This window comes from Lissotriton helveticus, chromosome 3_1 (assembly GCF_964261635.1).
Source record: "Lissotriton helveticus chromosome 3_1, aLisHel1.1, whole genome shotgun sequence".
In the NCBI taxonomy this organism is placed as follows: domain Eukaryota; kingdom Metazoa; phylum Chordata; class Amphibia; order Caudata; family Salamandridae; genus Lissotriton; species Lissotriton helveticus.
The window spans coordinates 1,269,019,534-1,269,091,622 of NC_136061.1; the positions used below are offsets into that span (position 1 = coordinate 1,269,019,534).

Here is a 72,089-nt window from a genome sequence, read left to right on the forward strand (position 1 = left end):
GGAGGTAGCGGTCCCCGGGGCATGTGGGGGGGCTCGAGCCCCCCACCCAGGTTTTTTTTCTCCAATTTTACAAAAACACAAGCCCGGGGGGGTGGTCCCCGGGGCTTGGGGGGCCTTTGAGTCCCCCCCCCATTTATTTATGAATCCCCGGGGGGGTGGCGGTCCCCAGGGCTGGGGGGGCTGTGAGTCCCCCACATATTTTTATAAAGCCCCGGAGGGTGGCGATTCCCGGGGCTAGGGGGCCCCTCTGGGCCCCATTACAACTAAAATATTGCCCCCGGGACTTGGCCCACCTGAGGGCTAAATCATAACGAAGCGCGACAGCCCGCGCTTCATTTTATTTAATTTTCTCTGGGGGTCCTTGTGAATATACCTTTAAATCCCTCATTCTTTTACCCCGCAGGGAATCACACCGCAGTTGTTACAATGACGGCGTTGTAATTCCGCATACCATTACTCCGCAAGTCGTTGTTACGGGGGGCGCTGGAAGTTGGAATAGTATAATTTACTATTCCAACTCCAGTCTGTGGGGACACTAGGGAAGGTGTTGGATTTTAAATCCAACACCCCCCCTCCGCAAGTCGTTGTTCCGACTTGCGGAGTAATGGTATGCGGAATCACAACGTGGTCGTTGAAACGACCGCATTGTGATTCCCTGCGGGATAAAAGATTTGTTGTAAACGCTGGTTACCGGTCCTTGTGGGACCCCCTAAGCAGACCTAGGGGGTCAGGGTGTTTCTACCCTGCCCTCTTTTTGCGTTTTGCGCACTTATTTTGCTGATTTCTTGTGCCTCGGTTCTACCGAGGCACAAGATGGCTACCAACACTTCCTGGTTTGGAGTGTTGACAGCCAATTAGCATAAAGCTCGTGATCGGGAGGGTGCGCAGATCCTGCGCGGCCATAGATATATATGTTTTTTTACTTTTGGTTTTCTCAGCAACTACTGAACGGGTTTACACCATTTAACAAAAAGGGTTCTTTCTGAACCAAGAACTACCTCTTTGCCAAATTTAGTGTAATTCCGTTCAGCAGTTCGGGCTGTAGGCCTGTCTAAATTTTCCTATAGGAAATTGCAGGGGGAAAACAGGTTTTGGGACTCCCCTTTTTTCTCGGTCCCCGCTTGACGAATCACCCCGAAACTTTCAAGATAGGAGCGACCCTGAGCGCCCCACGAGTTCTGAAAATTTCGCGAAGATTCGTCAACCGGCGCCAAAGTTATTGGAAATAGATTGTTGTGAATTTCCTTTGGAAAATAGGTCCTAACTATAACTACCTACTTGCGGCCGCCAGTAGGATGGATATATATATATATTACTTGGACCAAAAACCTATAGCATTTTATGAGCACAACAAAGTAATTGTGGGCCTCATCAGATGGTGTCTGTACAATAATTTCTTCACCTTTGGTAAAGACCTCTACAAACAACTTAGGGGTGTGGCGATGGGGGCCTGTTTTTCCCCCAGCTATGCGTGCTTGCACGTAGGCTGGTGGGAGGAGCAGGTCCTCACCGTATTACACTCCACCGAGATAAGCAACCATGTTGTATGTTATCTTAGGTATATAGACGACATATTCATGGTGTGGAAGGGATCTAAGGATGAGGCATTGCTGTTTATAGAAGGCATGAACGACAATTCCATGAATTTGAATTTTACAGCTCACATTGATCAACATAAAATACAGTTCTTAGATGTAGAGGTGTATGTAGCTAGCTGCAAACTTAATACCACATTGCATAGGAAATCCACCGCAGGGAACATGACCCTTCACGCCACCAGCATGCACCCCAAACATACCATCATGGGAATTCCTTACGGTGAGATTCTCCGGCTCAAAAGAATTTGCAGTTCCCCCTCTGACTATGAGCGTTGCTTATCAGAACTGTTAGCACGTTTGCGAGCCAGAGGATATTCTGACACTATTTTAAACATGGCAGTGGAGAAATCCAAAATGAGATCTAGAGATAGCCTTTTTCCAGAGGGTGAGTTAGAACTCGACCAGGAAAGGATCTCACAAACCCATGAAGACTACCCCAGAATGATTACTGCATTCAGCAGTGAGGACAGAAAACTAACGGCCATATTTAAGAAAAATTGGCCCATTGTTCTCAGTGACCACGTTTTAAATACCAGACTACCTGCTAAGCCTACCATCACTTTTAGACGAGCTAGAAGTATGGGCTCAGCTTTAGACAAAGCAGCCCCTGAACTAAAAGCTAAAAATCCCTGGTTGAAACCTTCAAAAGGCTTCTTTAAATGTTCCAGCTGCCGCGCTTGTAGGTTCGGAGTAAATACTTTGCATTATGTAACTCCTTTCGATGCGGAACCTAAGACCATTTCTGGCAATTTTAATTGTAAAACAGACTTTGCCGTGTATGTCCTGACGTGTACCTGTGGGCTAAGATATGTGGGTAGTACCAAGCTCCAGGTACACGTCAGGATCCTACAACACCTACGTGCGATACTTCATAATGATCCGGCCTACCCCGTGGCTCGCCATTTCAAACGAGCACACAAGAATGATCTTGCTTGTTTGAAGTATTTTGTGATTGGAGCAATACCTCCACTCAAAAGAGGCGGGGATAGAGAGACATTATTAAGGCGGTTGGAAACCAGGATGATTTTGGAACTTGACACTCGTTGGCCCAATGGATTGAATAATATTGATGAGATGCATCATTTCTTATAGATTCCATTCTATCACCATTATGGCCTCTGATGGTTACGCTTGTCGGGTTCACTACACTTACTCCCTCTTAGTTAGGTTCCCTATTTCGAGGTTGAGAATGGAGATAACAATGTCCTTAAATGTAGTGCTACCTTATAACATGATTGTTTACATTATCTAGGTATACATTCTCTATGAATTTCTGTGACTATTTATTGGATTTATACATTTATATATATTTATATATTTATGTATATTTATATGAAATTGTCCGGTCTATGAATTGATCATTGTTGTATATATGGGGGTTTATATATATAGATATATTTCTTTACAGATTGGAATATATGAAATCTTTCAGGTTGTATATATATAAATTTCTCTGCATTACTATGTTTCTATTTTTCTATTTTTCTATTTTTCTGCTTTTCTATGTTTCTACTTTTCTACTTTTCCATTCTTTTAATTTTCTAATTGTGTACTAGGCTTAGGGCAGTATTTTAAAGACTTGTAAATATTGTATCTTGGAAAAAGCTCCTTCCATTGTGTATATATACGTATGTATAGGCTTGTATATGTGTATATATGGATAATGAAATGAAGTTTTATGGGAATTTTTTCAGGATTTTACACTTTTTTGATAACTATTTTATACAATTTCTGGTGGAACGATTAATTATATCCATATAAAATCATGGCTATTATATGATTTTGAGTGATCATTAGAATACTCAGCATAGATATGACTTTTGGACTGCAGTATACATATGTTGTTTAATATATTTTATGGTACTGTATTGAATATTAGCCATTCTCGTTTCCATGTGTTTTTCTTTCTTTGCTATTTGCACTTTACTATTCACTCTCACTTAGCACTTTACTATCTGCCTCCCATTAATGATCAGATCTGTACTTCGTTCAGCTCACTGTATATGCCTATTACTAAAGATACTTATTCTGTATTTACACAGTTAGAGGTGGGTCTAGAAATAGACTTATATTTTGAATAAGGTTGAATGTATCCGCATTTCAGGCTGTGAACATTAATTGTGGATTTATCCAGCAATACATTTACAATTCAAATCGTGATCCAAGGAAGGAATAACGGCAGTATGTTTTCTCTTTTCACTAAAAAATTATGTCACATGACACATTACGTCACTGTGAGGGGTGTTTCCTTGTGGATTTGCATTTAAAAATAGCTTCGTGTTATGCATTCATGTTGCGGCGTGATCAAGGGCATACCTTGCCAGAAACACGTAGCTGCTCTGTGCTTCAATTAAAATCTGCCGAAGCTGAATCATTGTGGTCCGTCTCCCTTTGTTTGCTGGTGTGTGCTCGGGGCCTGGCTGGGTCGGAGACGCCGAGAGAGATTCAAGGAGAGTCACGTGGTATATATATATATATATATATATATATATATATATATATATATATATATATATATATATATCTCTGGACTGTGAAGCACGGTCTATTATGGGACTAGTAGTCCCCAAAACGAACAGCATGCTAAATCAATCCGGAGCAGGTGAGCCCGCCGCCACTTGGGGGAGGAGCTATAAAGGAATCCCTTTGTGGGGCAACGCTGCTAACGGACTAGGCATCTGAAGAAGGCCCTAAGCTGAAACCGGTAGTGCCAATGTCCTTTTAATAAACGAATAATTACCTGCCAAACTTCGCTGTTGTCTCTGGTCTTCTTCGCCACGGAGGGGTTGAAAGGCTTCCGAGGAGTGGAGAGATTTGACATGATATATGTATATATATATATATCTTAAGGGCCATATATATTTAGAAAGGTGGGGGGGCACATGGCCCCCCTCCCTGATCCTCATTAGGCCCTGGGGACCTCATACTCCATGGCCATTTTTTTTTTTATTAAAGGGAAGGAGGGAGCTGTGTGACTCCACTCCCCAAGGCTTATTAGCCTTTGGGATCCCACACCCCAGGGCCACTACATAAAATAGAGGGGATAAGGGCCGTACAGCCCCCATCCCAGAGCCGGTATCGATCCCGGGGATCCCATCCCCGGTTCCCGAATTACTTAAAGGTGTGTGCCCTGGTGCCCACCCAGGGCCCCCAAAATACACTTGTTGGGGGCTGCGGGAGGGAGCCCAAAGGCCTCGCGGTCCCAGCCAGCTCCCCACATACTGGAGGAGCCGGCATTTCTCCTGTCTGCAGGGGGCAACTACTTATGCTGCTCCCTCCAGGTTGGAGCGATCTCTTGATCTGTCAGTGCGGGCAAAGAAACAGATCTCAAGTCTCAGACTTGGTGTTTGTCCTGTGTGGCGGGAGACTCAAAAATGCTCCTGCCAAGTGGGAGCAAACCCAGGTTTCCCTGCCCACGCCAATGGGGGCAGGGAAACCCTTGTGTCCCGGGAGTGGGCTCCACAGGACACAACATGTTACCCAGGTCCAGGGTGATGGGGTCCCCGGGGCCATTAATGGCTCAGGGAGGGTGGCCTCACGGCCCCCTTCCCTTTCAATTAGTTTAGCGGCCCCAGGGATGGAGTCCCCGGGGCCTTTAGAGGCTCTGGGAGGGAGCTGCGTGCCCCCCTCGCTTTAGAAAATACAATGGGCCCTGGGGGATGGGGCCCTTGGCCAAATAAGACATGGGGACGAGGCCATGTGCCCCCATACCCTAAAGAATACTTCAGGCCCTGCAGGATGGGACCCCAAGACTGAAAGCAGCTCGGGGAGGTGGGCAGCGTGCAAGCCTCCTCTTCAAATATAATTCAAGCCCCAGGGGATGGGGTCCCTGGGACCGATCCGGCCTAGGAAGGGGGTCAGAGTGCCCCCTCCACCTAAAAAATACTTCGGGACCTGGGGGATGGACCAAAAACGGCTCTGGAAAGGTTGCCACAAACACCCCTCTCCCCCCAAAAAGCACTGTCTCCAAAGGCCCTGGCCCACCCTGTGTGGTTTAAAAAAGAATTGTGCTTATTATTTTATCACAAATTTCCAGATCCTTAGCTGCAAAATAAAACAAAATGTATTTGGCCACAGGTGGGGACCTCTGGGACCCCCACCACCAGACCAAAGGGGTCAAGGTATTCCTACCCTGCCCCCTTATGCCTTTTCAAAACATTGTTTTAGGACTCAGGACTGAGTCCTGAGTTCTAAGATGGCTGCCACCACTTCCTGGTTGAGGTGGTAGTAGCAAATCATATCTCACTTAGAGATATGTCAGCTCCACGGATCCTCCGCAGCGTGGATATATAAAAATATTTTAAGCTTAATTTCTCCAAAACTGCTGAGTGGATTTACACCAAAACACAACAATCACTTTTTCTGGGCAAAGTTTTCATTAAGAATTGCTATTAATCCATGCAGAGGTTTGGGCTGTAGTGGTGTCTAAAGTTCCTATGGAAAAATTAATCTGGAAAATGCGTTTTGGGACCTCCCTTTCTCTCAGCCCCCACTTGATGGATCACCCTTAAACTTTCCATGCGCAAACTAGTAAAAAAAGTTGCACTTTTTTTCAAATGTTTCGTGGAGATTCGTTAAACAGCACCAAAGTTATTTGTAACACAAAATATAAATTTCCTGAGGAAACACGATCCTAACTGTAATATATATATATATCTTCAAGGTATTTAGTTGTGGAGTGTGGAATATTTACCTATGTATCCTTACCTTCACAATATTGATGTGGCATAGTCGACATTATGGCTACAATATTTGCAGGATGTTTTTAATATGTAATATACTTGTAGAATACCGAATGGCAGTGCTCACATGCAATTAATTCATTCAAATCTTTCTAAAAAACTAAGAAATTTTATTTACATTTAGGAAAGACATATACTTAAATTAAGGAATGTTTTAAAAAAAGGGAAGGCCCAAGGGCTAACTAGAAGAGAGATGCGAACGTTATAGAACTTGAAAGTAAGGTGCTATAATTCAATATGCTGGGCTCCTATAGCCAATGTTATCCCATATGGAAAGGTTCAATGTGTGTTCAACTATCTTCTGAAATCCTCTGGAACAAAGATATCATTAAGGCAGTGTTTACAAGTTCTAGCCAGTAGAGCAAAGGTACCCATCAAAATTCCACAGTTTGTTAAGAAGACTGGCTTTGGTACGTCTGCCCTGTGTCATAAGTTTGCACTGGACCTGGTGAAATAGGGGGAGGATCTGGCAAAATGTTCCTAAGAACAAGTCACCCCAAAACCCATCTAGCAAATAAATAGGGGATCCCAGCAAAGTCAAAAGTAAAGGACTAGGGGACGAAAAAATGGCTTGGTTAAAGAGAGTTTATATCTCATGGGAGACACTTGGGCTCTTGTGGCTTCTATCTAGGGCACCACATTCAGATCAGGAGGAGACCAGTTACAGGTTTTGGGAGCAGGGTTTAGCAGTGTGGCTTCATACAACAATTCAAAGGAGAGTCTCTAGGGGTCTAAACTCCACAGATCTGCATCTCGAATTGGAAGATGAAGTCACCTGACATGGGCCCTCATGGAACAACAGGCAACCCTATGATATATTGTGAAGAGGAAAACACTATACAACACCCCCTTAAGCTGGAAATAGGGTGATACAGACTTACTCAAAATCAGGGATACTAGGGGATCGGTCGTAGGTAGTGCACATTTATGTTCTCCTGAAAGCCTTAGAACCCGGTGCACCCCAGATGCGTTTGGCTTGATGATCCAGGCAGTATGGTTCTAAAAGCTCCAAGACTGCCACCACTCAGGCTTCAACCTGATGAACTTTGCTATTTGCCCTCTTGGTTGGGGGCCAGCTCCTGTTCGCAACCGGTCAGTTTTGTTTCTTCTTTAACAAGCGTTCAATGGCGTACAAGGTCTTGATCATACACTTGAGTGGAAACTGCGACAAAGAGAGGCTTCTTCCTCGCAGATGTTTCTCTGTTCCAGTCCACATAAGTTTACTGTTGAAGTCCAGATGAAGTGCAGTTTACTGGATGAAGGCAACAGATGTTTCTCTCATTTTAGTAGAGAGGGTGGAAAGCCAGAACTGACCAAAGTCCAGGCTTTCTTCACATTTTAAAATTATAGCAAGGTCGGACAAGTTCATCTTTTCTGTATTTTCTCTTGTACATTTTGCAGGGCAAGAAAGCTTGTGGATACCAAGGTCAGGTTTTGTGTTACAGCAAGAGTGGGCAGATACTCCATTCCAATTCATTATTAATCTATGTTTATCACAAAAAGGGGAAAAACAGAATTCCACGTTATGTTATACGGCAAGTGTTTGTTATTTCACCCAGCCATAAAGGGTGTCATGGCTAGGGCTCCAGAGCAGGGCTAGTCTCCAGGCTGTCCTCCAAAAAAGACAAGAATACCATGTAGGGGATTCCCTGTTTAGAGCAGGATTTACTGTATCCTCCGTAGGACAGTATGCACACCTTACCTGGCTTCATAGTCGCACCCCGTATATGCAACAATACACATGGCACACAATGGGGTGGAGTAACGGGCACGGTTACAGGTTCAACTTTTCAGAGTGGTGCCAATAGGTGGCTTCCCTTCCCACAATGGAGAGGTGTAGCGCAGCAGCCCAAGCAGCTAACTCCGGAGCGTAGGACCCGCGGTTCGATCGCCGGCAGCAGCTCAGCTCAGCATCATGTGACTCTGGGCAACAGCTCACTTAATCTCCCTCACGGCCCCCAGCGCCTTGAGAGGTGATATGTTTGTGCTTAACAAATACAAATAATTTTTTTATTTATTATTATTCCCTTCAGGGGATACAGGTAAAAAAAATACCTGCGAGCCTGAACTTGAATCAGCAGCCACTACCACGACCCTCAAATAGCCTCTGTAAAGGGCAGGAATGACCCTCCACTGTGGAACGGTAGGCAACAACGGCAAGCGGAGCCTAGTCACCTGCATGTAGGCTGCCCACTATCGTGGAGCATCGATAGTGGACTTCCAGCTGTCAACTCTACTGAGAATCAAGAGGCAGGCCAAGAAAACTTGACTGGTGGCTAGCAGGGGTGACGGGCATGGGTACCGGGTGGGGGGTTGGGCGCTGAGGGTTGTGGGATGTCGTGAAGGGGGTCACAAGGGAGCTTCACAAAAAATAAAATAACTTACCTTTGCGCCACGTCCTGTGTCTCTGGTCCTGCTCCCCTGCTTCCGACTTCAGGAACAGGATGCAGGCAGCCAGGCTCCCTCCCCTAAGCCAATCTAAACATTGCAAAGCAGCGTTGTGATTGGTCTAAGCGCTGTGATACAGTGCTCAGCCAGGGGCTGTAGTGGTGGGCATGATCTCCATGCAGGCTGTAATGCAGCCTGCATGGAGAAGGGGAAAGTGTGCATGACTGGTTTGGGCGGCCCAAGGGGATGACCAAACAGTCATTGCGCACTTAGGACTGGGCATACCACTCCTCCTCTGCCCTGCTCCATGAACAGAGCAGCCCTGCCCGCCCACAAAGGAAACATAAAATGATAATAACTTAAAGTTATTATAATTTTATATTTCCTTACCTTTCCACTGCTTGAAAGCAGTAGGGCGATGCTCCTCCGCCATAGCGGAGGAGCTGCCACTGGTGGCTAAGTGGAGCAACTTTCCTAGCGCTGTTTGCAGTTTAATCCCTACGAATACATACGGAGGACACTCCATATTTTAAGCCCTGTATGATGTCCGGTTAGGGCACATGACCTTTGCATCTCAGAGCTTCTGCTAGTAGCTTGCAAAAAAGATTGGGTGATTCTTTCTACTGGGAGCTCTTTCCTGACTGTCTCAAAACTCTCAATCGACTGATTGGCCTTATTTCACTTTCACTTTCAAATTGAAATCACTTTCATTGAGTCTTGCAGAATTTTTTTTGCAACAGATGAATATGATCACAGCATATAATGAACAGGTAGGTCATCAATAAATCGAAACCAATGTGTAGTCCCTGTGAATCATAAAATGTCTATTTGGTTTCATGGTGGCCACAATGCCATGCAGACAGGTAGACTACATTCAACTACACCACTTACCACTTCAAAACAACTGGCCAACAGGAACCATAGCAACAATTTTGAGGAGACTGGGTTGTGTCTTCGCCATCTCAATGTTATGTTATAAGGACTTACATACCACCATGTACAATAAGTATGGCACCTTTTCACTTTCTTGGTCTGTGCACTCTTATCCTACAGTTCTTCGACTCCCATTGATCTGTTCTATTTGGCTGTTGTATTTGATCGGTAGAGATGTGTTAGTTAAATGCCTAGTTTGCTGATGAGTTGCATTGGTTAATGACAAAGTAACATTTGTTTGAACCAGATAAAGATCTCTACAGTGTGTAAGGTGTATAGATGGGTGTGCCAAAGGACTTTGCTCTTTTGAGTTGTGCTTGGTCGCCGGTTGTTAGTTGCTCCATGTGTGGAGATTGTTTCTACACAAACATCACTAGTGAGGTATATAGCCAGGATGTGATGTGTATGTGAGGAAGTGATACTTTTAGGCAAGTTTTATCTGACCATTTATGCTGGCATGGTGAGTGAAAACTGCTGATGATTTCGCCACACTTATCTAAATATATGGCATTTGTACCGGTTATGCACATAAGGGTTTCAGCATTCTGGCCATCACGTTCTGTTTGGGAAAGACAACCAAAACAAATTATTGGTGTATTTGGAAACAGGTATAAAGCACCAGTGCTTTGTTGGGTAGAAAGCGCTGTTGAGTGCCTGAGGATAGACAGTTCTAGCACATCATTTGTGTTCGGCATGCGTGCGATAAGACCTGTGGACTGGCTTCTGTTGGAAAGTGGGTTATTAATAGTGTTAAATATGCCACTACCACTGGCAAAAAGCTACTAACACCGTCTAGGGCTCAGTACAAGTCTCAATAAATGATTCCAATGGTCAACCCTGGGTAGCTTGGCTGCAAGCAGGCAGGTTTAACGTAGGAGACATGTATTTTTTTCAGAAAATAATTAAGACACAACACACAATAAAAATCCCACACTAACTTATGAAAATAGAAAATATTTTTCACTTTAAAATGACACCAAAACTAAAAAATCCAGGAACCAGAGATATGAATTCTTAAAGAATTAACACTTTCTAGCACTTAGTCACCTTATGGAGCTCTTTTCCAAAGTTGCCCCCAGAGGAATTTCTTCCTGAAATTCCTCTGGGAGTCGAAATGGTCCGAAACACAATCCAGGGGGCTGGAAGCTCCAAGATGGTCCTGGAAAGTTTGGGACCACAATTCTCACAACGCACCTGGCCAAAACCCTTAAAAGTCCACTGGATGCTCTCCAGGCAGGGGACTCTTGGTGGAGTGGATGCAGGTGAGCTCTTTTAACCTGTAGTTTGCAGGAAGCTCAATCTTTATTCCTCTTGAAGCAAGGTACATCCAAAAGGCTGTAGTTCCAAATAATGTAGCAGGTGCAGTCAGTCAGAAGGCCGGGTCTGATGGTGCAAATCAAGTTTCCAGCTTGACAATCCTTCTTTTCTTAGTTTCAAGCAGCAGAGCTGAAATTCTCTGCCCCTTTCAGATACATCTTCAGTGTTCTCTGGTGTCAAGCAGGAGGGCACTCCTGTCCAATGAGATGCAGGGCAAGACCCCAGTGCATGACCACTTCCTCCAAAGTGTGGCATAATGGCCTCGCCGGAGAGCACTATTCCTCCAAAATTCAATATGGCTGAAATCTCAGCAGAGGAGCAAGAACTAATTAAAGAAATCTTCAGTATGGCTCATTTCCATAACACTCCTCCTCCCGACATCACTCCCCAGTGCTCCTAGCACAAAAGTCGATTTTGGGAAGCACTTTACTACAATGAGGGAAGAGAAATTTGCAATTTCTCTTTCCCCAGGGCATGTAAAACCTATTTTATAAGAGTCTTCCTTATAAGGACTCGACCCCGCCAACCCGGTGACACCTAGGGGAGACCCTTGTGGTACCTAATATGCCAAAATATTGTCGTTTATCAATGTTAAGTGCCTCTACCACCAAAGTTGAGTTTGGACACACTTTACATTTAGAAGAAGTCCTGCAACACGGCTGCTTTTAAACAGAACTCAGGTTCTCAGCAGTGCACACATACAAGTACAGAAAGGGCTGCTTGCCTCTAAACTGCCATGCCCTATTATATACTATGGACTGAAAGGTAGTTTTAATCCCCCTGCCCTATTATGTACTAGGGGAATATAGGGTAGGTCATTCCAATCATAGGGGTACCATAACACATAGTGTACCATCATGTGTGTGTGTATACTATCACTGTGCTTTCCCAATAGCACTGGCCTTGGGCCTAGTTAGGCAGAGTCCAGGAACAGTCAGAGTCAGTTACCACCAGCACCAGTCTGCAACAAATGGGTGGGGTGGGGTAGGAGGGGAGGGCCAAGGCACAGCTTGACTTTGCAACAGCTTCTGATTGGGCGGTTGATTGGTGCATCTTCTGTTTGGGTAATTCTGTTAAATTAGTGATAGGCAACTATTTACCATACCACTGCCACGTTGCATGTATGCTTAATGCTATTTCAAGTAAGACATATTGTTAAAGGCAATGTTAGCTCTCAATATGGTGACCCTATTTTCCTCAAAAACTGGGTATATTACATTGTATATTCAGAATGGTTCTTTTGGAGATGTTTTCGATCATTCCTATACAGTTAAAGGTAAACTTTTTTACAATACCATATAATGCATGACTCAAACATGTAAACACAAAACCAAAAAACATATGAACATATGGGTTCAATATATATTGTAACAAGACAGTAATCATTCACAATAATAATTGACATGGGGCTCAATAGGTGAAGGAAACGATTGTGAAGGGCATCAAGATTAAAAGGTGGAAAACATAATCCATGTACAGTCATGTACAAGATTTTAAACAGCCTTGCCATACATGAAATTGTAAGGTCTGTTATAGCTGGGCTCTGCCAGTTTCTCCGTGGTTGCCCCAAGTGGTTTCAATGGTACAGGCCAAATGTACACTTGCCACTGATCCATGCACATGTAGACCACCATCCATAGATGTACCAGCGCGCACAGACCACAGGCAGATCATGTTACTTGGCATTTGTGCAAATATGGAATCACAAAAACTTACTCACAAGCATCATAGGCACACAAATGCCAACACAACGTTCAATTGTTTACATGGAAACAACACATATAAAGGAAAAAATAAAAACAGTAATGCACAGGAGGTGTACATACAACCAATGACTAAATGCATTTTTGTGCATATACATACACAGATGCATCAATAAGCTAAACAATGAATGCATGAATACGAGTGGATACAAGTCCTACTTGAATGCAAGAGAGTGAATGAATACATGCTATATTGTCAGTCAATGTATGACAGACTTGAACCCTTTGCGTGTCATCGTAGCACTTTCGGTTGTTTAGTCAGTAACTTTGATAAACCTCGCAATTCCATATAATTGATACCAAAACAAATATTTTCGTTGGCTATTGAAGGATTTTCTGCCCGATAGTCTTTCCAAGCTGTGTCATCATGAAAGACAGGTGAGGTTTTTGCTTCCATCTACCAGATTTTAGAAGGGGCTATTAAGTATGAGAGACAACTTTTCACTCTGGTTGTGAGGAGGACGATGGAACAGAAGAGAAGTAGATACCCTTTCTAAAACTCCCCAGAATAAGGAGTCATTCTGTCATTTCAGATGGTAAAGAAAACCGTAAAAGCAAAATTCTGTTCTTCAGATGCTTGTAAACAAATCTACTACTGGTTATTGTGTGAAAGAGAAGCAAAGTGGGGATGAAACTTCTAGGCATGGAAGTTTTGGAAACCTAGGGGCAGATTTGCGAGCCCCTTGTTCCTCCATGCCCCATTGCGTCACTTTCTTTGACGCAACAGTGGTGCAAACAATGCTGCCAATTTACAACGTAACGCATCTAGGGAGATGCGCCACGTTGTAAAGTCCTGCGTCACATTAGAGAAACCGCTCCACCTTATTGCAGAGTGACATAAGTGCCAATGTTGACAATTAGGTGCTGGTGTCAAACACTGGAAACCACTGACTCAAATTAAGCACTGTAGTGTGGTCAATTTAAAGCTGGAAATACCAGGCATAATGTAGAAAACTTACAGGTAGATGCATCAAGCATTTTTGCGAGCGTAAACGGTGCGAATCGCAAAATTTGGCCGTTTGCGCCCGCAAAAATGGCATTTGAGATGCATCAAGGGTTCATGCACTTGCAATTTAAGAATTCGCAAATAATTGCGAGTTCTCAAATTGCGATTGCATTTAAGGAATCGCAATTTGCGATTCCTTAAATGCAATGCATGAACCATTCCAAGATTGCGAATTCGCAATCTGGGGCCGCTATTTACCGCAAAGTCTAACTACGTGGTAAATAGCAAAAACTTAGAAATATGCACTTTAGTGCATTTTTCTAAGTTGTATGTTACACACACACACACATGTCCTTGTAAAATGTGTGTGCGCAACACCAGTGAACATTACCATTTCAGGGGTGCAACAGGGTGTCCTTTGGACACCCTGGCACTCTTGAAATTGCTTCCTTATTTGTGATTCGCTAATTGCTAATCGCAAATAAGGAATGACTCCCCATTCATTCCTATGGGCTTTTAGGCCCATAGGAATGAATCGGATAGCCATTCCTAATTTGCGATTAGCAATTAGCGAATCGCAAATAAGGAATCAGTAGAAATCGCAAAAAATATTGTAATTCCTACATGCATCCCGTTTTGCGAGTCTTTAATAGCGAATCCTTAAAATTCGCTATTAAGGACTCGCAAAACATGACTTTGATGAATCTGGGGGTTAGTCTTTTCGTCACATGCTTCCCCTCATTTTTCTCTGACAGATTCTGCTCATACTTTGACTTCCACATTGGAATTCACTAAACAGGTTCTCATAGCATGTTTCCCTTCCAATCATGAACATGTTTGCAGCTGAATGCAAATTGACTTTATGTAGATTGTCAGCAACAGGCACCCAGCCTGCTTATCTTTTGGACTGAGATAGCATATACGAGAGCTGGTACAGACTGTCAAGTATGTTCCCTCATCAAAAATCATGGCTTGTACCACCTTGTCATGGAGGACTCGGAGACCAGGCCCAACAGCTATAGTGTGGTCCCTTTATATGAGATGTTAGAGACATATAATGTATAATTCGTTCAAGATATAGATAAGATATATTTTCTTCCAATAGGGCCTGGGTTCATGGGCCATGAAAGCAGTTGAAACGAAAGCAGCGTTTCTTTTATCGTGGAAGGGAACTAATGTCAATTTCCTTTTGTAGTTTCACGCCATTTGTACCGTTATGAGTTGATGAAATATTTATAGTAAAATATCTATTACAATATTTACAGTAATGAGTAGAAATGTTTTAAAAAGCTATAAACTGATCACTGATATGAAGAGTTTCCGCTATGAGTAGCCTGTAGTGAAACAGGTAGGGGCCGGGGCAGAGAATGAGGGTTGGGGGGGGGCATTTTCCCCACCTCAGGTATCTGATGGTGCCTGAGGCTGAAGCTTCAGAGATCACCTGCACTACACAGGTAGGGGACAAGAACTAGACAAGGACCCCAACCAGAAGGACGTGGGTGTGGTTTGTGTGTGGCCAGATACCACCGAAGCCAAGACTCGTGGGTGCTTTGTAAACAGGGATGAGATTTGGAATCTTCAACAGCCCACAGGACTGAGGGAGAGGACACACAAATGAAAGCACAGCAGACTCAGAGCTGGATGAGCTCTGAGTGAGAGAGGGCACTCAGCCACTCACACCTCCAGAACCTGTTTGTGCTTCAAAAAGAGGCTATGTGTCTGCTTATCTTGTGTGAACCCCCAGGGACGCAGGAAATTAGTCTTCTTGGGAGGCCGACCAGTTGACCAGTTGTAACTGGCATTGCACGAGTAGTTTCGTAGATTCTTGCATGGAACTCGGAAGTGAGCAACAAAGCCTTCTTGCACAAACACTGAGAGCTGACACCCGGAAGGAACACTCTCCAGGAGAAAGTGAGGACTCTGGACTGAGCCTGAAGCTAGGACAATGGAGGCATGGTCTACTTGTCTGAATGACCGGTAGGGACTCTTCTTGCGGTAGAGTCGCAAGCCAGAAACACCGCACAGGAACTCTGTGAGGTTTAGATTCTGTGAACTGAGCTCACCTGCAGAAGGCAGGCCCAGAATAGTTCTTCCGGCTTGACTTAAAGCAAGATGCAGCCGGAAGCTGGGACTTGTGCTGTGCTCCTGGAGTGGCAGGAAGCCTCCTGGCCACTTGTGAGTAACGCACATAAACGTTCACTGTCCAGATAGAAGGGAGAGGAACTTTTAGATTGAAATTATGTATCTTTTTAGTGACTGACCCAAGTTTTGCCATTTTGGTCTTATGAATGAATCACAAAATACTTCTGATTTTGAAGCTTTACTGAGTGAGTTATTTAATTAAGTACTGTATTGGTGCGGCTGTACCCTAACATGCATTCCCTGAAGAAGCCTTCTGTCTCGATCATGCGCTACTAAGGGGTAGACATCCCTGTCTTTGTTAAACAATGTTTGCCTGCATTAGAGCCAGTTTAACACAGTGGCAGGAGAATTTGCCTCCTCCTCGTGGATAATAAAGCTGACACCTACCAACAGAGGACCAATTGATGCAAAAGAATCAGAGTAATTTTAAATTAAAAAAATACTCACCTTGGATCGTGGCCATTTCATGACCTTATTTCCAACTAGCCTCTGAAGTGGAACTGCGACCAACCAGGCCAACATAGGCGAGACACCTGAGCGATTATGGACCCCAAATTATTGAGCCAATCCCAAACCAGAAGAATGAAGAGGGAATCTTTTTATGCAATGATGATACTACAGTGTATCTTCTCGTACTAATGCTTCTCTCACAGGGTTCAGGCATCAATCCTACATTTAAGAATTGGCAACAAATCCGGAAAACTGCAGCCAGATATGTACTAAGCATGAGCATACAGGATCACAATACTCCATTACTCAAGGTTTTACATCAGTTGCAAGAAGAATTTGCTTTAAAGCCCTCTTCATTGCACATTGTGTGTTCCATAGAACGGAACCGCCAGTTTTACACGCTAAACTCTGATTTCACGCCCAAAAATAAATTGAGATTGGCTACGCTGTCGATAATTATCCCGTTTAAAAAAAAACTGCATCAGTGGAAAGATCTTTTAGATACAAGCATAAAATCTTTGAAATTGACTACCAAAGAGAGAAAAGGACCATCACAAGATATTTAGATTTGAGAAAAGCAATTCCCTAGTGACCCTCCGACTACAACTGTGACACATTTGTACACAAAGCTTATGAAGCTACTCTTCACATCTGTGCTCCTGACTTCCAGCTTTCTTCCTTAATAAATGGAACACTGATTAAGACACCAAAGAACTAAAATGCCAACTAGAGACCCTTCCAGAGTTGGCTGAAAGACGATTGGCTTGCTGTCAGCACCACTAACCTCAAGCTGATGCTGGTGGGTTCGCACCACGGCATCAACAAACTACACACAACGTGCAGTCCTTTATGCACTGGTGGATCGCTAGTGGTCTTTCCGAGTATGAGAACTTGCTTTTCCCTTGAGAATCATGTCAATTGCCCCAATATTTCAAATTCAAGCACTAGACAAAGTTTTGTCCTATTTTAGAACAATAAGAATGAGCAGCAAGGGCCGGTCCTATTTTGGGGCTCCTGACTTGAATGGCTTATTTGTACACAAAAAAACTGACCATCTTGCTTCGGAAGATCCAAATATACGTCTGGCGGAGGGCTTCACAAGGAATGTACATATTGCTGACCTTTTGATCTTGTCACAACTTCCTTTGAAATCCAGAATCATGCTTAGCGCACTAATATACAATCAATCACTCAATCCATTTGTAGAGCGGACTACACACCTGTGAGGGTCTCAAGGTGCTGAGGGGGTTGCCGCTACTGCTCGAACAGCCAGATCTTTAGGAGTCCCCTGAAGGCCAGTAGGTCCTGGGTCTGTCACTGGCGGATGGGGAGGGTGTTCCAGGTTTTTAAAGCGAAGTGGGAGAATGATCTGCCGCCAGCGGTTGCTCTCCGGATGCAGGGGACGGTGGGGAGAGCAAGGTCAGGGGAGCGAAGCTGGCGGTTCGGGGTGTAGAAGGTGAGTCGTTCATTGAGGAATGCTGGTCCGGTGTTGTGGAGTGCTTTGTGAGCGTGGGTGAGGAGCTTGAAGGTGAACCTCTTGTTGACGGGGAGCCAGTGCAGGTCTTTCAGTTGGGCTGTGATGGGGCTGTGCTGGGGGATGTCAAGGATGAGGCGTGCAGAGGCATTCTGTAAGCGTTGTAGTCGTTTCTGGAGTTTGGCTGAGGTTCCTGTGTAGAGAGGGTTCCCATAGTCCAGCCTGCTGCTGACGAGGGCTTGGGTGACTGCCCTTCTGGTTCTGGTGGGGATCCATCTGTAGATCTTACGGAGCATGCGGAGGGTGTTGAAGCAAGAGGAGGAGACGGCGTTTACTTGTTGGGTCATAGACAACACGGAGTCCAGGATGACCCCCAGGTTGCGTGCGTGGTTAGTGGGCGCTGGGTCAGCTCATAGTGCAGCCGGCCACCATGAGTCGTACCAGGCGGAGGGGGTGGATCCGATGATGAGGACCTCCGTCTTGTCCGAGTTCAGTTTAAGGCGGCTGTTCATCATCCATTCGGCGATGGCCTTCATTCCTTCGTGGAGGTTGGATTTGGCAGTGGTGGGGGCCTTGTGAGAAAGAGGATCAGCTGGGTGTCGTTGGCGTATGAGATGATGTTGAGGTTGTGCGATCGGACGATGTTGGCGAGCGGTGTCATGTAAGCGTTGAAGAGTGTTGGGCTGAGGGACGATCCTTGGGATACGCCGCAGATGATCTTGGTGTCTTTAGAACGGAATGGGGGTGTTGGACACTCTGGGTTCTGCCGGTGACGAAGGAGATGGTCCAGTCAAGGCCTTTGCCGCAGATCCCTGCGTCGTGGAGGCGTGTGCGGAGGGTGTGATGGCAAACCGTATCGAAGGCGGCTGAAAGGTCCAGGAGGATTAGGGCCGCGGTTTCTCCGTTGTCCAGTGTGGCCCTGATGTCGTCTGTGGCGGCAATGAGGGCGGTTTCGGTGCTGTGGTTGCTGCGGAATCCTGATTGGGGGCAGGTCCAGGATGTTGTTCTCTTCAAGGAAGGAGGTCAGTTGCCTGTTGACAATCTTCTCAATGACTTTTGCCGGGAATGGGAGGAGGGAGATGGGCCAGAAGTTCTTGAGGTTCTTGGGGTCTGCCTTGGGTTTCTGTTGATGATCTTGCGGAGATGGGCTGCGATGGTGGAGCTAGCTTTGTTGAAGATGTGGTGTGGGCATGGGTCAGATGGTGAGCTGGAGTGGATGGTGTTCATGATTTTGATGGTGTCGTCATCATTGACAGGGGTCCAGGAAGACAGGGGGACGATGTGGCTGGGGAGCGTTGGGTCTGAGGTGTCGGTGTCTGTCGAGGGGTCCTGGTTGCTGAAGCTGTCGTGGATGTCTGCGATCTTGCGGTGGAAGAAGGTGGCTAGGGCGTCGCAGAGGTCTTGTGATGGCGGGATGTCGTGGGAGTTGGGGTTAGCGTGTTCCTTCACAACGTTGAAGAGCTCTTTGCTGTTGTGTGCGTTGCTGTTGATACGCTCCTTGAAGGAGGTCCTTTTGGTAGTTCGATGAGTTGGTGGTGTCTGCGGATGGCCCTCTTGTAGGCTGTGTTGCTGTCCGGTGTCTGTTCGTGGAGCCACTTCTTCTTGAGCCTACGGCAGGCCTGCTTGGATGATTGAAGTTCGGTGGTCAACCAGATGGCTTTTCTGTGGGTGCGTCTGTTCGAGGGTTTCTTGAGTGGGGCGAGAGTGTTGGCGCAGTCGTCGATCCAACGCCCAAGGTTGCGGGCGATGGAACTGGTGTCGGTGGCATCCGTTGGTGGGTTTTGGGCGAGGGTGGTGACTAGCTGGTCTTCGGTGACTTTGCTCCAGCTACGGTGGGGGGCCCCTTGTGTGCGATGGTGCGTGGTTGGCTTCTCGAAGGTGAAGTGGACGCAGCGGTGGTCGGTCCAGTGGTGTATGGTGGTGTGGCTGAAGGTGACATGGTTGCTGGCGGAGAAGATGGGGTTGAGCGTGTGTCTGGCGGAGTGGGTGGGAGTAGTGACGAGCTGTTTGAGTCCGAGGTTGGGGAGGTTGTCGAGCAGGGTGGCGGAGTTGCCGTTGTTGGTGTTCTCGAGGTGGAAGTTCAGGTCTCCGAGGAGGATGTAGTCCGGGTGTTGTAAATAAAACAGCGGTATTATTAAGCATTAGCTGAAGCCATAATGCATCAGTCCAAATATCTAGTATAGGGATTTCATTTTGTATTTCGAGTCCACCATTTTCATGCCCTACATTGCCATGTGCTCAATGTTCTGATTGTCCTACCTCTCTGCCAGTTACACTGTGGATTCTACCTAGCAACAGCTATTAGTCCTTCTTGAGAGTGTAGCGCATGCTCAGCAGAAGTAACAGTTGTTCCTTATTAGCATAGCCCTCCCATGTTCTAGAAATACTGTTAGCTCCACCCACTGATATATTTGGAAATGTCCTTACGTGGTTGTAACCTCTGTCTAAGCTGTAAGCTGAACCCCTTCCACTGTGTATAAAAGGGGCCATGTGCTTGTATTCAGTGTGCTACTCTGTACAATACTGTAGAAGTGTTGTGGAGGTTGTATCACCACCTTTAAAGGTTTATTAAACTATGTTTTTGTATTTCCAGTTTCCTTGCCAACTTCATTTGTAAGTCTAAGGACTTTGTACACAGAAGTGCCTGAACTCATCAATTGGCGCCCAACGTGGGGCTCATCGGCGACTCGGAGGCTCGAAGGACTGGTCGTGACGAAGGAGTGGAACTCTGCCGGGGAAGTGATCACTGCCAGCGGCGTCTTTAGTCCTGGCATCCTGAGGTATTTCTTCCTTCCTTCCGATCTAACCATCTGGGTGGCGCCGGTCTTCGACTGAGACCTCTTCTGTCGGTTTGCTGTGGATAAGCTGTTTGAGCAAATTGTGGAACTTGGCAAGTGGAATCTGGACGCTCGTGCTTGGTAAGGACCAATGTATGGTAATTACTGTGAGTGTTTATGGTAGCCAGTGATTAGCAAGGCAGTTTTAGGATACGCTTGCTGTGGCTTATGGATATGGATATGTTTGGATGATCGATCATATTATGATTATGAATATGGGTATATATGCGTTGCAACACATATAGGTAGGCAATGTGGAGATTTTTCTCCAACATATGGTTGTGAGCGGCGCAACGATTAAGTGCCATTTTTCTGTATAATATTGTATATTTCGCACTATTTCTAGCATGCCTGCTTTTAGCGCACTACGTAAGTGGTGCTGCTGTGGAAACCGGTTAAGTCTTGAAGAATCGCAGCCGGCTCCCCCAGAAGGGACGCCGAATAGGGACATGTATATTAAGTTTGGTCTTTCCCCTATAATGTACAGCACATTGTGGAGGAAGTATACCAAGAAGGATCCTGAGTTGAGATGGCCTTTGTATGGTTCGTTTGATGTGCGCAAAATTGAGTATGTGGAACAGTGCCTGTGTAAGCGCCGAGCGAGACAAGATATGTTTGAGAGTGTGCGAATGTGGGTGAAAGAAGTACGTGAGCGTGAGAAACGTGAACATGCGCTGATTGAGAAAGAGCAGAGGAAGAATGTGCGTGAGAAGGCGCAAGAAATGAGACAACGTGAACAAAAAGATGCGGAAGAAAAACGGGAAAAGGAACGTAGATTGCAGATATCTGGCCAATATCCCATTCGTCGGCCTCTTTATCCTGTCCTTAATAATGCTGATGATGATTTTTCATTACTAGATCGTTCTCCGCCTCCGTATGCTGGCCCGTCTGCTCCGAAAGGGGAAGATGAGGATTCTGGATCATTTAAAGATAAGGTAGACACGCGGTCTAAGCTAACATCTGATCGTATGGCGGAGCTCCGACAAATTTCTTATCGTATTCTTAAGGGTACAATTCCTCTTGCTGAAATATTGTTGTCTCTTGAAAAATGGCCGGACAGGAAAAAAATTTATTTTCTTGAAACCTTTTCTGATGAAGTAGTCGGGGCTTTTCGAAAATATTCTCCTGTTCTTGAACCTGATGACATAATACAAGATAAGAAAGAATTGCGTAAAGGTCTCTTTTCTCCTTCCCAGGCAGCTGATGCAGTTCGACGGTTATTCGTATTGCGGGATGAGGCGTCTCGGTTACGAGAAGAAAAGCGACAAAAGACGGTGGATGACAAAGAGACGGGTTTGAGTGGCGACGGGAAACAATCACCTATCTTTTCTTCAGATAAGGTCGATATTGTGCATGTTAAACCTATGCGAGAGGCAGCGCCTTTGTATGTTCCTCCTAAAGGAGCGGGTACTAGTTCAGATAAAGATTCAGCTGATGCCCGAGGGTATTTTATCTATAATTGGGTATATACTCCTTGGAATAGAGCGGATGTTATGGCCTTAAAGAAAGCGTTACCTGACCCACGGAAAAATCCTGCTGCCTTTTATGAGGAAGTTGAGGGGGCTTTGAATTCATGTACTATGACATTAGCTGACATTGATTTATTCTTTGGTCTTATATTACCCCCTGACATGTGGAGATCAGTACGGAAAATTGATGATTTAGTGACGTTTAAAGCTAAATGGGAAGACATTGAGGAGGAGGACAGAGCTAGGAAACCTGCGCAGAAACCACCCCAGCTCATTCTAGACCTCCCTGCTGCTATTTTGATTAAATTAAAGACGATTATTCCCCCTAAAAAGATTGACTGGACTATGTTAGCATCTTGCAAGCAAAAGATAGATGAATCAGTTTCTGACTTCTTTACGCGATTTGAAGAAACTTTTCACGATTTCAGTGGTCAGTCTCTGACGGATGACACGGGTCGACATCTGTTTGTAGACAAATATGTTTCGAATTTATTACCGGGAGTAGCAGCTCGGTTGAAAGCGAGTGTGTTGAAAATTAGTACGTTTTGGTGAACATTATCTGCGCCATCTTGCCTCTTCCCCTGATGCCACACTTTTGTCTTGCGCGCCCGCCATTTTTTTAAGATGCCCCGATCAGAACGAACCCTTTTGCATGCCGCTGGCCCCTGACATAGCCCTTCGCCTTCACTAAGCCTGCACGCTGACCACCCCCTGCTTGCACCTGCCTTGAGTCATAAACCCCTCTTCGGCGCTGCTCTGCCCCAGGCCCTCATCCTGTTCCCAGCGCGACACCCCCCTGCTTCCCTTTCATGATCTCCGGCCCTTAGATGCAAACCCCCTTCTTCCCCGTGTGCCCGTTTTGTCTTCCCCGTTCCCAGGCCGACACCCAGCTCTGCCGATACCATTCCTTGCCCCTCCCCGTACAATAGAAAGTTTCCCCCATCAAAGGATCCCCGGGTTGATCAAAGCCCCCACTCCATGAGATCCGATCAAACCCCCCACATTCCGTGGATCGGCGGAATATCCCGCTGCGTGATACTCATCACCTGTTGTGACTAGGGTGGGGACTTCAACTGTAAATGTGTGTGGGAACGGGCCCAAAGGGGAGTTCCGGGAATGTCTTTTCCATACATCAAAGCTTTAACGTGAATGTGTAATCTACAATAAAGTCATAAAACCGTGTATAAGAGGCCAGGCCTCAGAAATGTATCCAGAGCACCTCAGAACGATACCTTCTGTCCGTTTCGTTGTGTTCTCCTCCGGAGAAAATAAAAACCTTGTTTCCTGCCTTCCAGTCTCCAGCGCCTGCCTCTTCATTGATTAAATAACTAGAGGGTCACAGAGGCAATACCGCCGGGCAAATATCGATTGTCCCCGACCCGACTCAGGTTTTTACAATTGGCGTCCCAAGCGTGGGGCCCATCAGCGACTCGTGGATCCAGTGGGAGAGGTCCCGACGACAGAGTGAACGACTGCAACGATCGGGAGAGCTCTTGCCCAATAGACCCTCGTCTGGCAGCCGATCATCCGAACTTCACTAGTTCCGAACAGACCTCTCTCGAGTGATCTACGGTCCTGACTGGGGACCATCAGGAGTGCCGTGAGAAATACGAGAAAAAGAGGACGATCGGGCGCTGGATTCGGAAGACAAGAAACTGTCCACATGGTCCGGGTAAGGTCGTGTAATCACGACAAGTTGCGAAATGATTGCTTGATTGTTTGATTGTTTAAAAATACTAGTATTGCTCTTTATTTATTTGGAGATTCACTGTCTACAAACGGAGAAACAACGGGCTCTCTCTTTGCAAGCAGTGGAGGATAGGTAGGGCAGCAGCCGTGCTTATTTTTTCTCCCCCACTCAATAATTACTTGAAACTGAACTGTTGTTCGAAAAACTATTGTTTCCTGGAGATTCCCTGTCTGCAAACAGGGAAGAGACCACCCTTTTTGCAGATAGTGAAAAAGGGTAGGTAACGCAGATCTTTGCGGACCTACTCATTCTCCCCATTGTTATTTATTGGTCTTTTTTTGTTATTTTTTGATCCATGAGGTATTCACTGCCTGCAAACAACGTTGAATAGAAATATTCTGTCCAGTCTTTGCACCTAGTGATAAGATAGGCAGTGCTGACTTTTTAGTCCCTCGTTACGAGCCGTCATGTCTGTCTTCTCCCCACTGATTAATAGCCTGTTTAGCCCGGACCGTGTATTAGAGGTGGACCATATAGCTCCACTAGAAGGCACCCCTAATAAGGACATGTTCATAAACTATGGATTAGTCACCATAGCCTATAATAAATTGTGGCACAGGTATACCGAAGAGAGTCAAGACAAACAGTGGCCACTGGCAGGATCCTTTGACCTTGATAAAATAGAAACGTTAGAAATAGCCCTTCGAAATAATAAGACAACGCCAATTATGCTCGACAGTCTCGGTATGTGGCGCAGAGAGGCTATGCAACGACAGAGAAAAGACGAGGACAAACCAAGTAGAGAAATATACCGACAGGACAACCCCAGGACACCGCTACCCACAACTTATCCCCCGACACTATGCAAAAGACGACCAGACTTAGGGCCAGACCAATGCGCTTTTTGTAGGTATGTCGGACACTGGAAAGCCCAATGCCCGACTCTACTGAGCGTGAGTAAAGGCAAAGGGCCGACAGGAACGACAGACCGGCAGTACGAGAAAAAGCGCGAGACAAAGAAGAACCCGACTTACATAGACAGACCAGACAGAACCACCACGTTTGATTATGCCCGATGGCACAGATTTCGCCAGGACAATTTCAGCGGCATGCTCAAGTTCTCCTAGGTCGGGCAACGTCAAGACGGGAACCCAGCCTCGTTTCAAATTCGCAGACGGAAAGAGATAATTATGACCAATAACTGTTTTATATTCGTCTTGGGTCTTTGTATGTCGTACTTGTACAGTCCCCCGTCTGAGTTTGTGTGTATGTAATGTACAAATCTGCGTCATCCCTCTACACGTGTTTCCGTGTTACTCAACCTCTGTTAGCAGAAACTTAGCATAAAAGCAACCTGGAAAGAAAGAAATGGTAAAACAAAATCCGTAGACCATTAATGAACTTGAACTTTTAATTTAGCACAACAAACAAGGAATAATAACGGTAAACTGTAGAAAATGAAAGTCAAACAGAACATTCGCCCCTCCCCCATTCTGGAACCTTCCAAAGTAGGGCAGGGTTACGGCTACGCCCAACCAACGGCAACCCATATAAGGCGGGCCCGGCCGCCAACTCTTGGTCAGGAAATCTTAACGTATGGGGGAGCCGGAGGAGAGGCAGGAGCCAGCAGCCCGGGCAGTTGTAGGTAGTCCCGCCACATGTCTCCTCAGCCAGCCGCAACGGGCCTGGATAGACTTAAGTAGTCCCGCCACATGTCCAGAGAAGAACGAGGCACCTCTTCCTTTTCCCTTCCGTAACAGCCGCAGCAGCTCTGGACGGCGGGATGTCCTGCACGTACCTCCACAACAATTTGTCCAAGTTGGGCTGGGAGGGAGAGGCGACGCGGACGAGCCTCTCCCACCTCCACCGATAGGAGGTCTCCCAGCCCCCGGCCCGACGCCGAACACCCCCAGTCAGGCGATGGTGCCAATACTTCCACAGCACCGAACACACCATGGTGGCACCCCAGTACTTGCGCAGCACCGAACGTGCAATGGTGGCCATATTTTCGGAACACCGAACCTGCAATGACTGCACTGATACTCGTGCCGCGCCGAATGCGCGCCACAGGTGGCCATACTCCCACAGCACTGAGCACAGGACTTGGGGAACACCGGATGTGGAGAGACCTTCATGCGGGGCGATGAAAAGGAGCGGCATGGAGTGCACCGGGAGAAGGAGACGATGCGGACGAGTCTCCCTCGCCCCCCCCCCCAGGTGGGGGCATCACAGCTGCACCCCAGCTGAACGTCCCGCTTTCACACAACAGGGACCTCTTCCTTTCACTCCGAAGGATCTCTCCCACTCTTGCAAACTCGACGAGAGTGGCCCCTGTAGGGCCTCAAAATGGCGTCTGGGTCCGCTGGAAGGCGGGCCCCGGCCACTAGAGTACTTTTGACCAGCAATATAACTCGAACATTTGCCCCCTGGAGCACGAGCCCCCATCTCCGACAGCATCTCCGCAGCCTTGAAGATCCTACAAAGGTCCCCGGCGGAACCTTCGGCCTTTGCAGGCTTCCGGTAAGGGACGGCTGCCTTGATCGCCAACGAAACAAACATGACATTGCCACTCCTTCTGTTAGCATGAATTCTAGAACTGCCGAAAAGGACTCTGGTCCAAACTGCCAGTAATGGGAAACATTTCCCCCTGATGCTGCTTCCGGACTGAGCCGGCCCCGCCCAAAATGGCGCTGGTATCAATCGGAACTTACGAACACCTCGTGGTGTTCCTTCGCACTAATATAAACTTGATGTTCTGAGATTTTATATGATCCTTTGTACACTTGGCTAGAAAAGACAAGGAGAACTCACTCGACGAACAGTATGAAAGGATCCCCGTTACAAATGTTGATTACAAATGTACAATGTATTATATTTTTATAACTGATGTAAACCTCATTTACGACGCACACGTACGGTATGCATATAGGAAATCTGATTACAACTATTATGATTATGCTTCTAAATTATGAAAATAAATGCCCCCGAACCCCCAGCCAATTAATAGACGTTTTAGTTTCTTACAAATGAATGAGTAAAACTTTCCGATGTTTTTATTGCTGCAAACGACACCCCCCACTGTACGCACTTTAGCCATTGCCACGACCGGCCAAATACGACCGCACCCTCATAATCCACATGCTGAAATGATTTTGCAAAATAAAGTTTTTGAAACTATGGACGGGTATTGCATGCTTTATTTTAAAAATGTGGGATCGGTGGGAAAGTTCTTTTCTGTGCACCCTATTCTGCTCTCTCTTTAAGGTTAAAAGAAGATGGTTGCCCAGCCCTGGAGGACGGATCGGATCGACAACACGACACTCCGCCTTCAAAGTACGCGACTGACCCATGAACTCTCGCGCAGAGGAAGACCTTGACTTCCAAGGATGGGTAAAACGAACGGTGTAAATGAGGGAATGTAAAAGGAGGGTGAAATGAAATAATGTAAATGTTATAAAGTACAACGTTCCAAAGTATCAGGGAACGGAGCTGACCCAAGAACCGAAGAACCTTAGAACGCCACAGCGTGGAAAGAGGTTTAAGGATCCCGATAGTGAGATACATCCTTTGACTAGATACCTCGCACTAAGCACCTCTGGTTTCCTTTTTACGTTTCCCCGCACACGACCTATATGGACACACTACCCCCCCTCGACTCCAGAAACCATATCCCCGGGGACCCTGCCCCGAGGAGGAAAGACGAGTAAGAGGTAGGTAAAGAACTTATGAATCCATGTATTTGAATATGCGCGAATGCTGTCTCCCCCACCCCCCTTTTTTTCTCCTCCCTCTGCAGGTTACATCAGAGATTACAGCCGAGGTGTGGCGAAGATCTGAAGCCTTGCCATGTCTAATACACGAAGCGGACTAGCGCCGCAAGGTGGTGTCTAAGCACGCCTGCAAACTACTCACGTATCGAACAAACCCGAAAAATTAGCACAACCTGATAAAAAGTGATCACCCTTAAACCAGACCGGACGAATGAACCCATGTCACGTATGATGCGAAACTATGAGGAAATGTGTGTGTGTGACTGAGGCGTTGACCCAACTGGTCGAAGGACCGAGAATGCGAGAAAGTGCGACAAAATGGTACCTCCTTTCTTCTTTCCTTTTTCTCAAGGCACGTCCCCTCTACCCTGTCTAATGCTCAAACTGCATGATTACAAGATTCTAACGCAGACCCGTGAATGCCCTTTACTGTGTAATGCACTAAATAGCCTTTCTTGAATACACTGCCACCCTCTCTGTTGCACGTGTACTATTTAGCCTGCCGTTGCGCTCTCTCTCTCTCTCTCTCTCTCTCTCTCTCTCTCTCTCTCTCTCTCTCTCTCTCTCTCTCTCTCTCTCTCTCTCTCTCTCTCTCTCTCTCTCTCTCTCTCTCTCCTCTCTCTCTCTCTCTCTCTCCCTCTATTTTTGCACTCCCACTCTTCCGAGTGATTAGCCCCGAAATTGGCAGACTGCCACCCCTAGCACACCACCTAATTGGCTTCAAATACCGTCAGTATTTGCACAAAAAACTTGTCTTTAATACAATCACCCTGAGGCCGCGTCATTACCTCTCCTTTTCCGCTAGAAGTCAATGAACCGAGGTTGGGCCGTAAGGGAAAGGACAGGTAAGACGACAGAGGTTCCCTAATCTGACCCGAAATAAGGGAACTACATGTCAACGGCTCCTATGGTATAAAACAAGGACCTCAGAATACGCGACCCTCCCCTCCCCGAATTGTCGCGATACCCAAACCGGAAAAATGATCACCCCTGTTACCTCCCCTGTATCAGCCGCCCAAAAACTGGAATTATGAAACTACCCCTCATTTCCGGTTGTGAGAGATGGGTCGATTTATGCCCTTACCACAAGTTTCCTATGTCCCTGGTTGTTTCCCATAAAACCCCTGTCCTTCCTAATTAAGTAATCGGGCTGTAAAAGGTTACGTAGGATCCAGAATGATGTTTTACAAGGTTAACAGACTAGTCCAAGGTAAAGAAATCATCGAGATAAACCCCGTAGTAGTTGAAAAGCAGGATGCATCGATAGAAAGGAAATGTTTAGCCATGTTCGTCTCTCAGCAAAATACCTGTGTAGTACCATGTTGACGACTCACAGTACCCTTTGTAAATGTAAAACTCTAGAGAACGGCATATCTTTGCCAGGTTCGTCTCACGAAGGTGGGTCACCATCAGATGAACTGTCGTGACTGTAATAAATAATTGTAAAGGAAAGTCATAGTAAATCCAACAGGCCCGTCACCGGTCATTCATATGCCAGTTGTGAACACTAATATAACGGGCAATTTCATTCTTTGCCTGGAGCTGGGAGAGAAATAGACTTTTTGATTATCTTCATCTGCAAATTCTCTAAAGACTGTCTTTTCGAACTTGTTTAAGGGTACTGCTGTTGGAGGAGAGAAGGACCGGATGTGGGAGCACGAGGCCTGACTGCAGACTAAGGAACACCTGCGACATTAGCCAAGGCGAGACCACGACAGAAAAGAGCTGCAGGACGAGGCACTGTTTTCGACAACATGAGAAGAAAGGGTCGACCTGATGCCCCTGCTCGATGTCCAGTGTATGTCGACAAGTCCCCGCTCTCTGAATTCGGTCACACGCCCGCCTATTTGAAGTCACTCGTTCCCCTAGTTTGTTCCTAATTTGGCCTTGCTCCATCCCCCTTTTCCTCTGACCTACCCTATGGACTGTTTTTGTACGCTCTTCTTCCATCTGAACTTTCTGACAATCACCTCAAAGGACACAGGGCGAAAAGGACCTTACCGACCAGAAACGCGAGGAAAGGGTCGTGCCCTGCAACGCAGAACTTAGAACAGAGCTGGACTTGTAGCTCCACCGCCGGTGCTCAACAGCGCCAACGAAAGGCAACAAAGAATGATGAGAACTCGTTAAACTTCGAACATTTGACATCCCCAATCGCCGTTTCTGCTAGACCTCATTTCTCTCCCAGCCGCCATTGTATTGATCATGCTCCAATCCGAACCTGATATATAATGTAAAAACCTGCCAGTACGAAATATACTTGCTGCTCTCGCTGTATTGCATTCCTATGACTTTCCTGCTAAACAAATTGATCAAAGTTTATCAAATAGGCTCACCTCCTAAAAACTAGAAATGTTAAAATGTATTGTTTGCAACTCTTTTTCATCTAGGGTTCCTACCGTTTTCTTTCTCATGCCCACCACAATAGAACCGAGTAGAAAATGAGCCAGCAAGATGTCTTGAATATGTTAAAGGGAGGACTGTTGAAAATTAGTACGTTTTGGTGAACATTATCTGCGCCATCTTGCCTCTTCCCCTGATGCCACACTTTTGTCGTGCGCGCCCGCCATTTTTTTAAGATGCCCCGATCAGAACGAACCCTTTTGCATGCCGCTGGCCCCTGACATAGCCCTTCGCCTTCACTAAGCCTGCACGCTGACCACCCCCTGCTTGCACCTGCCTTGAGTCATAAACCCCTCTTCGGCGCTGCTCTGCCCCAGGCCCTCATCCTGTTCCCAGCGCGACACCCCCCTGCTTCCCTTTCATGATCTCCGGCCCTTAGATGCAAACCCCCTTCTTCCCCGTGTGCCCGTTTTGTCTTCCCCGTTCCCAGGCCGACACCCAGCTCTGCCGATACCATTCCTTGCCCCTCCCCGTACAATAGAAAGTTTCCCCCATCAAAGGATCCCCGGGTTGATCAAAGCCCCCACTCCATGAGATCCGATCAAACCCCCCACATTCCGTGGATCGGCGGAATATCCCGCTGCGTGATACTCATCACCTGTTGTGACTAGGGTGGGGACTTCAACTGTAAATGTGTGTGGGAACGGGCCCAAAGGGGAGTTCCGGGAATGTCTTTTCCATACATCAAAGCTTTAACGTGAATGTGTAATCTACAATAAAGTCATAAAACAGTGTATAAGAGGCCAGGCCTCAGAAATGTATCCAGAGCACCTCAGAACGATACCTTCTGTCCGTTTCGTTGTGTTCTCCTCCGGAGAAAATAAAAACCTTGTTTCCTGCCTTCCAGTCTCCAGCGCCTGCCTCTTCATTGATTAAATAACTAGAGGGTCACAGAGGCAATACCGCCGGGCAAATATCGATTGTCCCCGACCCGACTCAGGTTTTTACAGTGAAAGCTCCTGGACGACTTCGACTCCGGCATCCCTCCTGACAATGGCTCAGTATTACGAGCGTCAGGAACTAGAAGCAAAAAGTAATGAAGATAAGAAATCTAAGGATTTGAAAACAAAAGTTATGTTAGCACAAGTGTATGGACCACCCCAGAGAGGAAATAATAGAGGTGGTCGGGGTTTTTATGATTCTACATATAACCGCACAGACTTGGCTAAAGATCAATGTGCATATTGTAAGCAACGAGGCCACTGGGCCAATGAGTGTCCTTTAGCGCGAGAACACAGGGCTATGGGACGGGGTAGAGGTCTTGGGAGAAATCGTGGGGGGTTTTCTGGACCACGAGGTAACCTAAATGACAGGGCTAGATTCGAATCTAGGGAGCAACAACAAGGAGGGTCTAATACCTTTGATAGACAAAATCAGTATCAGATGTCTGACTATGTGCACCCCGAAAGTCATGATTCCCAATATGCATAGGATTGCGTAGGATGGGGGGAGGAATCAGTTGAAGTACCAGTAGATCAGAGGGGTCCTTATGTTACAGCACATGTTCTGGGTTCTACTGATCAGTTTCTGGTTGATACAGGGGCTACTCGTAGCGCTTTGTCTAAACAATTGGTTCCGAGGGCTCCCCTGTCTGGCTTAACGATCACATCTGTAGGGTTCGATGGAACACCTTCTCTTAGCCCATTATCCCAACCCCTTGCATTTCATGTCGACAAATTTACAGCACCATGTCCATTCTTGCTTTCCTCAAACACGCCTGACAACATTGTGGGTCTAGATATGCTGAAACATTTTAGAGCCACAATCCGCTGCTCCCCTGAAGGAGTACGCGTGATTTTAAATGACAATTACCCTGCAAAAGAGAGAGTGTGTATGGTCGCTGAAAGTGCTGCATTAGCCTCTTTACCTCACACGTTGTGGGCTACTTCAGACACTGATGTGGGACAGATGGTCATTCCCCCGGTTCGCATTAGTGTAAAGGAGGGAGCTGTGTTGCCACGCCTGCCTCAATATAGGATTTCACAGGAGGGTGAGGAGGCGCTCATACAGATTGTGCAGGATCTCATTCGAGTGGGGGTGGTGGAAGAAGTCCCATACAATGTTTGTAACAGTCCTATTTTACCAATCTTGAAGAAAGACACTGATACTAGGGTATATCGCTTTATTATTGATTTGAGGGAGGTGAACAAGATAGTGGTGCCCCAATACCCTGTTGTTTCTGACATCACGACACTCCTTACCTTGGTCCCACCAACAGCTACAACATTCTCGGTTGTCGACCTGAAGAACGCCTTCTTTTCGATCCCTATTCACCCTGATAGCCGTTACCTTTTCGGCTTCACTTTGAATAATCGATCGTATAGATTTTGTAGAATTCCACAGGGCTATACTGAGAGCCCTAGTATCTACAGTCAGGCATTGAAAAGACAGTTGGATTCCTTTGTCTTGCTTGAGGGGGTAGTGCTTATTCAATATGTCGACGATATTTTGTTGGCTGCTGACACCCCTGAGCAATGTGAGACTTGTACGTTATCTTTGCTTTCCTTTTTGGCTTCTCACAATCATAAGGTATCTAAGAAGAAATTGCAATTCTGTAGACCTAAGGTGACCTACCTAGGCCACCTTTTGTCTAAGGAGGGGCGTGCACTTACATCAGATCGTATCCAAGCCATCCTGGACACACCAACACCTTCTACACAGAAAGATGTTCGAGCATTTTTGGGTCTTACGTCCTTTTGTAGGCAGTGGATACTGGGGTTTTCACATATAGTCAAACCACTGTTAGCGCTATTGACAAAAGACACTCCAATTCCCCTTCCTTGGACAGATGAATGTGAAAACGCTTTCCAACAGTTACGTCAGGCCCTTTGTTCAGCACCAGTGTTAGGCACTCCTGATTACACAAAACTTTTCACATTATATGTACATGAGAGAGATGGATGTGCGTCATCTGTGTTAGTACAGATGCACGGGGACAGGCAGCGTCCGTGTGCATATTTCTCGGCATTGCTCGATCCTGACGCTCGGGCATTGCCGGGGTGTTTTCGTTCGGTCGCAGCGACAGCTGTGTCAATACGTCAGAGTGAGGGAATAGTGTTATCTCACAAGCTGTTAGTGTTGGTTCCCCATGCTGTTGACGCCCTTTTGAATCAAACAAAGACGCAGCATTTAACAAGTGCCCGTCTGACCGGATATGAACTAACGTTGCTGGCTCCCCATATCACATTGAGGAGATGTGCTACGTTAAATCCAGCAACATTGTTACCATTCCTGACGACTCAGCCTGAGGCACAAGAAGCACATGATTGTATTTTTGTGACTGAGGAACAGACAAAGGGTCGTATCGATCTCCAGGATACGCCTTTCTCAGATGTAGATGGAGAATTATGGGTGGATGGCTCCTGCCTGAAGCTACCGGATGGTACGACTTCGGCAGCATATGCCATCACTACTTTGTATACTATCGTGGAAACAGCACGCATACCACAGAAATCAGCCCAGGCAGCGGAGCTGATAGCATTGACACGAGCATGTGAGCTTAGTGCAGAGTTGTGTGTGAATATTTATACAGATAGCCGCTATGCTTTCGGAGTAGCGCACGACTTTGGCCTGCTCTGGAAGGAAAGAGGTTTTCTGACATCACACGGAACACAAATTATGTATGGAGAACTGGTGCACAATCTTTTGACTGCCCTGACATTTCCTAAGAAGATAGCTATAGTGAAATGCAGTGCACATAAGAAAGTTATTGACAAAGTAGGGCAAGGAAATGCTTTCGCTGACCAAGTAGCACGAGAAACTGCAATGAGACCTGACTCCACTTCAATGTATGTTGTGAAGTCACAAGCAGAACGATGGCATGATGTTAGGAAAGAAGTGAGGGAAATACAGAGAGTTGCTTCTGATAAAGAACGAGAGCAATGGTCTGAAAATGGAGAACTGGATGATGAAGGTTGTTGGCGCAACAAACAAATGGATAGGTGGAAGTTGCCCACAGCTTTTGTCCAACCTATGGTTCAAATGGCACATGGGCTAGCACATGTTGGAGCTTCAGCGATTGTGAAATTGCTTGCGCAAGTTTGGGAGCATCCAGAGATTGCTAGCACGGCCAAGAGAGTGGTACAGACCTGTATGATCTGTCTTAAATACAATCCAGGGAAAGGAACACGGACTCCAGCAGGAGGATTTGAAATACCTACTGCACCTTTTGAAGTCCTGCAAATGGACTATATCCAACTTGAACGCTGTAATAATCTAAAGTACGTCTTGGTGGTGGTGTGTGCTTTCAGTAAATGGATTGAAGCCTACCCTACTAAGGACAATACTGCAATGACTACAGCAAAGGTGCTACTGAAGGAGTTCTTCCCTAGGTATGGTGTTTGTAGACTATTATGGAGTGATAATGGGCCTCATTTTATAGCAGACGTTATCAAGTACGTTCTGAGAGGTCTGGGGATAAAACAGAAGTTTCATGCAGTGTTCCATCCACAGTCGGCTGGCTTGGTGGAACGCTACAGTGGAACACTGAAGCTTAAACTAGCAAAGATCCAGGCTTCCACTTCTCTGACCTGGCCCGACGCTTTGCCTTTGGCATTGTTGTCAATAAGATCAGTACCACACTCCCGAACCGGCCTTACACCGTATGAAGTGGTGTTTGGTCATCCCATGAATATTTGGGGAGTGCCCAAACCAAGTTCCGTATATGATGTACCTTGTGTATTGATGAATGACTATCTGGCACAATTAACTGATAACTTGGTTTCTATTCATCAACAGGTTCGAGAAGCACTCCCTGACCGGTCCACAGGTGAGGGTCATAGTCTCCGACCCGGTGACTTCGTCCTCATCAAGGCGTTCGAGAGGACGAGTGGCCTGGAGCCCCGATGGTGCGGTCCCGAGCAGGTTCTGCTCGCAACAAGAACGGCCGTCCGAGTGACCAACCGGAAGAACTGGATTCACTCCCTTCATTGTCGCAGAGTGCAACCCGGATTGGTGGAGCCTGCCGTGTTGACTGACCATCGAGAAATCCTGACTACAGAGAAAGGCCCTGCTGTGGTACCTGATGAGCAAGAGGAGTTCTTCCCGGACCCGACGACTTCTGGAGTAAGAAAATACAACCTTCGACCCAGGAAGAAGTTTTCTGCTGTTTAGACTGCTGTCAGAACGGCCTCTTGGTTGGTGCAACGGAGAGCCGATGAGGCAAGGGGGGGGGATCAGCCTTGCATTAGAGTAGTGACACCCGTCTTGGCCCGTTGGTGAAGAAAACAACAGCCGCCTTGGGGGAAGAGTTCTGACAGCCTTTTTTTTAGTTTCAGGAAGATTTGCGAGACATTTGTTCAACATGGAGAGAAAGAAAGTGATCTGCGCCTTCGGATTTATTGCTAGTGTGGCAGTTGTTGCCATTATCACGTGGTTTGTTGAGGATGTAATTCCTGCCCGTGATCTATATGTGGTTTCTACACCGGTGCCAGAGGAGCATTTCTTTTATACGCTCCCCTATCAGGAATCAAAACACCGCTTGTCCTTTGTAAATAACACCTTCATTCAGATGCTACATCATACCCACACTGCTACAAATGAAACAAATTGCTGGATATGTGGTATGATGCCAGCGCACCAGAAGAAGGGGGGAACACCGTTTATACCTCTCCCTTTCTCTCATAATGGTTCTTGTCGTGCCTGGTATACTCTTCTATTTGCCACAAGAAAGCCTGCTGTTGGAAGATTACTTTTTAGACTAAACAAAGAATGTCACCAGAATAAAGAAGGCTATCCACAAGCCAATGGAACTATATGGGAGTGGGAAGAATATCGACCGGACAATGAGTCTACTCCCTACATTTTTACGAACACTAGAGACACTGTCGAAAGTGAAAGATTTGTGATCTCAGTTGCACAAGCACAAGCGGACTTATGCGTACAAAGTGTTGGGTACATCCCTGTAGGTGTTAGTGATTGTATTAAAGTCTTAAATATAGATGGTCTGAATAATAGCACATTTTTAGCATCCCATAATACATATTTTGTATGCGGTAATAGAGGATATTATCGATTACCAGCTGGCTGGTCAGGAGTATGCTATGTATCGTTTTTATTACCACCAGTGTTTTTAGCACCTGCCACTTATCATAAAGACTTGAAATTGTTGAATAATGCCACTGTGAATAGATACAAACGTACTTTATCTATCGATGATGTGGACCAGACCGACACTAGTTTGCAGCAATATGTAGATTTTAACCTAGGGTTATTCTTTTTTGTTGGAGCTGCCCTAAACAGTAGAAAGATAAGAAGATTAACTAGAGTTGTAGAGGCAGTGACCAACCAAACTGCTGCAGCACTAGGAAACGTAACTGAAGAGTTGCAAATTACTAGAATTGTTGCCCTGCAAAACAGAATGGTGTTAGATGTCATATTAGCAGAAAAAGGAGGAGCTTGTAGACTTATTGGAAGTAGCTGTTGTGTCTTCATCCCAGACAACTCGCCTTCTGTTTATAATGCCATAAATAAACTGCATAAAATAGCTGCTGACATACATGTAGATAATGGTACATGGACCTTCTCTAGTTGGTTTTGGACCTTATTTACTACATGGGGTTGGAAGATCCTCACTGGCCTTTGTATAATAGTAGTAATTCTTTTTACTTGCTGTATGTGTATTCAATGTGGTCCTATGATATGTTCTCTTTGCATTACCTCTTGTATACCCAATAAGAAAGCTGTTTGCGAAGCTGCTTATCAAAAGAGTCTAACTAAAGAGATTTCTAACATTATGAGCATTGACATTCAAGATGAGTTTGATGACTACCCTATGAAATGGAATGGCTTCAGCTAACGCTGAAAGGGTCGTCTGTTGTAAATAAAACAGCGGTATTATTAAGCATTAGCTGAAGCCATAATGCATCAGTCCAAATATCTAGTATAGGGATTTCATTTTGTATTTCGAGTCCACCATTTTCATGCCCTACATTACCATGTGCTCAATGTTCTGATTGTCCTACCTCTCTGCCAGTTACACTGTGGATTCTACCTAGCAACAGCTATTATTAGTCCTTCTTGAGAGTGTAGCGCATGCTCAGCAGAAGTAACAGTTGTTCCTTATTAGCATAGCCCTCCCATGTTCTAGAAATACTGTTAGCTCCACCCACTGATATATTTGGAAATGTCCTTACGTGGTTGTAACCTCTGTCTAAGCTGTAAGCTGAACCCCTTCCACTGTGTATAAAAGGGGCCATGTGCTTGTATTCAGTGTGCTACTCTGTACAATACTGTAGAAGTGTTGTGGAGGTTGTATCACCACCTTTAAAGGTTTATTAAACTATGTTTTTGTATTTCCAGTTTCCTTGCCAACTTCATTTGTAAGTCTAAGGACTTTGTACACAGAAGGGCGAACCCTTTCGGTACCTTTGGGCCTTGCTGATGCCTGAACTCATCAATGGGAGGTAAGGGCGTGCGTGCTGACGAAGTCGGCGAGGGAGTCGCTGAACTGCGGTTGGGGGCCGGGGGGTTTGTAGATGAGGGTTCCTCTGAGGGTGGTGTTGGGGTTGGTGTGGATCTGGAAGTGCAGGTGTTGGGGGGCGCTCAGGGTGTCGTCGGTGCTGGTTGAGATTCTGAGGGTGTTTCTGTGGACAATGGCGATTCCCCCTCCTGTTCCGTTGGTGCGGTCCCTGCGGGTGATCTTGTAGCCGTCAGGGATGGCTATGGCGATGTTGGGTGCCGAGGAGGGGTTCATCCAGGTCTCCGTCAGGAAGGCGACGTCCGGGGAGGAGGAGTTGAGTAGGTCCCAGAGTTCAATGGCGTGTTTGCGGGCGTTGAGTAGAATTCATCGGAGGTTGTTGCGTCCTGCCCCGGTGGATGTGGTGGTGGTTTGGAGGCTGGTGCAGCTGCAGTACCAGCAGGAGAAGGGTCCTTGGGTGCGCTTCGGGGTGGCCTGGAAGCAGTTGTGTAATTGGCCGGCGTTGAGAGCGTGGAAGGTGCTGGTGTCGTAGCGGTGTCGGGCGTCGTGGAGTTCGTGGGGGCCAGGGGGTCTGGCGATGGGCTCAGTCCCGGCGCGGACGGGTGCAGACGGGCTTGCCTTAGGCGCGCACACTGGGTGCGGCCACGCAGCGGCCGCCATAAAAAGGGAAGGTGGGAGGGAGGAGTAGCTGGGAGGCGGGAGCGGACGAATGTGCGAGCGGGGCAGTGCCGCAGGGGATGCAGAGGCAGGAAACGGGAGAGCAGAGCGGGCAAAATAAACAGGAGGCAGGGGCACAGTAAAAGTACAAGGAAGAAGGAATAAGGCAGACTATAGGAAGGCAAATGAAAAAACAGTAACAGAAAGCAATGGCACAAACCAGGAACAGATAGGAGAAGGGGCAGAGTGGGCAGACAGAGACCTGAGGCGAAGGTGGAATCCTGTGGGTGGAGGAGGGTCTCGAACACCCGGCAGCAGCGGCAGCGGAACTTTAGGGACACGGGCACAACTGGTGGTGCTGTGCGGAGTGGAGAGCAACATACCTGGCGGTAGGGACAAGGGTCGCTCACAGCTTCGTACCAAAGGATCGACAACACTGCGAAGATAGAATCTTGTAGTATATATCCAACAAAGAAGTTCAAGATCAGCCCATGGCAGCCTTGCTTCTTTGATTTTTAGCCTTTAGATGCAGTCAGTGAGAGGTGTATTCAGACAGCAAGTATTAACCTACATCTACCTTCTCATGTCACTGAATTATATTTCACATCCTATGGTATTTAAGAAAATAGTCCAAATTCATCTTTCCCCTGTTCTTGATGGTGCTGATGACTCAGTGAAGTGGGCACTTAATGCCCATGTGTTAGATGTGTTCTGTAGCAGCTTCTATTCGAGGAAGGCTTGTGGCTGCCATACCTCGTGTTTTTTCTGCAATGCTCACCTCTGTTCTCAGGGAAGTTTGTGGTCGGAATGGGGTGGTTCAGTGAGTTAAACGACTGTTGCTGACCCATGTGATAATCTGCAGGCCACAAGTTTAAATCCAGGCACCGTTGAATCCAACCACCACCTGAACTTCCATCAGCCCACCAGAGTTCCTCCGCTCCATGTCCCTTCCTCTGACCCTCACCCCGCATCCAATGTAGCAGAGGCGGTGGTTGCTGCTTCTCCTACCTAGCAGCGGAGACAAAACGAGCTACCCTTTCATCTGCAGACATCCCATCTCTTCCAGAGTTCCGAAAGTCCCTGAAGACCTGGCCATTCTGCTAACCAACTGGACCCTGCTAGCGCCTGGATACCCTCACGGGTGACAAGTAGCACTCTACAAATCTACCGATTGATTGACTCAGTCTTCCATCGTCAATTACTGCATCTTTTGGCATTAGCAGGCATGTAGTATTAAAGCGCTACACACAAAAAAACAAATAAAAAGTATTACATTTCCGAAAGTAGGGTGGGGTTGCTGCTGGTCTGGGACTGTGTTTTATGCCTAGGTTCTATCTGCCTCGTGGCTTGCTTTCCGTGTCCCTGGGTTGATATTTCCACCACTCTTGCCCTTGACGGTGCGTTGGGGCCGGATGCGGTGCAGGAGAGGCCGCGAGCTGGAGGGGTAGATCCGAGGGATGCCTCTGATTAAAGGCAGTCTTTGAAGGCGCTGCAAGGTCAGCTACCTGTGGGTGCCAGGAGGTGAGCTGTCTCCTCGGGGCCACGGCTGCTGTTGCTGGGGAGGCAGAGGAGAGGCTTTTAATGCTTTCACGGGGGGTGGAAGGAAGAGGTTGCCATGGAGAACGACACCTCATGCGGCATACTGATGGGAGGGAGGGGAGAGAGGGCCAGCTCTCAAAGACATCTGCTTCCTGACAGCACCGGAGCTGAGGGGCGGGGGAGGAGAGGTGGGATGTCATGTGCAGCACCCCCCTCCGCTCCCACGCCCGGGGGAGATACGCGTGCTCGGGTGAGATCTGGGCTTATATGCGACCTGATCGAGCCATGTGCTGATCTATGAATGTGTACACTGCGGGAGGCCTCCTTGGCGACTGGGCTCGCGCAGATGCCATTTGCGCGCGAAATGTTAATCGGGGGGGTGAGGGGAAGGGGGTTATGGGCATAACGAGACAATGCAAGAGATGTGTGCCCATGCCCCCGGGCCTGGAATGTGTGCAGATGCAGACTGGGCGATGTCTGCATGAGCAGTAAAGAGACATCTGTGGAAATTCTTCTTGGGACGCAGCGGATCTGTGATGCCTGCAAAGAGAAGGCGCACGCGCTGCCTCTGGGAGAAGCGTGCACGTGCAGCCCGTGGTGCTATGGCATTCCTCTCTCTCCCATCCTCTCTCTGCTCGAAGAGGACGGAAAGCGAGCCTGGACATATTTCACCTGAGTATTATATTTTCTTATGAAAACGCCCCTTTCACTACATCCCCTCATAGAGGTGGCCTCGCCTGAGAGCTCCTTAGAGGCTTCTTTCAATTTATAAAACCCCAGCCACTGCAGACTAATGAAAACTGCCTATTTTGGGGGGTGCAGGCCGCTGGCACGCTTGACTATCTCATGCCTCATTCTCTGCACTCTGTACTCGTTTTTGTCTCTACTGGGCCTACTTTATCCCCCCACTCTCCTGCACCCATTAATGTATTACTTTAACTTTCCTGCATGGTTTCCTTTAACTCTTGTACCCAGGACTGACACTTTGCATCCTTGAACCTTTATTGCTGAACACACTTCCCTCTAGTCAAATACATAAATTACCCTCTAACAGTCTAACTTAATAAACCCCCTTCCCCACCCCTATTTGGTTCTACTGCCCTGTCTCTTCTTTGCACTGGCCTTGTGCCACCAGGCATACGAGCCACCGTTTCTCGAACCTTACTCACCAGTCTTCCTTCAATCCTGACCTATCAGTCCTGGGCTAGCCTGCCTGCACTTGAACCAGGAAAGCCCACCTCCCTCGACCCCCTTGTGCCCATTTTTTTACCCAACTAAACACCTCATAACACCCTCACCTTTATTCCCCTGATCCTTTCAAGCCACACCAGAGTAAGTTTCCCAGATTGTGTTCTTTCTTTTTTCACTTTTATACTCCCATCATACTTGCTACCCAGCCCTCCACAACTTGCATCAATTTTATTACGTACATCTCATTTCCCAACAGATACAGGTGTACCCCATCTGGCCTGAACAACAAAGAATGTTTATGCTTCTTTAATCCCAAAACCCAGAGATTTCCATGTTCACTTCTTTCCTCGCCCTGTTGATCAGTGGCAGATTTTCGTCCTTCCTTCCATACTTTCCATGGCAGTAGACGATGTCAAAGAAATTCCACCACCTACTGAATAAAATCATTGTTGGATTTGGTCCTCTCTGCCCCCAAGTTTTTTTGCCTGCACCCCTCCTGGTTTACGGGGTTCGTTTTTATTGACTTTAGGACTCTGTGCACTTTACAACTGCTAACCAGTGGTAAAGTGTGTGTGCCCTCTCCTTTAAACATGGTAACATTGATTTACACATGACTGGCACATTCAATTAGCTTGTAAGTCCCTAGCAAAGTGGTATTACATGTACCCAGGGCAACACTCATTTTGCCACCCTCTAAAGTAGCCCTTTTAAGCATGTCTCCAGACTTACCATTGCAGTCTGTGTGTAGTTTTAAACTGCCATTTCGACCTTGCCAAATAAACAATTTTCCAGGCATAAGCCTCTCTTTTTCATACATACAAGTCATCCCTGGGTAGGTCTTAAACAGCTCATAGTTCAGTGTGCATTATATTTAAAAAGTTGGACATGTACTTTTAAGTTTTACATGCCCTGGTAGTGAAAAACTTACAAATAAATGTTTTACTACTGTGAGGCCTACTTATCCCATAGGATAACATTAGGTTACACTATTACATTTAATAAGTGATAATATTAGCATAGGAATAGGTAGAAATGTCATGTTTGGGGTCTAAGGAATTGTAAGTTAAAACCCTCTTTAATGGAAAAGTTAGATTTTAAGTCACAATTCTGAAAATTACACTTTTGGAAAGTTACAATAGAAAAAAACTTCGTCCAAAACAATTTAAGACATATAATTTATCACATGATAAAGAATTTAATTAGCATAATCATATTGATTTATCAATCTTTGGAAAGTTAGCATTTTCTTGAACTAACTATTTAGTGCCTGCAACCTGTATCCTGGGTCACATGACTAGGTGTAATTGGCAGTTTCCTTTGTGTATTCCTCCTAGACGGTATCACGAAGGGGTCCTTGGGAGGGAAGTCTAAAAGTTTCTCCCCCTTCAAAGCTGGCAACAGGTATAAATATTGGACACTCAGACCAACTCTTCAGATCACTTCAGGACCTGTGGAAGACTCAGATGAAGGACTGCTCTGATGCCCTACTGCTGGAAGGACTGCCTTCCCGCCTGAGAAAGAAGACTGGACCTGCTTCTTTAACCCAGAACCACCAGAGAAAGTCCAAGGGCTATCTGACCAGCCACCAGGCCTGAACTACAGTGACATATCAAACTCTAGAGACCTGCCCTACATCTGCCAAGCTCCCCAGACTCAACTGGACCTGCTGTGCCCAATTGCTTGCCTCCCCTGGAGTGAGTTCTGATCCCAAAGAAGTGTGGGTTCCTTTAGAACCAACACAGCGCAATGCATCTTGACTCGGGACCACGCATCGCAGCACCTCGCAGCTCCTGATCTGCATCCTCACCGGAACTGACACAGTGTGAAGCAATTCGATGCAGTGTCTGATCAGTGGCCCCATTGGAACTGGCGCAACTCGACACAGCACGACGCAGGACCACTCATCTGAGTCCGAGTACAAACAAGCACATTGCCCAGCAGGCGAACTAGGTCCTGTACCCGAACCGCGCTCCATTGTGGTTGGCTTGACCAGATAACCACAGTTTGAGCTTTGCGCTTCTTGATGCTACTTTTACCTAAGGCTTTGAAATTACCCATATCCCCAGTGCTACTGATTGGATTTTTGTCTTTCTAGATCACTTTTAAAAATTAAAATCTGCTCTAATTTACTTGATTAATGTGGGATTTTTCTTGTGTTATTTTTTTCACTATATTATTGTTTGCGTGCTGCATAAATGGTTTACACATTGTCTCTCAGTTAAACCTGAGTGAGTGATTTTGGGCCAAGCTACCAGAGGATTCAGCACTGGTTCATTTAGTGAGAGATTGGTGTCAGAGGCATGGCCTTTAAATGGATACAAAGTTTTTTGACCGACAGAACTCAGAGGCATATTATCAAGGGGGTTTATCTCCGCATTTTTGGCTTTAAAAGCCAAGAAAGCAGAGATAAAATTATCTCCCTATTACCTAGCTGTCACTAACACCAGTTAGCGACAGCTAGTAGGAGATAGCGACCATCTTGGGCCCCCCTTTGCATGTCAGAGAAATTTATCACTAATGACATGCAAAGTGGGCGTGCCAAGATGTTAGCGACTGGAAATAGTCGCTAACATCGCTATCTCGTATTACCAACTTTTGGAGATATTTGCGCTAAGCGTGAATATCTGCAAAAGCTACCACCTGCCCTGAGCAGTTCTTAGCCATATTATCCAATGAGAGGTAGATAACATGGCTAAGAGCATTAGCTCGGTAATGCCTGAATATCGCGGACTTTTCAGCGATATTCATGCATTGTGGCCGATTTTTATCGCATTTGCGATAAACCTTGGTAATACCAAGGTTTATCTGCGATAAAAAACGCCGCAGGTCGGCGATACATTTTTGTCTCTAACCAAGCAATAGCGATAATTATCGCTATTGCTTGGTAATATGCCCCTCAATGTGTCCAGTTGGATCCCTTTGTGTCACAGATCACTCGGGTGGATAAGGGGGTCCCGCAGGGATCCATCTTAAGTCCCACCTTGTTTAATATATCTGTGGCCCCTCTGGCCTCAATTAGTAGAAGCTGTGGGTTCGAGACTATCTCGTACGCAGACGACATGCAGGTGATAGTCCCTATTGAGGCGGACCCTGCAGTGACCAAACCTAAGTTTAAAAACTGTATGTCAAATATAGCCATATGGATGAAGAAGAACTTTCTTCAGCTTAATTCCATTAAAACAGAGCTACTGCTGTTTGGTAAAGCTGAAGAACTGTGGACCTCAGAATGGTGGCCATCTGAATCTAGGGGAGGTGCCTTCACCCAAAAAATGGGCTAAGAATTTAGGCATCAGAATTGACAATAAACTCTCTATGGAGGAACAGGTGAAGACGTTGTCAGGCACCTGCTTCAGAATAATGTGGATGCTTAGAAATATCTTCCCTTGGATCCCTCTCATGGCAAGGACTACCTTCCTTCAGTCGCTCTTGGTTAGTAGACTGGATTATGGTAACTCTACTGGTCGGAATAGTGGGAGGACCTATTATCAAAATTGCAGGTGGTTCAAAACACAGCAGCACACCTTGCCCTTAATAAACCGTCATGCACCCCATCTCTACCTCTCCTACGCCAACTGCACTGGCTCCCTATTAGAAAACGAGCAGTCTTCAAGCTGTTATGTACTGTCTTCAAGTCCCTTCAGTGGACGGCCCTTCTTACCTTCAGAAGAAACTTGAATTGTATCTTTTCATGCGTCAGTTGAGATCTAGCCATCGCAATTTGCTCTGCACGCGGAGAATCAGGAAAGCCAAAATGGGAGGTTGGGCCTTTTCTCATCTAGCCCCTATACATTGTAACAGTCTCCCTGATGAGATCCGTGCCTGCCCCAACCTGTCTCGATTTAAGAAACTGCTCAAGACCTGGCTGTTTCAAGAGTCTGTTGTTCTTCAAGTGACTGCTACTCAGGCGCCGAGAGATCCCCATGGGGATGATTCGGCTGCCGCTACTAATGAGTTTAATAATAATAATAGTGACTTTTTTGGTTCACCATGATGAGGATTGTGGTTTTAAGATTATGGTTGTCTGAGAAGGGTTTCATCCCCCTCAACTATTTCTCACAGTCATTATTCCCCAGTTGCAGCACAAAGTTTTTCTTGTGTTGTGTTTTTCACTATGTTATTGTTTGAGTGCTGCATAATACAGTCTCTAAGTTAAACCTGACTGCTTTTGGACCAAGCTACCAGAGGGTTAAACACATGTTCATTTTGTGACTTTTTTGATTCACCCCGACGAGGACTGTGGTTTGAGGATTTTGGTTGTCTGTGGTTCACCCCTCAACTATTTCTCACAATCATTATTCCCCATTTGCAGCACAATATTGTAATTGTGCCCTAGGCATCTCTAACTTTTTTGGACAGCAATTGTCCTCAGTTCATATTGGCTTAGCCAGCATAGTAAACCTCCATATTTTCATCCAACAACTACAACTTCTGTTTGTTTGCTTGCACTTCACCCCATTTTACATTGTAATTACCTAATATCCATGGTTTTAAGTTGTTTTGCCCCTTTTTTCCAGATCTATCATGACATAAAAACAGATCATCACTTTTCTTCAAATCCCCCCTCACTGGTTATGGTACATATATCCACCATGTCTTTTCAACTTCCTCTTTCCCAACACTTGTAGCATCTCTCCTATCATTCTTAGTCCTTGCCTTTCTGTTGCCACCCCATATGTTAAGGAATACATACAAAACTCCAGGGCTTCCTCCCTTTGGTTCACAGTTTCTCTCACCCTCTGTTTTTTGGCCCTGCTCATATTGAATGTTTCTAAGACTGCCTGCAAGTAACACGTATAGCAGCATTATTGATCCATCCACCAGTTTCTCTTCAAACATTCTCCTTCTGTCTGCAGGCACGTGTGATGCATACCTTACCACTTCCGGAGCCAATCCATGGAATCTTGACCACTGTGATCAAGAGTGGGCATCAGCAACTCTGTTACTCAGTATGTGTTTGTGTTGGAAAACGAGGCAGCATCTGTGAGGCCTGCACAAATAACATGACTACATTTGTCCTTCACTGGGAACCAAACACCCAATTGTAGTGCCTTACTCTCAGAGGGTAGCATTGCAGAGCAGTCTGAGGCTTACTCAAGGGAGGTGGTGTGGGCTAGTAATCGCCATTTGCAAGTGCGCAGAAATAACACTCAATAATTGATTGTCCAGTCTGTACTTTGCTTTAGAAAAGTAAGAGTAGATTTATTAAACACACAGACTACTCAATACTATGCACCAATTTACAAATATACATAAGCTGTTGGAATTACTTTGTGATATTGCATAACATCTACACCCCTCCCGTTGTGGGGTGGGGTCTAGTACCACCACTCCCATGTATGCACATCATCATGCCCCCAATGCAATTAGTTGAACATAACCTGGAGCGAGGGCCCTGCACACTGGCACCATCCCAGTGCCCCCCCCCCCATTACCTCAACAAGCATTAAACAGGGGTACACCTGCCTTGGTGACACATGACCCTGACTGAGCATCTCCTACTGACCATAAAGTATGCACCTCTACATCTTAAGGGCTAACAGTCTGGGTTCTTCACCTAAGCACAGCAGCAAGAATACATGTTTAAGCACACTTGAGAATGACAGTACTCAGCACATTTGGGTATCGTTAGAATGCTTTGCAAATACAGCCCCTAAAGGCATCACAGATGAAATCACCAGATTAGGATTATGAATATACAGCAAGACACCCTAGCTGGAGTGTCTGACAACATAACCGCTCTTTGCTTATGACATCACCTTTACCATGTACTTCACATTAAAAACATGAACTTTAGTCCCCATAAAAGAAATAACAATTAGTAAATGCAGTTCTGATGCACTTACACCTCTTCATCTCCAGGGGATGCCCTTCTCCAGACATCCCCTACTCAGCCCTTCACTCCATGAAGCACTTTTCAATTCACCCTCAGCTGTGACGGGGAGTGCCGCGATCATCTTTCTGGTGCTCTGCGCCACCTCCTGGGCCTCGGTGGGGGGCCCGGTCCCACCTGGACCCCCAGGTAAGAGGATGCTTCTCCGGGAGCCCACTCCCGGCCGCTCTGCCAGTTGTTGGGGGGCCCGGTCCCACCCGGGCCCCCGACGCCGACTCCGTTGTTCCGGGGATCGCTGTCCCACCCGGGACCCCCACTTGCCTCTATGTTGGAGGGCAGCCTGGGGTGCCCACCTCCGGCTGCACCTGCCGGCTCCCCGCGCGGCCAGCACCCTCATGTGCTGCCGCGGGAGCCGGCTGTCCACTTCTGGTCTCCCCGCTCCAGTGGGCAGACGCGGACTCCCGCAGTCCCGTCAGGACCTCAGGGAAGTGCGGCGGCACTCCTCCAACCTTCTTGTCATCGTTGGGGCCTTGGGATGGGGTCCCATGCCCCTGGATATCTTCGGGAGGGGCGATAGGGAGGGGGGGGGGCGACGGCAGCTCCTGCCCCTGCCTCCTCACACGGGGCCTGGAGTTGGGTTCACGGGCCCCTCCTCCTCACACTCTCCAGGGGGAGCGCGACGGCACACCCCAGTTTAGTATTCAGCGGGGGCCAGGGTGGGCTCCTGGCACCCTGCGGGGGCAGCTTCACGGGGTGCATGATGGCGCACCCTGGCTTTACTTCTTTGGGGGCAGCCCCCGGGACCTGATCCACCCTGGGGGCCTATTACAGACCGGCGGCGGAGCCCCACGCGCTACGTTGCTGGTTTCATGAAAGGTCAAAGGTCGCCTACCTTCCAGGGGTCATATCTCAGCCTCTGGGGGTCCGATCTTATCCATTTTTGGCTCTTCTTGCTCCTGGTGGCGCCCCCAGCCACTGGGAGCACTCTCCCTTGCCCTCGGGGTCTCCAAGAGAGTCCCATTCTGCAGGGAGCGATCTTCACTGGCTCTCTGCGCCTCTCTTCTCCCTGCACAGAGGCACCTGCTTCTGCGCACCAGTCCTGGGCTCTTCTTCTGGTGCTGTTAGGGACCTGGGGAGCAGTCAGGGGGGTCCTCCTTCCAACTGCCCATTGCCGGGCTCCTGCACCTTCCGCCTCAGCAGACCACACCCCAGAGAGAGATTCTCTTCCTGTGAAAGTACTTTTTAAAAGTTGGCAGAAAGTCTCTGTATGTCTTATCAAACAGCGACACATCGCTTCCCTGCCCCTGCTCCCTCCTTCTTGTCCAACCTCTGGGTTGTTCAAAATGGAGTTGTCCAGTGTCTCTGGCCAAATGGCCTCTGAAACCCAACTCCTTCCCCCCTGACTGCCTTCCCTCCTTGGTGCAGCCTGGTGCCTGGCACCCAGTGACAGCTGCTAATGGATGAGCCTGTAGCCCCACCCATCTTCTTCTTTTTGGAGAGGAGGCCTTAGCTTGTGGAAGAAAGTGTATCATCCATCCAGCTGAGGTCAACCCTCAGCCTGGGTCTGGTCATGGCTGGCTCAGAGAAATATGACAGTTCTGTATGACCCAAAAGCAGTACAACTAGGACGTAGGACTCTGCAGAATACTTATTTTCACATCCCCTATACTGGACCTTAGTGCGTGTCTGGAATCTGTAGGCCTTGTAGAAGTTACTCTAGCCATGGGTTCCACCTCCCATAAGGGAATAATGGAGTAAAACACACTGACTTTCCCTGGCATGTTTCCCTCCAGTGTATAAAGCCTACCCCATGTCACCACCCAATTCTGCATAAGTCCTGCCACACCATTCACTCTGTAGCTTCTCCTGGACTACGCACGCTAGTAATCTCCCCTGCGCAGCCCCTACACGTGTGCACACGCATGTACACATGGGTCTGCTGGTAACCAGCGAGGTGCCCCATACTCCAGTTGCTGCGTAGCCGCCTAGTCAAGCCAGGGGGACACCAATAAAATCTCCATCCAGTCTCCTTCATTATGAGTTCACTGTGGGTGAGTCCCAGATTATGAGGCTCCCCCACAGTAAAATCTCCACGATTAGGTGCTCAAAGAGCAAAAAATCTGGGTGGCCCCTAGTGTCAGAACCACCTTCTAACAGTTTGGCTCTAGATAATAAATTCAATTTAAATCCACACTCAGAAGGATGAACATGTGCGATCTCTAATAGGACCCCACAACATACCAAGAGGTTCTAATAACCAAATCACATATCAAGTCTATGCTTCTAAACTGCAGGTTTTACGTAAAACACGCTGCGGACATCACCAAGCTCATCATTGCACAGGACCTTATCCTAATGGAAACCTGGCTCTATGATACCTCCTCCCCCCATTATGGGCATTCTAGTTCCACCCCGCCATGACATCATCAGATTGGATAGATCTGGAAAAATCAGGGGCAGCTTAGCATGCATTTTCCACTCCTTGCTCACTCTAAAACATGCACAAAATGCTCCAATACCTTCTTGTGAATACCTAGGTATCAATATATGGATCAATGATAGGATTGTATGCAGTCTCCACACTCTCAATCACCCCCCGGGCAACAACATACTTTACATTGAACAATTAATGGAGACCATCTCTTCTAACTCAGACCAACACACCAACCAGATCTTCCTTGGGGATTTCAACATTCATTGGAAGGACTCTAACGATCCCATACTGAACACCTTCAAAGCCTTCCATTCGGGCCTCAACCTCAAACAATCATGTAATTTCCCAACACATAATAAATGCTCCACCCTCAACTTTAGCATCATACAATTGGAATCCATTTACCCTTGCGACTGGTCTGAGCACTATCTAATCTCCTTCCTCATCTTCGAAAAGACGCTGATTAGACAGGGCCAACCGCTGAAAACCAGAAATAGCAACCTAAATGAAATATCTTTGATTAGCAACAACCTCCTACAACCTCCTACAAACATAAAGAATGTTAAGGATCTTAAAGATCACTACTTCCAATCCATGTCTGACATACTAAATAAAATTGCTCCAAAACAGCAAAAAAGATTACCCAATAGACACTCCAAACCCTGATTGAACTGCATCTTTAATGAAGAAAGGCGCAACTTAAGACATGCTGAGAGAACTTGGAGAATCTCTCCCTCCATCGCACACGTCAAGCTCTTGAGGCAGAAGAGAAGCACCTACAATAAACATATCCAAAGATCTAAAGCAGAATACTTTAGGACACAACTGGACAAAGCCAATAACAGACCCAAAGAACTATTCAAACTCATCAAACAACAAGCAACTCTAATTCCCATTCGGAAGGGAAGAATCATTACTTGTGGAAAAGACTTCTCTGCCCATTTCATGAAAAAAACTGAGAAGATTGAATCAGAACTTTAGCTTGCCTCCCATTGTCTGCTAAACCAGTCCCAACTAAGAATCCTCTCTGTACAACATCTGGTAAGAACCTCCCAATCCTGCTTTACTGCAAAAACAATGCTACTTGGAATACTTTCAAAATTCCCAATGAAGCTGACTTACTCAAGATAATAACACCACTAAAACCCTTCAGCCATTTCTATCATACTCTGTCTGCCAAACTCATCAAATAGCTTAAATCCTCCATTCCCTGCTCTCAGGGCCTGATTTCAGATTGTCTAAAGATATGACAGGTCTCTCCTATCCTAAAAAAGCCTAATGCTGACCAGTCCGACCGTAATAATGTCCGTCTCATTACCAACCTTCCGACATAAGCTAAGGTCCTAGAAAAAGGTGTACACATGCAACTCTGTGAACACATTGAAAAATGTAATCTCCTGGACCACTGTCAATCTGGATTTAGAATGGGACATAGCAAGGAAACAGCTCTAACCCTCATTGTAGATGATGCACTGAGATTGCTTGATCAGAATGATTTGTGCCTACTTACACTTCTTGATCTCTCCTCTGTGTTCTACAAAGTCAAACATAGCAGCATGATTGACCTCCTGGAGTCAAGGATGCGGCTATCTGGGCCTGTGGCAAAATGGTTTACATTGTTCCCTCAGAACAGAACTCAACTAATAAAAGTCAATCAAACCCTCTCTGATATTACTCTGGTCTTGATTGGAGTGCCTCAAGGAGCCACGCTCTCTCACCTACGCTATTCAATCTATTCATGGAACCCCCTCATCAAAATTCTAAAGCATGCTAATATCCATTACCACATGCATGCTGATGATACACAATTATACTTGAAAATGTCCTCACTCGAAGACGTTAATACTCTCAACCGCACCCTGCTGAAAGCCCAACAGTGGATAACATACAACCACCTAATGCTCACCGCACTCAAAACGGAGTTCCTCTTGATCGCCCCCCACACCACTCAGCCCAAATAGATAAATGGCTCAAACAACTTACAGCTCTCAATTGCTTCACTAGATCGCTTGGTATAACTTTGGACAAATACATGAATATGAAAGATCATATCCGCGCAACCACAAGGGGGGCCAACTACCAACTAAACATTCTAAGGAAATTCAAACCTTTCTGGCCCCCTGATGACTTTCATTTGGAAGTCCAATCCCTAGTCATTTCCCGATTAGATTTCAGGAGTGCCACTCTTGCAGTTCTTCCCAAAGCAAGCCTAGCACCACCAAGGGCCGGCTGAACTCAGCGGCTAGGCTCGTGACGGGATCCAGAAAATGTGATCACATCACCCCAGACCTAAAACGTCTGAATTAGCTTGTGTTCAAAGAAAGGATCCAGCTGAAAACAGCTTGCAGGACGCATAAGGCCCTTCACCACAACACTGCTGTCTACCTCACCAATAAACTTGAATTGTCGTCTACCTCACCAATAAACTTGAATTGTCGTCTACCTTGCCAATAAACTTGAATTGTCGAGGGCAGTCGTTCCTTAAGAAGCGCCAACTCCCTGTTGATGAAACCGCAGAAGCTCAGCAAAAAGAAAACTTACAACCACTCCTTCTTTGACTTAGCCCTAAGAATTTGGAACGCATTGCTACCCACAATCAGGTCTAACCCCCGATTACCTCCTTTAAAAAAAGAAATGAAAGGCTTCTGAATTTCTCTAATTAACAACCCTTAGGAAGTCAACTGGACTACGCACATGAGGTTACCCCCGGATCATGAATCTACCTAATCGATGGTGACTTTGTAGTTGTTCTGTTTGCTTATTTGTAACGATTTGCTTTCTAATTCTACATGTATGACTTATCTCATACTTGTACATCGCTCTGACACCCTGATGGATCATGTTTGTGCTATAGAAAAGCCTCAAATAAAAATAAATAAATAAATAAATAAAACTCTACTCTCTTGTGGGGGGGCATAATATGTTATACTACCTCAAGTTGAATATAAAAGCACATGAGGAATTAAAAAACATATTCTGTTTTCTTTTGCAGAACATGCACAGGAAAAGCAAGCCCAGATAGAGGGACACTGTATGGTGGAAATACCACCACCACCAGTGACAAGTGTATCAGACAGCGTTTTCCGCATGTTGAGCCAGCCCCAACTCTGCGGACACATTCAGTGATGAAACCTGAAATTGTGCACACAAGGTGTGCAACATCTACACTGCAATAACCACTCCATTGATGGAGCAGTCAACCAGGGGCATAGCACAACAACCATCAGTAGCGAGACAGGACAGATCCTAAAGGCTGCTTGGCTGGTGCTTGCTGCCTACTATTAGGCTAGTGCACTGCTATTCATTTAAATAGACATTTAAATAGCCTTGAAAAATCGGTGCTGTTGATCCAGCATAAGCAGTACCTGACCATGTGTGAGCTTGGTAGGAAGGTTGGAAGAGCCCAGGAATTGTATGGCAGCAGGACATCAGGGTCCACATTACACATAAAGCGCATTTTCATTGTTTGTGACGGGCTCACCTTTAAAAAAGTTCACCCGATGTAAACAATCAAAATACGCCCCATTACCATGAATGTGCTGCTCCCACAACAGCCGCGAACTCGCGCTGACACCAGGGTAGCACATTTAGGTGAAACATTGAGCACCTGCTTTACAGCCGCTCTGTGTTTCACTGTGCCGGCGGCAACCCGCCTGCACTTTCAAAGGGGAAAAGAAATCCCCTTGCAGGCGGGTGCAGTCAGTAACTGCACCCGCCGGCAAAGAAATGTCTTGGTGGGTCCATGGGACCACCTTTCCCCCCGCCAGAGGGCTGCCATCAGTGGGGGGCACTAACAGTGCGCACCTTTTAGTTGGCGCACTGTCAGTGCCTCTCCTGAGGGTTTCTTTGCCTCTGCGCCCTCATCGCAGGAGCGCGAGCAAAGTCAAGGGGGTTCCCTCATTTGCATGGGGCGCCCCAATGCAAACAAAGGAACGCCCCCTTGAAGATAGCACTGGCGCTTTATGTGCGGCAGTGATATTGGTATTACAGAAGGGGCCGCACACGCGTCTACGACCCCTTCTGTAATACCAAAGTGCCCCGGGGCGCAATGCGGGCGTAATCTGCTAATATGCACATTGTCCTCACTATAGCACAAAGGGATGCCATTGTGAAATTTTGAAATGCATTCTGGGCCTTCTTTTATAGGCTGCATCCGGTTACCACCTGGCTCTATCTTATAGTATTTTTCAAATGCACATAGCTATTGTGGAATCATTCGATATATGCAAATAACTCGTACAGAGTATTTGCAAAGCGGTAATTGGTATTCTCTTTTTAGAAATCGCTATTATCCTTCGCTACACTGCGATTCCTATTTAATCACATTGCAGTACAATTTGTGTGCACACATGTTTCTTATGGGATATGGACATCGATATATGCTGATTGATTGGTTGCAAACCAGTTTTCCTCAATTCTTGCTAGTCTGGGTAGTGGGTCAACCACCCTTGCATCTTTTCCAGCCTTAAACATTTCTGGGTAGTTTCCTGAAATCTCTGTTATTCAGTTGAACCCTAATGGGTGGAGAAAGGGGGTTTCATGTTTAACAGGGAGACCAGAGAAGGCAAAACTGTCTTGTGAATTTTCAGGGGTCAAAAGAGTCCAGGAGAGGAGGAAGAAAGAGTTATAGTAGAAATGTAAGACATACAACTTTATAAAAGCAAGGCTGATCTCTTCTCATTAATGGCTTTGTGGCAGAAGCAGAGGCTTCTAAAGAGCGCATCTTTTGCTATGGGTATGGGGAATTGAATAATGGTGAAGGAGATGGTAGAAGCCATGTAGATGAATTTCGAACTATTTCGAGGTGGTTGATGTGATAAGCGGGAAGCCCCTGATTAATACGGTTAGTATAATCCAGGCAAGAACATTTTTGGGTGGGTCAAAATAAATCAGAAGAAGAGTGGGAAGTGAGGGAAGATTTTCGAGATTGTGTATAGATTTTATAGGACTAGGAAGAGAGCTGAGATCTGATGACATAAAAGAACAGCCTCTTAGAATGACGGCACTAGTTTCCTCACGATTCATTTAAAGGGAAATGCCATTAATCCAGAGCGAAACAGCTTTTCAGCAGTTGTGAAAACTGGATTGGGCAAGAATGATATCATGTTCCAGCTTGGGAATAATTTGACTGTCATTGGAGTAGGCCATGAAGTGAAGACAAAAAAAGAATGAGATGAACTTAGAGAGAAGCATAGATGTTGAATATGGTAGGGCTGGAGGAAATTGTGATACATTGTCTATATGTAATGCTTGATTGATTGATTTTTATTAATTTTGGTCCCAAATCTGAGACCACAACATAAAAACATTGCTTAATCACAGAATAAATAATCCTTCCAACTAGGTTGCAAAACATGGTTCTTAGAATGACAATCATCACAACATATCGTTTCATGTGGTTGGATTCATCTGTATAAAATCCTACATTTATAATAGTAAAACTGCATATTGCGCACACTCATCAAAAATTTAAAAAACTTTTAAAGAATGTAAAAATTATGTAGCACACAATTTCATTTAGCGGATTATATAAAAAGCTATCCCCCAGATTCATCATGCTCCTCTTTTGCGAGTCCTTAATAGCGATTTTTAAGGAATCGCTATTAAAGGCTCTCAAAACGGGATGCATGTAGAAATCGCAAAATTAATAGCGATTTCTACATCTTCCTTATTTGCGATTCGCATCGCAAATAAGGAAGCGATTTTAAGGGTGCCAGGGTGTCCAAAGGACACCCTGTAGCACCCCTGAAATGGTGATTTACACTGGTGTTGCGCACACACATGTCCAAAGGACATGTGTGTGTGTAACATCCAACATAGAAAAATGCACTAAAGTGCATTTTTCTAAGTTTTCGCTATTTACCACAAAGTCAGACTTCGCGGTAAATAGCGGCCAAAAATTGCGAATTCGCAATTCTGAAATGGTTCATGAATTGCATTTAAGGAATCTCAAATAGAGATTCCTTAAATGCAATTCCTCGCAATTTAGAGATTTCAATATCTGTGATTTTTGCATTTGGGATGATGAATCCCAAATGCAAAAAAAGCGCTCGCAAAGGGCCAGATTCTGCGAATCTGGCCCTTTGCGAGATGATTTCTGCTTCATGAATCTGGCTGTAAGTGCTTTATGTACAGTGCAAATCTCATTACGCATAATGGTTTTAAAAACGTTAGTCATTGCAAACATAACGCTGGACAGACTAAAATTACATGATCTAGGTCTTGGATTCTGTGTGAATTTAGGCGGCAGAATATTTCATTTTTCTTGATATTATGTGAAGCCCTAGTAACACTCCTTAAAGGCAGCATTTTAAGTCTGATGTGTAAAAACAGACTAAATATTCCAACTGAAGGCTGCATTTGTTTTATAGTGCATGATCAAACCCATTCATACCTGACCTAATGAAAGCACTGGACCATATTGAGTTCCAAGCTTAACGTGGGACTTGACCCCTTAAGAACAGCTTTTAATTCCAGGGCAGACATGGCCGCCAGAGTGTCTCTCTCTTTCATTTAAGTAGGTCTATGACAGTGATAAGGTTTCTCCTAAAGATACTGTCTGGTCGCTGCTCAATGAATATTTCTCTCCAGTGTAGCTTTCTTAAGGAGACCTCCTCTGAGTGGGGTATTTGATAACCCCAGCGAATGACAGCTACCTGACCCAACACATATGTGCTGGTTAAACTCACTTCCAAATGGAGCACACTTACAGAGGCTAATCAGTTCAAACCACTAAGTTTACAGAGGATTTTGTCCTCAATAGAGTCCATGAAAGTCCAGTGATTAGTTTCCACAATCTTCATTGCATACAATAGACTTTGCAGAATGGTTAGTAGAAAAAAAAGGAGAAGCCTGGCAAAGTGTCTCCCAATGTGATCATTTTAGTAAGTAATGGGCTTAAACGTAGACCCGAAAGGAGGAAGTTTAACAGTTAATTTGATACGTCAAAGAAAGGAGGGGATCTAATAAATGCTTTAGAATGGATTCTACAATTTAGACTGAAAAATAAAAGTGGCCTAGGGGACAGTATCAAAGGCCAGGGAGAGACCTAACTGAATGGAAGCATCCATGCTTCAGTGATCCGTGATCATTCATAGTACTCATGATTTTACATCAGGGCAACCTCTGTACTATACTAGGAGCAGCTTGGTCTTGGTCCAGAGAGTTATTGGTGAGGAGAGATAAGAGGTGTTTTCTACAATCTTAATGAAGAAAGGAAGGAGAGAAATAGGTTAATAATTACTGGGGTTGAGGGATCAGCAAGGGATTTTCAATTAGTAGGACTGACAAGGCCTTTTTTCTTATTAGAAGACACTGAAAAAGTAAAGACTGGTTGCATTCTGTTAGGACTAGGGAATTGCATAAATGAAGAGTACAAGTAGGGCAGATATCGTGAGGGATCCCAACTTAAAAGTGAATACCTAACCTTTAATGACTTCAGAAGAGAGGGTAGCAACCTGAGTTAAGCAAGCAATCCCAACAAAGGGAGGCAGACTGGAGTTGAACTAATTTTGTTATAAAACAGCGTGAGAGATTGGTAAAGTTCAACTGAAGTTGCGATCACTGAAGTACAGTTAGCAGATTTAAGAAAACTCCTCACATCTCTTTGGAGAAGTAGTTAGCACTACTGATGCAAGAGGAACAATAGTGAGCAGAGCCATATTTAATGTGTTCTTTTGTAAATTCTTAGAATTGTGAGATAGTGAGAGTTTGCACTAGTATATTTTTTTATCAAATCGATTTTTCTAGTCCACACACACTTAGCTTTTTTTTTTAAAGTGCAAAATAGAATTTTCTGTAGAATCCCGGATTTCCCCTCGCTTATTTTAGAAATCATGCCATTTGAAGACTGTTCTTCCTACAGCATTACACAGTTCATTTTTATTTTCCACTCCAGAATGCTGAGGGAATCTTTCCAGTATTGAGCAATTACCAATCTTGCTGTCACATATATGATACTCTTATGACATCTTGCTTTCTTTTCCTCCTCATATTTGTTAAATCAATCCCTATTAAAGCGACCTTCCTTCTTGGGCTGATTTAATTTTTTCCCTGAAGCAATTTTAAATCTGTACAAATCCCTGACCTGAAGCTATTAACATGGGACAGTCACAGAACGTATGATCCCAGATCCCCTCCTCAGTTTGACTCTGAGGGCACTTATTACTGGTCTGAGTGTAGGAGCCATGATTTGTCTTGGGATCCAGTACAATACTCAAGTATAACATTTTATTATTTGCTTCAACATAAATGCAATCACAGCTTTGTGCATAAATTGGTGGAAGAACCCCCACACTTCTAAAGTCATGTATCGCAGGGCTTGCCTTTCCCATTTCTCCATATCCACCTTGCTGTTCAGGAGATGTGCACTAATGAAGCTTCGATATAGATTGGAAGGGTATCCTCTTGTTATTTTCATAGCTTACTCCTTTGAGACACCAGGCTATAACCACTCCTTTGCATGTTCTCCAAACCAACTCCAGCTAGAGATATATGAGAGCCGGGAAATTATACTCCACTTTCAGCTCATGGAACAAATGGACCTTTCCCTCCTCATAGCAGTTGTCCAAGCGTTGCAGTGCCACTCTTGTTCAATGGCTGAAGTGCTCCATTTGTAATTTGTTCTGGTTACTGAGGATTACGCCATAGTGGAGTATATCTATGCCACATGGGATTTATCATAATTCCTAAGAGCCTGCCAAATTTTGCAGAGATCCACCATTATCTTAAGTTTGTTTTTCTTTAAAAACGCAGGTATTAAAATTATAATACAGATGTTGCATTTCATGTTTTTGTTCATTAGTTTTAACCATTGTTGTCATGCAGTGGACATACTCTTTTCTATGTGTCACTCTATGCCTGAAAGGGTATTGCTTTGACTTATATTGGATGCTCTCTTGTGTCTGGACAAAGCTATGGGTCTCTGACGAGCTCTAATGAGAGTGGGACATGGATGTCAGGGACAGCTTTTATTAATTCCAAGTTAGCTTGGATGGTATTTTACCAATCTAAAGCTCTAATACTGTGCCTTGAGTGATAAAAGAGTTTTGCCATTTTACAGCTCGGCATGGATGACACCAGCTAGTCCAGTGATTAAAGAAAGACTCTGCTGCAAAAATGGGAAAATATTTTGTCACTTTCCTACCTCGGTGTGTATGGCACTGTGCTTATCCTACGCTTAAAAAATCTGCACGAAAAACAGACATTTGAGGTGAGCAGATTTAGGGTGTCAGTGGTGTTGTGGAATGCTCCACACGGAGTAGCTGCTCTCCATCTTAAACTTTGGAGCTGCCCAGGGTTCCTTTTGTGTGTGTGTATGTGGGTGAGTGTGTGTGTGTGTGATTCTATGCTTAAAGATATTGCCAAAAAATAGAAAATCACTTAGTCGCTTTTCTATCTGGGTTTGGATGACTTTGGGCACACTCCAATCCCCAGGCCCATGTGGTGGGTTCTTAAGAGACTCCTCTTGTAATTTCGTTTTTTCAATAATTGAATATATGTTTTGACTGGTTTGGTGATCCTCCATGACTATCAGCGAGGCCCCTTGCAACTTTGGGCACGTAGTTGACTCTGCTGTAGGGTCAAGCTTTGCCCGCCTGATAGACCAACACCAAAGCAAGCTTCACAGATTGAAGGGCACACTATGCATGGCCAACAGGGATACTGTGAGGCTTCTCCTGCATGATAGACACATGACTAGGCAAGCTTCAAGAGCTGAATGGCTCTCTGTACATAACAAAGGCAGAAGACTGATGCTTCCCCCAGGTAGGTGCGCACTGGGGCACGTTTCACTGACTGAAGAGTCCCGCTGTGCATGACCAAAGGCTTCCCCTATCTGGTAGACCAACAGGAGGACAAGCTTAATAGACTGAAGGCCTCCACTGAGTCTGGCTAAAGTTGGTACTGTAAGACTTCCTCCACTTGGTATAACAATATCAGGGCAAGCTTCACGGAATGCGCCAAGCCAAAGGTGGCACCATGAGGCTTTCCCTACCCATTAGACCAATGGCAGGGCAAGCTTCACACTAAAGGTCCCCGCTTTGCCTGACCAAAAGGTGCACTGTGAGACTTCCCACCTGGTAGAACAACACCAGAGCAAGCTTCACGGACTCAAGTTCTCTACTGTGCCTAACCAAAACTGGCACAGTGATGTTTACCTCAACTGGTAGACCAATAGCAGGGCAAGTTTCATAGACTGGGGGGGGCCTAGCACGCACAGCCAAAGGCAGTACCGTCAGCTTCCCCCATCCAGTAGGCGAACACAAGATCCTAAAAAAAAAACATAACAAATTGGTTGCACTTAGTGTATTGTAGTGTAGTTCCTATAGTCCCAATAGGCTCTGCGCATTGGAATAATATCTTCAGTAGTTTAGACGTAGGACTGAGGTTAACTAGGTCTCTACTGACTATATTAGACTTAAGTTTTTTGCCAGCTAGCTCAGAGTTCACTAGAAACTTTCTCGAATAAGCGAGGATGAGTTTAACCCCCCTGAATAGACAAGAAGGGATTTAGTTTCTGACAACCATAAAACATGACAACTTTGCTCTCCCTGAATAAGAGTATATCTCTAGAGTCGTGTGAAAACAAAAGACAGCTATTTCACTCAGTCAAAGGTGCCTACTTAGTTTCACCAGATTGCAGAGAAAAAGAGAGACGGGCGTTTTCAATAAAAGGTGTTATTTATTGAGCAGTCTCTTTCCTCATACAAGAGAAATGAATTTCTACAATTGCAATACTTATAGTTAAGTAAAGTGCAAACAGTAAAAGCAGGATTATGAAATAATACTGTAAAAGCATTGATATGGTTTCTTAGCCATATGATACTTTAAAATGGATAAAATAGATACATACATATATACATTAACTAATCCTACTCAACTGGTGCTTCTAACTACGCCTACCCCGGTGTACCTGACCTAAGCCTAATACATGGGAAGGAGTAAGTAAGTAGCAGTTTAAGTTAAGTTTGTTTTGCCAAGAATCTGACTCAAGAATTCTCTGTAAGGGTTTAGCCAGTTCAGTACCTGGGTATTAGAAGGCAGGAGGGCTGGTATCTCTCTCTCAGGACTCGGTATCCCAGTCACCCGCAAGGGTAGGCTGGAAACGCCGGAAGCTGGATTTCTCGGCAAGAGAAAAGACAGCGTCTTTCTCAGCGCGTCAAAAGGGAGGGGCAGCGTCCGTGGGCTCTCGCATCAGCTGGGCCTTCGGAAGTAGATAGCTGCACTGCTCCAGGATTACCACCGTGTGTTTGCTTAAGGCAACGTTGGAATATTTATACCTGAAAGGTGCCGGGTTTGACGTAAGGCTGGACATAAGACGTCAATAAAGATGTCACTAAGAACTGGTCGTTCTTACAGTGCTTTACAGGAGTTCTTCGGACGAAATCAAAACAAAGCAGCGGGGATTTCCCAGGTTGCTGGAGGCTTGGATTTGTTTAAGAACTCGGTGTGCTTTCTAGGGGGCTGGAGGAATAGGCTTGCTTAATGTGACAGCATGCGCTATGACTGAATTATGAAAAAGGGTTTCTATGCCGTTGCAGGGATATTATTGATTTATAACCGGACAAGGGCAAAGAATAGGATATTGATTCAGTTACCTAGATAAAACACACTACACCCACTCCACGAATTCATGTCCATAATTACTAAACTAAGCAATAGTAAAAATATCTAACGGTGCATGTGTATACCGATCCACCCCAAAATACATTATTTTGCATCTGAAATGGCATATGCGAAATACATGAAAAATGAGTATAGGTACTGTATGCTTTCAAGCAGTGTAATCATTCATTAAAAATGATTCACATATATATCAGCATGAATGATTTGCGAAAATTACACATGAAATGGCTCTTAATACAGAAAAGAAAGTGCGAGACCATTTCATCACATATAAATACAGTTATTTGTAAATATGCTAGAGGCTGAGGTAATATATTGTCTCTAGAGTTCCTAAAAATAGAAGCTCTGTTCTCTAAGAATAGTTCTACTTTAAGCAGAGGATGAGTGCCAAAAAAAGGTAAATATTTTGGAATCGGGAAAAAAATAATTTCGTTTTTCAGGGGAAGAAGTCAAAACAGTTTCCAAATATTTTCAGGAGCTTTTGTTTTTTAAAGCTGAAGGCCAAATTCAGAGTTCAGGGAACGCTGAGTGCTCGTTTGCTTAAAAGTTTATTCTTTCTGTTCAGGGGAGAACATCATTTCAGACAGACTTTCAAAAAAGCAGTTTACCGCTTCAGGTGAAAGTTCGACCAAGGTGGAAAATGCCGCAACTGTGCAGTCGTGAGAATGATTGCTATCATCGATGACAGGATCAGCAGTGCTCACAGAAGGTCGTACCTGGTTGATGCTGCTCTCATCTTGCACTTCACTACCCTTCAATCGCAGTGGTGAAGTCTCAACGAATGCCGTCATCAGGATGGGTAACCGCTGGGGACAACACGATGCATGAGCTTTTACTGGCCTTAGCAAAGTATCTGTATCCAATGGTACTTCTGATTGTAGTGTAAGACAGACGTCTAACACGCATTCTTCTCCGCACAGCATACATCTTAACACAGGTAAGATACAGTTCTGCCAGATGGGTCTGAATGAAAGAAACCAGGTCATATTCAGATCTCTTAGCCGGGCTAATCCAAGGACTTTAGTTATGCGGTTATGCGTATAGCTAGGATCGTTTCTTCCATTGTTGCTGGAGTTTTGTCTGTGACGTGGCTTGCCATAACGAAGCAGCAGTATCAAAAATAAAATGCCTGCTACGAGTCCCAACAGGAGTGGAAGGCCGCCAAAGAGTGAATGGACAAAATTAGGAAAGATGCCCAGGACTGCTTTGAAAGGTGTCAACAGTCCCGAAAAAATTGTCTTAAATACACTCGCGATACCATTCGTATCAGAAATGTTTAAGATTTCGTTTAGCATTTCTGCGAAATGTAGGGGGCAATTTGTTGATAAAAGGTTATGTATCTCTGCCGTTGTCCTTGCAACTTGGAGATCATACGTTTCTTTTGATGACGTCAAGTGCACTGGCGTCTGTGGAAGAACAGACTTCATTCTGCTTAAAGTATCAATTCGAATAGAAGAGATTTTCAAACTGGGCCAAATTTTTCCCTCCCTGTCTGGAGTGTCGTTGGGATACAATACTTGCATACAGCAAGTGACCCTGGACGTTATGCTTACGTGATAAGCTTTTCCTGGCACCAAGCCACAACATCTGTGGTCCACTATTAGAATGTAGCTCCCGCTTGAAAGCCGTCTAAAGAATGGCTCTATTCGAGTTGCAGGTGTGCCAAGCTGGTGACATGAAAGGTTATTTGAAGTCCCCTCACAGGCCCCATGTAGATTTATACCCTTACACAGAAGTGTACCACTTAGTGATTTTTCACAATTATCACCACTAAGAAATACATTCTGTCCTTTTTCACTATAACATGTGTGAGTGTAAGGTAATTTCCATGATGACTTGATGTATCCTTTACCCAACCTTTCATACTGGCCTGCCTGTATATACTGTTGGCAGTATCGAAATTGGAAAGTTGTTATCGGAATAGTTATCATCCCGTGTATTATCCATTCAATGACAGGTCGTTCTGACATTGTCAATGGTAATCTCTCAAGTTTTTCAATGCTCAGAATTGTATATTCTGCTCCCTTTTGTGCCAAGCTGATTTGTATATCAGTAAGGTTAAAGATAGAGAATAGTGACGTTGTGTTGATTAAACGCCAAGGCACGTAGCCTGAACGCAGATTTTGTAACGTCCAGCCAAGCTGTACAATAGAACGCAATTGGGACTGACCATGTTGTAACATTAGCATGTCCTGCTCTATTATATCGATTGCAGATGATACAATACTGTCCAGTGAATATATTCTGGAAGACAGAGTCATTAACCCATTGTCCACAACAGAAAGTGACTTTTCCAAATTAATACGGTCAATTTCCCGTATTTTCTCTGCTGTTTTAATTTGAGTTTCTTTCCAAACTTCGTTATAAGCTGCATATATAGAGGCCGCTATGAAACGTTTTTGACGCTGTTTGCGTGGTCCCATAATGAAATCACGCAAGTCAGCACCTTCTTTTAATAAAGTTAAGTGTTGCTTAATTTCTGCCAGTGTGGATGTATGTAGCCATTCAAGACAAAGTTTTCTTACACTGTATGTTGTTACTATCCCTGGATGTTGTTGCTGGGAGTATCTAGGGTCTGGCCTGGTTAATTTGAACCCCTGTATTTTGTTCAGGAATCTATCTTGACAGTTATTTGTGTCTGTGGGCCAGATCAACCATTTTTTCCAATCAGGATGTGTTCTGTTTTGGTTTAAAATATGGGATACGTCTATCTCAACCTCTGTAGTGTTATTACTGTCAGGAGTTGGCTTTGGAATAGACGGTTTGTTTAAGTCTTTAATTTTGGCTAGGCCAAGACAGGTTGTTTGTTGAATTGGGTCATTCAAAAATATAATTTGTTCTGGGATCAGGCAGGCTCTGAATAATGATTCTATACCTTGGACTTGCCAATCTTTAGTACCCCAGATGGTTTTTGTCTCAATGTTACTTTTCCAAAAATCAAAACCAAATGTATTCATTTTTTCAAAAAATGATTCTGAATAGATTAATTTTGTATTTGTCAGCATGGTTTTCATTCCTGTCTTATTTAACAGTTTAAAATAAAACGTTTCTGCTTCACTTGTGTTAAACCCTGAGAAGTATGGGAATTTCTCATAGAATGTTTTTGAACTACCTTTTGGTGGAGGTGCACAATGTTCCCATTGATTATAATTTAAAACATTTCTAGGTTGAGCAGATTTATGCAAATAATGGTTACCATAATGGTTGTAGCAGTACATCTGATCATAATTCGATGAACCTTGTAAATAATCATGTTCTGTAAATTTTGCTGACATAACTAAGTCTGACATCATATCATTAATACTTTCAAAGTCCCAATCATCAGAGAATGTACTCGGTTTTACAAAGTCACTTAATGAAACCTTAAATTGATGAGGATACTTCTAGAGCTCGACCGGGCCATATATATCGTAATCTGTTTTGTCCCATGCTACCCCACCGGGTAATGGATTGGCTGTGAAGTTTACTGAAGAAAGTTCTCTTTTCTCGATGTGTGAAGACTTGTGTGGCTTTAGGACCAGGTTGATGTTCTGGCTTGCTGTGTCCATTGTAACATATTTTCCCTCAATGAAGTGTCCCAAGCATAGCACCATGATGAGCCAAAGCAGGAGGAAAAGTACACCTAGCACCATCCAAAATTCAATCCATGGAGAAAGCAGATAGGTTTCGTTTAGTTGATGAAAGAGTTCTTTAGTTTTGTCTTTAAGAGTTTTTGTTTTTGTCGGCTGTTCCTCAGGTTCGCTCGGATCATCAGAAAAGTCATCGAAGTTGATGAAGTAGCCTGACGCAGTTCTGTCAATTATTGGAATTGCTTCTGGATTTTTCTTTGTTTTATTAGCACAGTCTGTGGCTACATCGTTGTAGACAGGTGTTTCTTGATGAATTGTTACAATTTGGGTTTCAAGAGGCATAAGTTCCATGGCTTTGTTGCATAGTCCTTGTTGATTCACTGTAGGTTTATCAAATGTGATTAGTCTCTCAGTTTGAACCTCTTGATTTGTAGCAAACTTTGGTGTTCTGCTACTTCTTGGGAGTCCACTGGGCCTACTACTTATTATTGGCCACATGATTGTGGTTTAACCAGGTCGATGGATACAACTCGGTTCTCCTTTTTACCAGAAAGGGGCGGTAGTACAACTGATCTTGTTCCGTTGACAGCTAAGACAGGTACTGCTTTTCTGTAAGAAGGCCCAAATTCCTTCTTCACCGCGATTTTCTCTCTGACCAGATCCCCAATCTTTGGAATCCAGACAGACCTTGCTGGGACAGGTGGTTTCTCTTCAGTGGCTGTTGGCTGTTGTTTCAACTTTATGTTGCTCAGGTCTTTTCTTGTTTCATTTAAGTCCTGTAAAATAGCCAAACGATCTTTGATATCAAAGCATTTTCTTTCTACCACTGAAGTTTGACTATCGAGGTCCTGGATATGCATTCTAGTCCCGAACAATAGTTCGTACGGACTGAAACCTTTTAGAGAATTTCTTGGCAGATTGTTAAGACTACGTTGGACACTTATTAAATGTTTGACCCACCCAACACCCGAACCTAATACCTTTGCCGTTATAGATTGCTTTATGTCTCAGTTTTTTACTTTCCACCATCCCATTTCCCTCAGGAAGGAAGTGATAAGATTCCCGCAATGCAATGCCCATGCTGGTCATGTCCTCCTCATAAGCTCGAGAGCTAAAAGCAGGACCCTGGTCAGAGTGTAGCATGCCAATTGCGTATATGCCGCTATAGACTCGCAAATCTTTTATAACAGTTCAGACGTCAGCCGAGAGCTGGGGTCTACATTTTAAGTGAAACTAGTCTTAAATAATTATTAAAGGGACGCATTTTTTCTCGGTATCTCGTATTGATATTCTTGTGATATCTAAAAGAAGGGCATTGGTAGTACTCCGGGCATTTCGCCACTGCGGTCTCTGTTGCAGTTTTTACAGTAAAATACAAATTTGTAGTTTTGCAGGCTCATTCCCGGCCACCAGTATATTGATTGTAATTCTTTCAGAGATTCCTTAATCTTGAGGTGTCTTAGACCCTCACCCATATGTGCGTCTGCCACTAATAAGTTTCTCCTGTTCGTGTTTGGAATCACTCTATCCCCCACTCCAGGGATTTGAGCAAAAGGAACAGAGTTTGCATCGATTACGTATGTATAATTGAGTGGATAGTTGACAGGTAGCGCTGAACAGTCGCCTTTTGATGACGTTTTTACCACCAGCATCGTTTCCCCGTCTACGTATTTTCCTGAACGCTTTTTTGTAGCTACGGAAGCCGGCTTAGTTGCTTCCGCTGTGGCTGTCTCAGCCAATGAATTCCCTGGAACGTGATTGCCATCACGTTCATGACTCAATGAATGTATCACGTGAGTCTTTGGTAGTTCTTTCTGTAAAAGAACTACTTGTTCCCAAAGCGATTTTTGCTTTATTGTGGCACCTGTGTCATCTTTGTAACCGTTTTGAACCCATTTCTGCAAGTCGTTATTGTATGATTTGACGCAGTAATATGAATCGCACACTATTAGTGTCGGGAATTCGCGATCGGCATTATCTAGTGCCATTTTTAACGCTATTACTTCAGTTTGTTTATCTGAATTATTTTCTACAGAGTGTGATTTTGTTACCAGAGGTCTTAATTTACCTCCGCGCCACACGTATTTAACAATCTCGCATGTGGCGTTATAGGCTTGTTTTCCCCAAACCGAAGGTTGTGCATGTCCGTCTGTGTATATTACACAGGCGTACTGTCGTATGGGCAGAATGTCGATTGGCAGAGGATATTCTCTTTCATATTCTAGATTTTTTAATTTTTTCATTTCCGGGTCAAAATAGTATTTCACTTTGTCTGTAGCAAGAGAATTTTCCCATTGTATCCATTTTGGATTTAATGCCACAGTAGGTAAATTACATGGGCTTGTTAATGCCTCAAAGGCTGATTCTGCTGTTCTAACAGTAATCTGTCTGCCGTCAGCTTGGTCTCTTTCTTTTGCTACAGCTGTTTGAACCGCATGAACAATGTTTTCCTTAATACTGAATGTTTTTTCAGCTTCTGTGTACAAATGTGATTTTTACGCTATTGGTACCTTTTCTCCTTCATTTGAGGTTAGGTATGTGAATCCGCATCTTCCTGGGATGACTCGGATTACAAGGTTGCGTGTGTTATCGCGTGTTTGCAATTTTGTTTTAGCTAACATGTCTGTTTGCAATGATCTCAAAATTTCTGTATGTTTTTGAGTCCAATTGATTGTTTTAAAATCTGGTTTTATTAGTTCATAGAGGGGTTTAACCCTCTCTGCATAATTGAGAATGTAAGTTCTTCAGAAATTCAGGAAACCTAAAATTGATTGTAATTTTTTCAGCGTTCTAGGTGCTTGGATTACAGTGCACTTCTCTAAGAAGTTGTCTGCCAGGCTTTTGCCTTCACTTGATAATTCATATCCTAAAAACAGGACAGTTAGATGGGCAATTCGTGACTTTTTAAAGTTGACTTTGTAACCCTCTGCTGCGAACCCAAGTATTATGGTGTTCACTCTTTTCAAGTGAGTATCCAAGTCGTCATCTGTTAGATAGATGTCATCGACATAAGATAATGCCTCATCATCATACATTTGTAGTAACTCTGTTACTCTTGCTGAGAATAATCCTGGGCTGTTCTTGAACCCCTGTGGGAGTCGACAGAATTTTCTGCGAGCCCATTATTGAGAAAGCGGTCAAATACCTGCTTTCAGGTGCTATATTTTGACAAAAGAATCCATTAGAGATGTCTAATGTTGTTTTGTACTTTTTGCGCACGATGTTATTCATTAGTGCTGCACTATGTGAGTTTTGTACTGCAAAAGTTTTGCAACATGAGTTAAGGTGTCTGTAGTCCAAAACTAGACGATATGAATCGTCTGGCTTGGAGACAGGAAAAAAAGGATTGTTCATTTGAGAGGTGCATGTTTCAATCACCCCCTGGTATTCAAGTTGATCTAAGATCTCCCTGACCTGTTTTTTAGCTTCTTGCTTAATTGGGTACTGCCTCTGTGCAGTTGGTTGACATTTTAACTGGATTTTGTGAGGAGGAGAGTCCTCATCCCATCCAACATGGTTTTTATATAATGCAGGAGCTTGGGCTACTGCCCACTTTCTTGCAAGTGTATATTTTTTATGAATTGAAATGTGATTTGAGAAGGCAGTCATAATCATTTCTTCGCCATGAGGGCACTCCCTGACAAACTCCGGTGGCCAGTCTTTTTCAGCTAAAAGGATGTCATAGCCTTTGGAGAGGTTATCCCAAAATAGACCCCTTATTTTCCTAGTCTTATCTCCCTCTATACGTAATGTTATCTCGTATATTTTATGAGGTTTGCTAACTCTGGTATCTGCAGTTTCCACGTGAATGTATTCATTCGTGTCCACTGTCTCCAGATGATTCATCAGGATCTTGCGAGCTATGCTCACTTCTGCTGCGCTGTCTAGCATTGTCTGAGCCCACTCTCCGTTTTTCAGCTGTGTCCTCAGGATCCTCGGCATGTTTGATTATTTTAATTCTAGCTACCTTCTTTTTTGGAAATTGTAGTTTTTTACTTTGATGAGCAGGTTCCTTGTCTTTGGACTTGACGTGCTCCTCCCTGTGTTTTGACCGTCCTCTTCTTTCCGATTTCTGCGAGGAAGTCTGAAAAGATCGAGAGCGACGTGTATCAATATCTTGATATCTATCAGGTTTCTTCAAATTATCCCTATTTCTAAGGTTGTATCTTTTCTCAGAGGGCTCCCTCTGGGGAGACTTGTGTCCTTGGTCCGGAGATTTTTCTCTCCGCCGAGGAGACTTTCCTCTGGACTGGAATCTTTTTTCTTTGGGAGTGGATTTTTATTTCCATCCCAGCTCTTTTTTGGAGTGTTGAGATTATTTTTAATAAATATCTTTTCAGGATTTTCAGTTAGTTGGGGTTTTACTGGTTTCCCACCCAAACTATCACTTCCTAGTTCTTCATAGGATTTTTGTATGATTCTGGCAAGTTCAAATGGTTGTTCTGCTATATCTGTTTCCTTCAATTTCTGGCGGATCGCCACAGATGCTGCTTCTCCTTTTATGTTAGATAATAATAAAGCTGAGACCTGCTTGAAGTCTTTCAGTAATTTCATACCCAGAGTTAAAGCAGGTTCTGAACCGTATTCATTTTGAATTTGTCTTAGTACATCGGGTATTACCGCCATGGACGGAACACCATGTGTTTTTGTGTAAATGGAAGCAAAGACTGTGCTCCAAGTGTCACAGTCCTCCACATGTGGTGCGATCCCCATTGGAAGACAGATAGTCAGAATTCTGTGTTTCTCAGTAGGGGTAGTATCCGGAAATACTGCCTCTATTTGAGTGATTTTTTGTGCTAACCAGAATGGAATTTGTTCACGTTTTGCGGGTACTTTACCCAGACATGACTGTATGTTCTGTGGTGTTATTTTATTTGTATTCCCCTGATGAGGGGTCAGCTGTGGAATGTTAATAGCTGGTTGAACTGGTGTAGTCCGCATTACATATTGGACTAGTTGTCTATGTATTTTAATCAGTTGTTTTAACTGTACCAAAAGTTCTGGTATTGACATTTTTTCAATGTCGGGATGTGGTGTATAGCTGGCTAGAACCGGCCACGTTGCTCCTGGTCTACCTAGTGGACCGAGCCTGGTGATGTGATTATTATGTTTTAGGGCGCCTTTAAACCAGAGCAGGTGCTCTTGGTATCTTAATGGGATTTCCACCTCCTCGAAAGGGGTGTACTCATCCGGTGGTTCCTCTATTTTGTAATAGTGGAACTCATGTGTGACAGCGTTTGCTGCTGGAAAGTTTATCCATGAATAGAATACCTCTGTCTGCCGATATTCATGTGCCTCAATTACGAATATGACTGTACCACCTCTCGATGTTAGTCCATTTTCTATTAGTTTAAGAGTTATAGTTTTTCTTATGCTGACCGGGATGAGTATTGCATCCGGATCTTGCTGTAGGAGACTTGTGTCTTCCGCTAGGAGTTGAGCTGCTATTCTAGGTGTCTCCCTATCTCCTTCATTGTCTGACATTTTACTGACAGGAAGGTTTTTGTTGCAGATTAAGTTTTCAAGGAAACAAAGATTAGGTGCACAATATTTTGGAACACTGTATCCTTCAACGTTGAATAAACCAAAAACTATACATAGAAATCTCTTCCTACTAAGTTCCGGCGGATTTTAACCTTTTACCCACTCCAGACGTCTTTGGAGTATTTATGGGAGAAAGGGTCTGTGTGAAAAAGCACGACTGAGTTACTCTAACGTCTTGCGTTAGATTTATCGCCTTACCAAATGTTGGGCGCCATGTAGTGTAGTTCCTATAGTCCCAATAGGCTCTGCGCATTGGAATAATATCTTCAGTAGTTTAGACGTAGGACTGAGGTTAACTAGGTCTCTACTGACTATATTAGACTTAAGTTTTTTGCCAGCAAGCTCAGAGTTCACTAGAAACGTTCTCGAATAAGCGAGGAGGAGTTTAACCTCCTGGATAGACAAGAAGGGATTTCGTTTCTGACAACCATAAAACATGACATCTTTGCTCTCCCTGAATAAGAGTATATCTCTAGAGTCGTGTGAAAACAAAAGACAGCTATTTCACTCAGTCAAAGGTGCGTACTTAGTTTCACCAGATTGCAGAGAAAAAGAGAGACGGGCGTTTTCAATAAAAGGTGTTATTTATTGAGCAGTCTCTTTCATCATACAAGAGAAATGAATTGCTACAATTGCAATACTTATAGTTAAGTAAAGTGCATACAGTAAAAGCAGGATTATGAAATAATACTGTAAAAGCATTGATATGGTTTCTTAGCCATATGATACTTTAAAATGGATAAAATAGATACATACATATATACATTGACTAATCGTACTCAACTGGTGCTTCTAACTACGCCTACCCCGGTGTACCTGACCTAAGCCTAATACATGGGAAGGAGTAAGTAAGTAGCAGTTTAAGTTAAGTTTGTTTTGCCAAGAATCTGACTCAAGAATTCTCTGTAAGGGTTTAGTCAGTTCAATACCTGGGTATTAGAAGGCAGGAGGACTGGTATCTCTCTCTCAGGACTCGGTATCCCAGTCACCTGCAAGGGTAGGCTGGATTTCTCGGCAAGAGAAAAGACAGCGTCTTTCTCAGCGCGTCAAAAGGGAGGGGCAGCGTCCGTGGGCTCTCGCATCAGCTGGGCTCTTCGGAAGTAGATAGCTACACTGCTCCAGGATTACCACCGTGTGTTTGCTTAAGGCAACGTTGGTATATTTATACCTGAAAGGTGCCGGGTTTGACGTAAGGCTGGACATAAGACGTCAATAAAGATGTCACTAAGAACTGGTCGTTCTTACAGTGCTTTACAGGAGTTCTTCGGACGAAATCAAAACAAAGCAGCGGGGATTTCCCAGGTTGCTGGAGGCTTGGATTTGTTTAAGAACTCGGTGTGCTTTGTAGGGGGCTGGAGGAATAGGCTTGCTTAATGTGACAGCATGCGCTATGACTGAATTATGAAAAAGGGTTTCTATGCCGTTGCAGGGATATTATTGATTTATAACCGGACAAGGGCAAAGAATAGGATATTGATTCAGGTACCTAGATAAAACACACTACAGTATCATCTGCTGACCAGGTTCTATATCTGAACCTCGCTGTGTGTGGTTAAAGGCAGTCCATAATGGAAGTCGGGAAACTGAGAATAGTGGGGCACAGGGCCTGAGTAGTATCAGGTTTTGAGGCCCACCTCCACTGTGCAAAGGCAAAAGTAGGATCAGGAAGAAGCCAAGTCCTACACCCCATCCCTCATTATACAGCTGTTAGCCTCCTGCTTTCTCACCCACTGCGCCAAAACAATGACCATGTACTGGGCAGGTTGAACGCCTGTGAAGAATTGGTCGCAGGGCCTGGGCAGAACTAAGGCCTTGCGCCCCCCACGTTCCGCTACAAACAGCCAAATAATGCTTGGTGACTTTGGGGCTCATGTCATGGCCTGCAGTGCCCAGCTTAAGTAAGTGCACTGTGGAGTATTTGCCACTGGCGCAGGTTTGTAAACAGGTTTGGCATGCACTATTATCAGTATAGTTACAGTACCTTACATCACAATATTTAGTTAAACCATCCTTCCCATGAGGATGATTGAGTTATAGGACTTGGCCAAAGATTGTGCGCTACTGCACAAGGCAGAAGGCTGTGTGGTGGACTGGTGGGCTGTTCAGAGACGGTTTGATCAGGGTGCGGTTGTAGTCCAGGAGAGCTCTCTTTGTACACAGGTGAGGGTGTAAGGAGGACATGTTAACCATCTTCAGAGGGTTTTTTATACTTCCTGGGGTAAAGGAGCCTTACTAACCAACTGTCAGAGCACATTACCAAAGATTATGTGCATTGCGGGTTGTTCAATCAAGGAGGGTTAAGCACTTGGCCTTGGCTTGCGACTAACACCCACTGCACACGTAGAGTGTTAGTGGGTTGGT

The 72,089-nt window shown here is 45.1% G+C and overlaps 1 protein-coding gene across 1 annotated transcript; it reads left to right on the plus strand.

Moving 5' to 3' along the window:
* Nucleotides 1-20,603: 20,603 nt before the first annotated feature.
* LOC144824240 (uncharacterized) lies at nucleotides 20,604-54,162 on the plus strand. Its single transcript, XM_078683382.1, has 3 exons — nucleotides 20,604-20,671; nucleotides 34,660-36,604; nucleotides 54,022-54,162. The coding sequence occupies exons 2-3, from the start codon at nucleotides 35,225-35,227 to the stop codon at nucleotides 54,160-54,162; spliced, it is 1,521 nt and encodes a 506-aa protein (XP_078539508.1). The 5' UTR covers nucleotides 20,604-20,671; nucleotides 34,660-35,224.
* Nucleotides 54,163-72,089: the final 17,927 nt, after the last annotated feature.

Excerpts from the sequence above, each read along its gene's own strand:
- LOC144824240 (XM_078683382.1), top strand. The coding sequence starts at position 35,225 with ATGGAGAGAAAGAAAGTGATCTGCGCCTTCGGATTTATTGCTAGTGTG. Across the intron at positions 36,605-54,021 it reads GTATACCCAATAAGAAAGCT|GGAAATGCCATTAATCCAGA; the intron begins GTTTGCGAAGCT and ends ATTCATTTAAAG.